General features: G+C 43.9%; 1 protein-coding gene across 1 annotated transcript; it reads left to right on the top strand.

The window, feature by feature from the left end:
- The first annotated feature begins 22,320 nt into the window (after positions 1-22,320).
- LOC124701101 (callose synthase 9-like) lies at positions 22,321-51,903 on the top strand. The gene is made up of 51 exons (XM_047233148.1): positions 22,321-22,519; positions 23,171-23,268; positions 24,124-24,287; positions 24,432-24,555; positions 25,279-25,389; positions 25,474-25,599; positions 25,796-25,885; positions 27,576-27,673; positions 27,758-27,875; positions 28,073-28,198; positions 28,275-28,351; positions 28,431-28,506; positions 29,377-29,493; positions 30,265-30,367; positions 30,478-30,601; positions 31,983-32,160; positions 32,270-32,322; positions 32,410-32,470; positions 32,553-32,634; positions 33,093-33,142; positions 35,100-35,186; positions 35,716-35,801; positions 35,875-35,899; positions 36,792-36,886; positions 36,969-37,050; positions 37,157-37,326; positions 37,423-37,543; positions 38,475-38,572; positions 38,683-38,773; positions 38,866-39,026; positions 41,185-41,294; positions 42,984-43,118; positions 43,219-43,287; positions 43,377-43,551; positions 43,717-43,831; positions 44,170-44,289; positions 44,576-44,691; positions 44,788-44,871; positions 44,957-45,069; positions 46,226-46,278; positions 46,759-46,935; positions 47,398-47,445; positions 47,758-47,916; positions 48,348-48,461; positions 48,576-48,664; positions 48,749-48,907; positions 49,003-49,105; positions 49,889-50,008; positions 50,692-50,742; positions 50,835-51,017; positions 51,351-51,903. Exons 1-51 carry the CDS (start codon positions 22,321-22,323, stop codon positions 51,585-51,587), a joined length of 5,721 nt encoding a protein of 1,906 aa, XP_047089104.1. The 3' UTR covers positions 51,588-51,903.
- Positions 51,904-72,089: the final 20,186 nt, after the last annotated feature.

Below are 72,089 nucleotides of genomic sequence, written 5' to 3'. Positions count from 1 at the left end.
CATTATTTGGATCAACATTAGATCTACCATTCACAAGCACAGACATAATCACATCAATCTTATCACTCAAGGAAGAGGTTTCTTCAACAGAATTTACCTTCTTACCTTGTGGAGCTCTTTCCGTGTGCCATTCAGAGTAATTTATCATCATATCATCAAGAAGTTTTGTAGCTGCCCCCAAAGTGATGGACATAAAGGTACCTCCAGCAGCTGAATCCAATAAATTCCGCGAAGAAAAATTTAGTCCTGCATAGAAGGTTTGGATGATCATCCAAGTAGTCGATCCATGGGTTGGGCAATTCTTTACCAAAGATTTCATTCTCTCCCATGCTTGAGCAACATGTTCAGTATCTAATTGCTTAAAATTTATTATGCTACTTCTCAAAGATATAATTTTAGCGGGAGGATAATATCTACCAATAAAAGCATCCTTACATTTAGTCCATGAATCAATACTATTCTTAGGCAAAGATAGCAACCAATCTTTAGCTCTTCCTCTTAATGAGAAAGGAAACAATTTCAATTTAATAATATCACCATCTACATCCTTATATTTTTGCATTTCACAAAGTTCAACAAAATTATTGAGATGGGCAAGCAGCATCATCGGAACTAACACCGGAAAATTGCTCTCTCATAACAAGGTTCGATGAAAGCAGGTTTAATTTCAAAGAATTCTCGCTGTAGTAGCAGGTGGAGCGATAGGTGTGCATAGGAAATCATTATTATTTGTGTTTGTGAAGTCACACAACTTAGTATTTTCAGGGGTATTCATTTTAGCAACGAGTAAATAAAGCAAACTAGATAAAGTAAATGCAAGTAACTAATTTTTTTGTGTTTTTGATATAGAGAGCAAGACAAGAAATAAAGTAAAACTAGCAACTAATTTTTTTGTGTTTTGTTTAGGTGCAGCAAACAAAGTAGTAAATAAAACAAAGCAAGACAAAAACAAAGTAAAGAGATTGAGAAGTGGAGACTCCCCTTGCAGCGTGTCTTGATCTCCCCGACAACGGCGCCGGAAAAAGAGCTTGATGGCGTGTAACTCACACGTTCGTTGGGAACCCCAAGAGGAAGGTATGATGCGCACAGCGGCAAGTTTTCCCTCGAAAGAAACCAAGGTTTAATCGAACCAGGAGGAGCCAAGAAGCACGTTGAAGGTTGATGGTGGCGAAATGTGATGCGGCGCAACACCAGGGATTCCGGCGCCAACGTGGAACCTGCACAACACAACCAAAGTACTTTGCCCCAACGAAACAGATGAGGTTGTCAATCTCACCGGCTTGCCGTAACAAAGGATTAACCGTATTGTGTGGAAGATGATTGTTTGCGAAGAAAACAATAAAGAAAGTATTGCGATAGATTGTATGCGATGTAAAGAATAGGACCGGGTCCACAGTTCACTAGAGGTGTCTCTCCCATAAGATAAAAGCATGTTGGGTGAACAAATTACAGTCGGGCAATTGACAAATAGAAAAGGGCACAACAATGCATATACATGATATGATAAATATAGTGAGATTTAATTGGGCATTACGACAAAGTACATAGACCGCCATCCAGCATGCATCTATGCCTAAAAAGTCCACCTTCGAGGTTATCATCCGAACCCCTTCCAAGTATTAAGTTGCAAGCAACGGACAATTGCATTAAGTATGGTGCGTAATGTAATCAACAACTACATCCTTAGACATAGCATCAATGTTTTATCCCTAGTGGCAACAAGCACATCCACAACCTTAGAACTTTCCGTCACTCGTCCCGGATATCAATGGAGGCATGAACCCACTATCGAGCATAAATACTCCCTCTTGGAGTTAAGAGCAAAAACTTGGCCAGAGCCTCTACTAATAACGGAGAGCATGCAAGATCATAAACAACACATAAATAATAGATTGATAATCACCATACATAGTATTCTCTATCCATCGGATCCCGACAAACACAACATATAGTATTACAGATAGATGATCTTGATCATGTTAGGCAGCTCACAAGATCCAACAATGAAGCACAATTAGGAGAAGACGACCATCTAGCTACCGCTATGGACCCATAGTCCAGGGGTGAACTACTCACTCATCACTCCGGAGGCGATCATGGCGATGAAGAGTCCTTCGGGAGATGATTCCCTCTCCGGCAGGGTGCCGGAGGCGATCTCCCGAATCCCCCGAGATGGGATTCGCGGCGGCGGCGTCTCCGGAAGGTTTTCCGTATCGTGGCTCTCGCATGCAGGGTTTCGCGACGAAGACTTTAAGTAGGCGGAAGGGCAACGCGGGGGCCACACGAGGGCCCCACACGCTAGGGCCGCGCGGCCGGGGCCCGGGCCGCGCCGCCCTAGTGTGGCGGCGCCTCGTGGCCCCACTTCCTTCCCCTTCGGTTTTCGGAAGCTTCGTGCAAAAATAGGACCCCGGGCGTTGATTTCGTCCAATTCGAGAATATTTCCTTACTAGGATTTCCGAAACCAAAAACAGCAGAACAAAGAACTGGCTCTTCGGCATCTTGTTAATAGGTTAGTGCCGGAAAATGCGTAAATACGACATATAATGTGTATAAAACATGTAGATATCATCAATAATGTAGCATGGAACATAAGAAATTATCGATACGTCGGAGACGTTGATACGTCTCCAACGTATCGATAATTTCTTATGTTCCATGCTACTTTATTGATGATACCTACATGTTTTATGCACATTATATGTCGTATTTACGCATTTTCTGGAACTAACCTATTAACAAGATGCCGAAGTGTCGCTTCTCGTTCTCGCTGTTTTTGGTTTCGAAAATCCTAGTAACGAAATATTCTCGGAATTGGACGAAATCACCGCCCGAGTTCCTATTTTTCCACGAAGCTTCCGGAACACCGAGGAAGGACCGGAGGGGGCCACGGGCCCACCGGACCATAGGCCGGCGCGGCCGGGGGTGGCCCGCGCCCCCTATGGTGTCGCCGCCTCGTCGGCCCTCCTGCGCCGCCTCTTCGCCTATATAAAGCCCCCGCATCGAAAACCCTTACGAGAGGAAGCCACGATACGAGAAAAGTTCCGCAGCCGCCGCCATCGCGAAGCCAAGATCCGGGGGACAGGAGTCTCGTTCGGCACCCTGCCGGAGCGGGAAGTGCCCCCGAAGGCTTCTCCATCGACACCGCTGCCATCTCCACCGCCATCTTCATCACCGCTCGTTGCTCCCATGAGGAGGGAGTAGTTCTCCATTGAGGCTCGGGGCTGTACCGGTAGCTATGTGGTTCATCTCTCTCCTATGTACTTCAATACAATAATCTCATGAGCTGCCTTACATGATTGAGATTCATATGATGATGCTTGTAATCTAGATGTCATTATGCTAGTCAAGTGAGTTTTACTTATGTGATCTCCGGAGACTCCTTGTCCCACGTGTGTAAAGGTGACGAGTGTGTGCACCGTGTGGGTCTCTTAGGCTATATTTCACAGAATACTTATTCACTGTTGAATGGTATAGTGAGGTGCTTATTTATATCTCTTTATGATTGCAATGTGTTTGTATCACAATTTATCTATGTGCTACTCTAGTGATGTGTTATTAAAGTAGTTTTATTCCTCCTGCATGTGTGCAAAGGTGACAGTGCGTGCACCGTGTTAGTACTTGGTTTATGCTATGATCATGATCTCTTGTAGATTGCGAAGTTAACTATTGCTATGATAATATTGATGTGATCTATTCCTCCTACATATGCATGAAGGTGACAAGTGTGCATGCTATGCTAGTACTTGGTTTAGTCGTTTTGATCTATCTTACACTTAAGGTTACTTAAACATGAGCATTATTGTGGAGCTTGTTAACTCCGGCATTGAGGGTTCGTGTAATCCTACGCAATGTGTTCATCATCCAACAAAAGTGTAGAGTATGCATTTATCTATTCTCGTTATGTGATCAATGTTGAGAGTGTCCACTAGTGAAAGTGTAATCCCTAGGCCTTGTTCCTAAATACTGCTGAGTTACTTACTGCTTGTTTCATCGTTTCTATCGTGTTACTACTGCTGCAATACTACCACCATCAACTACACGCCAGCAAGCTATTTTCTGGCACCATTGCTACTGCTCATATATATTCATACCACCTGTATTTCACTATCTCTTCGCCGAACTAGTGCACCTATTAGGTGTGTTGGGGACACAAGAGACTTCTTGCTTTGTGGTTGCAGGGTTGCATGAGAGGGATATCTTTGACCTCTTCCTCCCCGAGTTCGATAAACCTTGGGTGATCCACTTAAGGGAAAACTTGCTGCTGTTCTACAAACCTCCGCACTTGGAGGCCCAACACCGTCTACAGGAAAGGAGGGGAACGTAGACATCAAGCACTTTTCCGGCGCCGTTGTCGGGGAGGAAAGGTAAAGGTACTCACACTCCGGACCTCGGCTACTAAGCTATTTTCCGGCGCCGTTGTAAGTACTCGAAGCTATTTCCTTTAGACTCGCAATTGCGACATTTGGTTTCTTGTTTACACTAGTTAGGCATAATGGAAAACAACAAAAATATGAGAGATCTTTATGAACTTTATCTTGAATTAGGACATGATGTGTTTGAAGAAAGAATTAAGAAACCCATGGAACTTTATATACATGCTAATGGGAATGTTATTACTATGAATGCTTTGAACACCATTGTTGCTAATGCTATGGAAAATTCTAAGCTTGGGGAAGCTGGCTTTGACACTACTAGGAAAAGGCCTAGCCGTAAGACTGCCAGCAGTGGCGCACCATGGCCGCCGTGCGCCACTACTACTTAACAGTGGCGCACCACGATACGGTGGGCCACTGTTACAAAAGTAGTAGTGGCGCACCCTGATCTAGGTGCGCCATAACAAAGTGCCGACAGGAGGCCGGCTCCTCCCCAACCTAGTAGTGGCGCACGTCTTCGTGGTGCGACACCGCTTAGTTTCTTACCTATGGCGCACGTTGTGGTGGTGCGCCACCGCTAGGAGGTGTCCGAGCCCCTTTAGAGGTGATAGGTTTAGCAATGGCGCACTGCGGTGGTGCGCCACTGCTAAATAGCTTACCTATGGCGCATGGCTTGGTGGTGCGCCACTGCTAGGAGGTGGCCAGAGAGCCCCTTTAGAGATGAGAGGCTTAGCAGTGGCGCATTGCATTGGTGCGCCACTGCTACATAGCTTACCTATGGCGCATGGCATGAGGTGCGCCACGCCTAGGAGGTGGCCGGGACCCCTTTAGTGGTAAGAGGCTTAGTAGTGGCGCACCGCCGGAAGTGCGCCATTGCTATGGCACCCTAGCGCGTGGCGCACGACTAGGTGGTGCGCCACCGCTAACTCCGGGACCATTTCCTCGCTTTTCACCCACCACTCACATGTGCCACCCACTTTCCCCAAACACTCTTCCACCACCACCTCCCACCAAATCTGGATCCGGTCGTGTTGCCCCTCCTTCCCACCTCATTTTCACCTCTTCATTCACCAAAATTAAGTTGGTAAACTTAATTTTCTTCATAGGTAAGTAATGGTGAAGCTCTCTTAGCTCAATACCCTACTCAATCTCAACTTTTTACCTCATCCAACACTCTAGGTCTCGCCGTATCGGTAACTTTGTTGGTTTTATGCTTTGTGTGTGACCGGTTCCGATCGTCTTGCACACACACGTGTGTGTGCTCATATGTTATGTGAAGCTCATGATCATGTGTTGTGCGCATGCGCGAAAAGCGTCTCACGTGCACATGTGTGTTGTATGCGAAGCCTCCACACATGTGTTGTATATGCAAAGCCTCCACACATGTGTTGCATGCATGTTTTTGTTTGCAGGGATTTGAAATGCGATGGAGTTGCCAATATTTTGCCGAAATGTTGATTCATTTCCGTTTCGGCGAATAGTGGGCATACTACGCATATACATATGTCCTATTTTTAGGGAAGGTCATGCCAAAATTTTCTTTTGGTATGCTAAGATATCCATTTTCTCTATACCCGCAGGCGACCATGGTCCGCATGATGAGCGAAGGCGTTGTGGCTAGGTTTTTGAAAGTCTGCGACGGCCGAGATGATTAGAAATAACCAAAAGGAGATAAGATGTCCGTGTCGAAGATGCAAGCCGACGAGCCTTATGGACCCTAAAGCCGATATGGTACGGGACCACCTTCTCGTGCGTGGTTTCATGGATGGCTATCGGTGGGAAGGCGACGAAGATGATTATGAATTTGTCCATGGGATTTCAACAAGAAATAAGGAAGGTGGTGAGCAACATGTAGAAGTTCCCGGACATGATCAGGATGTAGAAGATCCCGGCCATGATCATGATCACAATGTAGGAGATCATGGACCCGATGATATGGAAGATCAAGATGGAGGACCCGATGATGAAGATCATGAAGATGAAGACGATGGACCATCGTCGATGGACTGGGTGCAGGACCCTTATCTTCAAGAGCTGCTTCTCAAGCGTACGAGTAACGCAAGGGATGCCGCCCGAGAGAAAGCCAAGATGGATCAACTCGGAGGTAGACGCGGTTACTCCATTGTATGAAGGATGCAGGCCGGAGGATACCCGCCTGAAAGTAACGCTCATGGCTCTGCAGATGAAGGTAAAGCACAAAATGACCGACACATCCTTCAACGACAACATGTCATTCTGGCACGAACGTCTTCCCAAAGGTAACACGTGTCCGACTAGTATCGAGGAGGCCAAGAAAATCGTGTGTCCTCTCGGATTTACCGCATGTGAAATATCATGTGTGCTTGAACGATTGCATCATTTATCGGAACGAGCACGCGGAGTGTACCATATGTCCGGAGTGCGGCGTCAGTCGGTACAAGAAGGGGAAGAAAGCTCCTCGGAAGGTGGTGTGGTACTTTCCGATCACTCCTCGTCTGCAGCGGTATTTCGCGGATCCTAAGCAAGCAAAGCTAATGCGCTGGCACGCGGAGATGAGGAAGGGAGAAGATGACGTTGATGATCCGAAGAAAAAGAAAAAGGACAAGATGTTGAGACACCCTTCGGATGCTAGCCAGTGGAATGCGTTGAACCTCGAGTACCCAGAATTTGGGGACGATCCTAGGAACATAAGGCTGGGCGCGAGCACCGATGGAGTCAATCCGTTTGGCAGCCGGAGCAAGCACGCATAGCACATGGCCCGTGTTTGTGTGGATGTACAACCTCCCCCCGGTTGTGCATGAAGAGGAAGTACATTCAAATGAGTATGCTAATTGAAGGGCCGAAACAACCGGGAACGACATCAATCTGTATATGGGGCTTCTGAAAGAGGAGCTAGCCACGCTATGGGACGCGCCTGCCAATACGTGGGACGCCGCCGCGGAAGAATATTTCCCTATGAGAGCCGCGCTGCTCACGACGGTGCACGACTTTCTCGGTTACGGATATGTCGCGGGCAGGTGGTCCACGGCTTCAATGCATGCGTCGGGTGCATGGATGACACAACGTACCGCCGCCTAGATAGAGATCCGGGGTCCTCGAAAACGGTGTTCATGGGACATCGAAGGTGGCTTCGCGACGAAGACCCATGGAGGAAACGCAAGGATCCGTTCGATGGTCAAGACGAACCCCGAAGACGGCCACGTACGAGAAGCGGCGAGCAAATAGACGAGCTATTGAAAAATTGGAAAGAGTGCCCACCGCCGGGAAGAAGCGAAAGGCGCCGGAGCCGCCGCTCAAGGTATGGAAGACGAGGTCTGTTTTCCGGGACTTGCCGCATCGGAAGATCTTACGTGTGCCTCACAGCCTTGATGTCATGCACATCACGAAGAACGTGTGCGAGAGTCTGCTTGGTACCCTCCTCAACATGCCGGAGAGGACCAAAGATGGGCCGAAAGCAAGGTACGACTTGCTATCAATTGGGATCGGGGAGGAGCTTCACGCGGGACGCCCTAATGATGATGATGATGATGATGATAATGACGATGATGAGGCGGAGGACACGCAAAGTCGTCGCAAGGGCAAAAAGGCCAAGAAGATCGAATATTACCGCCCCCGCGTGCTTCACTCTAAGTCGAAGGAGATCGAGCAGTTTTTCGACTGTCTCCTAGGAGTAAAACTTCCCTACGGGTACGCGGGGAAGATAAGCGAGTACCTAGACAAAGCGAAGCGAGAGGTTCGGCGGGATGAAGTCTCACGACTGTCACGTGCCGATGACGCAAATACTTCCGGTTGCAATCCGTGGGATCATGGACGCGCACGTCCGTGAAACGCTTTTTGGCCTATGCAACTTTTTCGACGTCATCTCTCGGAAGTCCGTTGGCGTGAGGCAACTTAGAAGGCTACGAGGAAGAGATCGTGGTGATACCGTGCGAGCTTGAGATGTACTTCCCGCCCGCTTTCTTCGACGTTATGGTGCATCTCGCTGGTACATATCGTGGAGGATATCATCCAACCGGGGCCGACGTTCTCGCACAAGCATGATGCCGTTCGAAAGGATGAATGGTGTCATCAAAGGGTACGTTCGCAACAGGGCACGTCCGGATCGGAAGCATAGCCAAGGGCTTTCTGACCGAAGAGTGCATCTCCTTCGCACGAGTTATCTAGAAATCGAGAACCCCGTTGGCCTGCCCGTAAACAGGCATCTCGGGAAGCTCGGCCGGATGGGGTCACCGCGACGGTAGCCGCGAAATGCATGTCGACTTCAAGGGTCGAATCGCCGACTTTGAAAGAGCAAACCTAGTCGCGCTACAACACATAGACGTGGTCGATCCTTGGGTGGTAGAGCACAAAACCTTCATCGCAAAGACGTACGGTGATCGGGGCCAACGAGAGGACGGACGGAGATATAATCAAAGAGCACAACTCAACCTTCACGCGGTGGTTCAAGGACAAGATGCCGACGTACCCTATAGACGAGGATTCTTCTGCGGAAGAAAAACTCATATTCGCCTTGTCACGGGCGCCGAACACAACCCGATGACATTTCGAGGCGTACGATATCAACGGCTACACATTCTACACCGAGGAAAAGGACATGAAGAGCGATTATCGAACTCCGGGGTAACGATGGAGTCCTACACCGGTGACGTCAAGCAGAGATACTACGGAAAGATCGAGGAGATCCGGGAGCCGAGCTACGCCGGAGAGAATGTGCCAATGTTCCGTGTCAGGTGGGCCAAGAACGTCATAAAAGAAGACCGGCATTTCACCACCATGGTTATACCCGAAGCCAAATCCAAGACAGCGGGCGCAAAGGTCACCGCGAAATATGAGCCATGGGTACTAGCTTCCCAAGTGGACCAATGCTTCTTCATTACCGACCCGCGTAAGCCCAGCTCGTGTTGTCGTGAGGAGAGGCAAAAGGAGCATCATCGGAATGGATGGAGCAGCCAACGAGCTAGACTTTGACCAAGTACGGCGATCCGAAGATGGAAGATGACGACGACGATGATGAAGAACCATACACAACAAGAAGAAGCAGGACCACCCTACCTAAAGGCCGTCCATTCAAGAGAAGAAGTCTAGGAGTTCCGGGGCTAAATTATTCAACCGCGAGAAAGAAGGGCAAGAAGATTGTGAAAAGATAATTATGTATCATTTTCTTGTATGAATAATGGATGTCATATTGTTAATCTACACATTGTACCGATCAAAATAGACATATAATTTATATTTTTGGATATTTTCTAGATTCTATAGTATTTTAAATATTCTACATAATTATAATTATTTATGCCTTTTATTTTGGTGTATTATGCTATGTACTATAGTGTTAAATCAATTTAATTAAAAAGTGAAAAAATGGGGCCGCCAGGGTTCGAACCTGGCCGGCCAGGTTTGGCAAACCAACCAGGGGACAGAGCCAGTGCGGTACTAATCGATTTCTGTCAAACGCTGGTCTGTTTGCATTTTGACCCAAACCTATACTGGTAGTGGCGCACCCCTAGAGGTGCGCCATTGCTAAGCCTCATAGTGGCGCACCCCTGGAGGTGCGCTATTGCTAAGGGGGTCTGTGACTTAGACAAAAATCCCCCATCTCTCGACCATCCTCCCCATTCCCCACTCGATCTCGATTCACCTCCCACCGACGACGCCCTCTCCGACGCCACCTCCCACCGGCGATACCCTCTCCGACGCCACCTCAATCGGAGAGGCCCTTGTCATTCTTCCATTTGCTTTGGTATCTCAAAATGCCGATGATTAGAATGTTTGGTCACCTATACACTTGGGGGAGGGGTCAGTGAACCTGGTGCAATGACACAAGTATCAATCTCTTGTGCATCCTACTTGGTTTCACGGACCCCTTCCCTAAATGTTGATATTTGTTCCGACCAACAATGTATGAGGCATGCCTTTTAGTTCATACTACTTGGATCGTTTTTGAGTTTGCTCTTATTCGTTGCAAACATCTATGAGCGTGCACTAATGTTTCTTTGGCTTGTTCATATATGTGCAGATATGACGTGGTATGTCGTGTACAAGGGCAAGGTTCCCGGAGTCTACAACGACTGGGAGGAGTGTCGGAGACAGGTTCACCGTTTTAGCGGTAACAGCTACAAAGGGTACACCACTAGAGCGGAGGCCGAAGACGGATACGCACGCTATCTGGCGGGAGAGAGGACGGAGCGGAGGAGGAACCGGATGAAGACCACTTTCATCGGGACGGTGATAGTAGTGACTCTAGCTCTCTTCTATGTGATGCTAGTTTAGATGATCGACCTTGTGTAACCGCCACTAGCTCATTTGTGACTTGTAACACCGTAACACTTGTCTAATATTCGAAATCTTGTGAATCATGGAGGCTAATGTGAAGGACTATGTATTGATGTATTGTGCTGTTGTTCATATGTGTTATATATCCTGTATTTGTGCTGTTATACTGTTCTATATAACCTGTACAAATACCATCCAGAAATGCAAAAAAAAAAACGAAATCCTAGCAGTGGCGCACTGGTGGACCATGAGTGGCGCACGGCCACAAAGTAGCAGTGGCGCACTACTCTGGAAGCTGTGGCGCACTACTGAATGATCCCCTTCGAATGTAGCTGTGGCGCACCAAAGCTGCTAGCAATGGCGCACCTCGATATACGCGTAGTGGCGCACGTCGACAACCAGCAATAGCGCACCAGCTCGAGGTAACAAGTGGCGCACCCCGAGAGGCAGTAGTGGCGCACCAACAACGAGCAGTAGTGGCGCACTGCTGCTCAACAACAGTGGCGCACCCCTTTGGGGTAATAGTGGCGCACCACTAGTCATTTCAATGGCGCACACTGTAGTGCGCCACTGTTACTTAGGTTAGTTGTGGCGCACCAGTAGTGCGCCACTACTAAAAGTTAGCAGTGGCGTGATAGTAGTGGCGCACCAGCAGTGCGCCACTGAAGGGGAAGAGTGGTGCGCCACTAAAGAGCTTTTTTCTAGTAGTGTGATGAGCATGATATTTTTAGTCCCCCAAGCATTGAGGAGAAAATTTTCTTTGATGATACTTTGCCTCCCATTTATGATGATTATAATGATAGTAGTCTTTTGTTACCACCTGTTATGGAGGATAAATTTGATTATGATTACAATATACCTCCTATATTTGATAGCTACTTTGTTGAATTTGCTCCCACTACAATTAATAAGAATGACTATGCTTATGTTGGGAGTAGTAATTATTTTATGCATGAGACTCATGATAAGAATGCTTTATGTGATAGTTATATTGTTGAGTTTGCTCATGTGGCTACTGAAAGTTATTATGAGAGAGGAAAATATGGTTGTAAAAATTTTCATGTTACTAAAACACCTCTCTATGTGCTGAAATTTTTGAAGCTACACTTGTTTTATCTTCCTATGCTTGTTACTTTGCTCTTCATGAACTTGTTTATTTACAAGATTCCTATGCATAGGAAGCATGTTAGACTTAAATGTGTTTTGAATTTGCCTCTTGATGCTCTCTTTTGCCTCAAATACTATTTCTTGCGAGTGCATCATTAAAACTGCTGAGCCCATCTTAATGGCTATAAAGAAAAGAACTTCTTGGGAGATAACCCATGTGTTATTTTGCTACAGTACTTTGTTTTATATTTGTGTTTTGGAAGTTGTTTACTACTGTAGCAACCTCTCCTTATCTTAGTTTTGTGTTTTGTTGTGCCAAGTAAAGTTTCTATGTCAAAGTTGATGTTATATTTGGGATCGCTGCGCAGAAACAGCATTGCTGTCTGTCACGAATCTGGGCACAGGCCTCTGTAGAAAATTCGAAAAAATCTGCCAATTTACGAGCGTGATCCTCAGATATGTACGCAACTTTCATTAGTTTTGAGTTTTTCCATTTGAGTAAGTCTGGTGCCATCTTTAAATTCGTCTTTACGGACTGTTCTGTTTTTGACAGATTCTGCCTTTTATTTCGCATTGCCGCTTTTGCTTTGTTGAATGGGTTTCTTTGTTCCATTAACTTTCAGAAGTTTTGTGCAATGTCCAGAAGTGTTAAGAATGATTGTGTCACCTCTGAACATGTGAATTTTTGATTATGCACTAACCCTCTAATGAGTTTGCTTGAAGTTTGGTGTGGCAGAAGTTTTCAAGGGTCAATAGAAGAGGGTGATATAATGTGATCGAGAAGAGTGAAAGGTCTAAGCTTGGGGATGCCCCGGTGGTTCATCCCTGCATATTTTAAGAAGACTCAAGCATCTAAGCTTGGGGATGCCCAAGGCATCCCCTTCTTCATCGACGACTTATCAGGTTTCTTCTAGTGAAACTATATTTTTATTCCGTCACATCTTATGTTCTTTACTTGGAGCGTCTGTGTGCTTTTATTTTTGTTTTTGTTTTGTTATCTTAGTTCTCTGAATAAGTTCATCCTTGTGTGGGAGAGAGACACGCTCCGCTGGTTCGTATGAACACATGTGTTCTTAGCTCATAATATTCATGGCGAAGTTTCTTCTTCGTTAAATTGTTATATGGTTGGAATTGGAAAATGCTACATGTAGTAATTGGTAAAATGTCTTGGATAATGTGATACTTGGCAATTGTTGTGCTCATGTTTAAGCTCTTGCATCATATGCTTTGCACCTATTAGTGAAGGAATACATAGAGCATGCTAAAATTTGGTTTGCATAATTGGTCTCTCTAAGGTCTAGATAATTTCTAGTAAAGAGTTTGAACAACAAGGAAGACGGTGTAGAGTCTTATAATGTTTACAATATGTCTTTTATGTGAGTTTTGCTGCACCGGTTCATCCTTGTGTTTGTTTCAAATAACCTTGCTAGCCTAAACCTTGTATCGAGAGGAAATACTTCTCATGCATCCAAAATCCTTGAGCCAATATTCATGCCATTTGTGTCCACCATACCTACCTACTACATGGTATTTCTCTGCCATTCCAAAGTAAATTGCTTGAGTGCTACCTTTAAACAATTCAAAAGTTATTACCTCTTATTTGTGTCAATGTTTTATAGCTCATGAGGAAGTATGTGGTGTTTATCTTTCAATCTTGTTGGGCAACTTTCACTAATGGACTAGTGGCTTCATCCGCTTATCCAATAATTTTGCAAAAAGAGCTGGCAATGGGATTCCCAGTCCCAAATTAATTAACAAAAATAGACACTCCTCCATGGTATGTGATTGTTGGACGGCACCCGAAGGATTCGGTTAGCCATGGCTTGAGAAAGCAAAGGTGGGGAGGAGTGTCATCATAATAAAACTAAAATAAAAAGGCACTCCTTCATGGTATGAGATTGTTGGCGGGCACCCGAGGATTCGGTTAGCCATGGTTTGTGAAAGAAAGGTTGGAAGGAGTGCCACACAAAAATAAAATAAAATGGGAGCCGCTCTTTGAAGGTTTGCCTGGCAAGGGGGTTAGAGTACCCGCTACCATTCGTTGACAACAACAAACACCTCTCAAAACTTTACTTTTATACTCTCTTGATGTTTTCAAAATAAAAGCTCTAGCACAAATATAGCAATCGATGCTTTCCTCTTTGAAGGACCTTTCTTTTACTTTTATGTTGAGTCAGTTCACCTATCTCTTTCCACCTTAAGAAGCAAACACTTGTGTGAACTTTGCATTGATTCTTACATATTTGCATATTGCATTTGTTATATTGCTTTGCATTGACAATTATCCATGAGATATACATGTTACAAGTTGAAAGCAACCGCTGAAACTTAATCTTCCATTATGTTGCTTCAATACCTTTTACTTTGAATTATTGCTTTATGAGTTAACTCTTATGCAAGACTTATTGATGCTTGTCTTGAAGTACTATTCATGAAAAGTCTTTGCTTTATGATTCACTTGTTTACTCATGTCATTACCATTGTTTTGATCGCTGCATTCATTACATATGCTTACAATAGTATGATCAAGGTTATGATGGCATGTCACTTAAGAAATTATCTTTGTTATCGTTTTACTCGCTCGGACGAGCGTAAACTAAGCTTAGGGATGCGATACGTCTCCAACGTATCGATAATTTCTTATGTTCCATGCTACTTTATTGATGATACCTACATGTTTTATGCACATTATATGTCGTATTTACGCATTTTCCGGAACTAACCTATTAACAAGATGCCGAAGTGCCAGTTCCGTTTTCTCGCTGTTTTTGGTTTCGAAATCCTAGTAACGAAATATTCTCGGAATTGGACGAAATCACCGCCCGGGTTCCTATTTTTCCACGAAGCTTCCGGAACACCCGGGAAGGACCGCAGGGGGGCCACGGGCCCACCGGACCATAGGCCGGCGCGGCACGGGGTGGCCCGCGCCCCCTATGGTGTCGCCGCCTCGTCGGCCCTCCTGCGCCGCCTCTTCGCCTATATAAAGCCCCCGCATCGAAAACCCTTACGAGAGGAAGCCACGATACGAGAAAAGTTCCGGAGCCGCCGCCATCGCGAAGCCAAGATCCGGGGACAGGAGTCTGTTCCGGCACCCTGCCGGAGCGGGGAAGTGCCCCGGAAGGCTTCTCCATCGACACCGCTGCCATCTCCACCGCCATCTTCATCACCGCTGCTGCTCCCATGAGGAGGAGTAGTTCTCCATTGAGGCTCGGGGCTGTACCGGTAGCTATGTGGTTCATCTCTCTCCTATGTACTTCAATACAATAATCTCATGAGCTGCCTTACATGATTGAGATTCATATGATGATGCTTGTAATCTAGATGTCATTATGCTAGTCAAGTGAGTTTTACTTATGTGATCTCCGGAGACTCCTTGTCCCACGTGTGTAAAGGTGACGAGTGTGTGCACCGTGTGGGTCTCTTAGGCTATATTTCACGTGAATACTTATTCACTGTTGAATGGTATAGTGAGGTGCTTATTTATATCTCTTTATGATTGCAATGTGTTTGTATCACAATTTATCTATGTGCTACTCTAGTGATGTGTTATTAAAGTAGTTTTATTCCTCCTGCATGTGTGCAAAGGTGAAAGTGCGTGCACCGTGTTAGTACTTGGTTTATGCTATGATCATGATCTCTTGTAGATTGCGAAGTTAACTATTGCTATGATAATATTGATGTGATCTATTCCTCCTACATATGCATGAAGGTGACGAGTGTGCATGCTATGCTAGTACTTGGTTTAGTCGTTTTGATCTATCTTACACTTAAGGTTACTTAAACATGAGCATTATTGTGGAGCTTGTTAACTCCGGCATTGAGGGTTCGTGTAATCCTACGCAATGTGTTCATCATCCAACAAAAGTGTAGAGTATGCATTTATCTATTCTGTTATGTGATCAATGTTGAGAGTGTCCACTAGTGAAAGTGTAATCCCTAGGCCTTGTTCCTAAATACCGCTGAGTTACTACTGCTTGTTTCATCGTTTTACCGTGTTACTACTGCTGCAATACTACCACCATCAACTACACGCCGGCAAGCTATTCTCTGGCACCATTGCTACTGCTCATATATATTCATACCACCTGTATTTCACTATCTCTTCGCCGAACTAGTGCACCTATTAGGTGTGTTGGGGACACAAGAGACTTCTTGCTTTGTGGTTGCGGGGTTGCATGAGAGGGATATCTTTGACCTCTTCCTCCCTGAGTTCGATAAACCTTGGGTGATCCACTTAAGGGAAAACTTGCTGCTGTTCTACAAACCTCTGCACTTGGAGGCCCAACACTGTCTACAGGAAAGGAGGGGGAACGTAGACATCAGACGTATCACACACAGAGGCACTGGCACTTGCAATAATGCAAGGATTCATCACAGAAATCAAGCCAGGGGCATTTAGATGGTTACACAACAAGAGCACAGTACCAGCAGCAAGCCCAGGACCAAGCTAGCTTAGCAGGAGCATCCTAGAATGCCCATGAGTAAGTGCTCATGAGTCACAGCAACACAGAAGGTAAGCACATATCCATAACCCAGTGGGAGAAGCACACCAGCATAGCATAGGCTAGAGCATGGGGAGTATAACAACATAAGAAGAGCAAATAGAGCCTCACCAGTAGCTAGCAACCATGGCAACAGCAGCAGAGAGCCAACAACATGCACACAACAAGAGCAAGCACATCAACGGAGGCCATCAGAGCAGTAGCAGCAGCACGGCATGGCCTTCACATGAGGAGGATCAGCCGCAGCTCAGCAAGGAGGCATAACAGAGGAAGAAGGAGGAGGGGAGAACTTACAGGTGAAGCGGAGAGTAGCACGGCCATGGCGGCACGGCGGCACACGCCGGGCGAATGGCGGCGCCAGGCCAAGCCGAGCCAGGCACCACCTTGCCGCAACACCTGCAACACCACGGCGGCGCCACGACACCAGGATCGTCGGTGAGCGACGAATCGCCGCGGAACACCACGGCCTTGCGAGCAGATGAGTTGGGGACGAGAAGAGGAGGCGACGAGGACCAGATCGACGTGGTGGATCTGGTGCGTCGTCGAGAGGCAGTTCAGATGCGCCCCATCTCACCGCCGGCGATGGCCGGAGGTGACCGGAGAAATTCGGCGAAGGCGACGACGACGCGAGTCGCCAGAGCTCGGGAGGAGTTAGGGTTTGCGCGAGCGAGAGAGGAAGGGGACGAGTGAGTCCGACCGAGCCGGACAGGCGGCTCGGGTTCGACCTAACCGCTGGGCCACCCTGACAGGTGGGTCCAGGGGCACTTTAGTAATTTCACAAGTTCATTTAAACCTGAAACTTTGAAAATGCATAGAAAATAATTAAAAATATGAAAACTACTCAGGCTAAAATTCTCTATCATAATAAAATATGAAAAAGAATTTTTGAAGACAAACAAGATTAAGTCCAAATTTGATGATTAAAATAATCATTTAAATCACACCTTATATTTTCAATAATGGAAATAAGTCCATAATGCTTTTGGACTTTAAAAACACCTTGACAACATTTCAAGGTTGTATTTTATCCTAAACAAAGTATCCTTAACTCATTCTTAGTATTAACCTCTCACATGAAATGATAAAAAACACCGGAAGGGGGGGAACAACCCTAAAAGCTGAATCATGTATAATTGCTTCTTTAACCATTGCCCTTATCGGACAATGATGCTATTTTTCAGCAACTGAGGACAAGGGTCAGTCCACACCATCCAACTGCAACACTTTGCAGTGTTCAGGCAAGTTCATCACTTGCTCATGTCATTTGAGTATTTTTACCAAATTACTTGCCAAGTACTATGTTTATCACTATTGCATAAAAAGCAAAACCACTATTTTCATAACAAACACCATTCATTGTGTAGGGTTACAAGAGCTCCCTCAAGCCGGAGTAAACAAGCTCCACAACGTCATAAAGGAAACACACACGATGCACCCACTGTCACCATTACACCGTGGAAAGTGAATCTGGAGTTCATATCTAAAGTAACCTCTAGAGTGCATAATAGACAAGAGTAACATCTACATATTCATAAAGATCACACCATGGGAGAGAGAGATGAACCACATAGCTACCGGTAGAGCCCTCAGCCTCGGGGGAGAACTACACCCTCCTCATCATGGGAGACAAGCAACGGCGATGAAGATGGCGAGTGGTGTCGATGGAGATGGATTCCGGGGGCACTTCCCCGTCCCGGCGGCGTGCCGGAACAGAGACTTCTGTCCCCCGAACTTGGCTTCGCGATGGCGGCGGCTACGGAACTCTTCGTGGAATATGACTTGATGATTTAGGGTTTTCGCGACTGGAAGAATATATAGGCTGAAGGGCGGCGTCGGAGGGGTCCCGAGGGGCACACACCATAGGGGGGCGCCCCCCCTCTTGGCCGCGCCGCCAGGTGGGGTGGCCACCTCGTCGCCCCTCTCCGTCTCTCCTTCGGTGTTCTAGAACCCTCCGTGGAAAATAAGGCTTTGGGCTTTTGTTTCGTCCAATTCCGAGAATATTTCCTGTGTAAAATTTCTGGAACCAAAAACAGCAGAAAACAGGAACTGGCACTTCGGCATCTTGTTAATAGGTTAGTTCCAGAAAATGCATAAAAATGATATAAAGTGTGAACAAAACATGTAGGTATTGTCATAAAACTAGCATGGAACATCAGAAATTATAAATACGTTGGAGACGTATCACTCAGCGGCGTCACCGTCCGACGAGAGATGCATAGCTCCACCTCGTCCGCCGCGTCCCGCCCATCCTGGCCTCGATACGGTCCAGTGCCGCTGACCCGCTGCCCTGACTGCCCACTAGTTGAGCCGCTGAAGCGGTTGACTTGTGTGACGGGGAAGAATGGCGACACCGGGCGCGATTTTGTGAAATGTGAGAGCTTATAACAGCCGGGGCAGGTTAGATCTCTTTTCTGTCGCATCCATTTGGATTTTTTTGATTGCGTTTTCCCCCTTTAATTTTGGATCTAGGGTTCATGTTGAAATTGGGGAATTTTGCAGAATCTGAAGCATTGCAGCCATTTCGAGTGGATTGATGCATACATTCATAGTCTTCAAAAGGAGGACATGTTTACGACCAATGCCATTACGGGGTGCAGAGATTTGGGATCTGATTTGGGGGCAGTGCAGATGATGAACTAAAAGGAAAATTGAAGAAGATAAATAACAAGCTGAAGAAATGATGGATTTGAAGAAGCAGTCCAACATGATGGCTGACGCATTTTATTTTTGTATAGTTGATCTGTTTTTCTTTTATTTGCAACATAAATAGTTGTATCATGTAAGTGGGGTTTGTTAGTGCTAAGTTCAGTTTAGGGCAGTTTGTGTTTGAATGAAACGTAGAATATTTGAATTTGGTTTCAGTTCTTCAGTTTGTGTTTTCTTTTTTTTTTAGAGTCAATAGCTGCAGAAATTTAGCTTGCACAAGTCAAGTTCTAGAAGGTTAACAAAAATTATTTGAGCAAAATTTGATGCGACAAATTTGGAGAAGAACACACATATAGAGAATTATTTGCGCTGGCCCATGTGGTAAAATAGATGTTGGGACCAAATAAAAACAAGCCCAATCCAACCAACGCCCCTGCAGTTTGGACTAAAATGTTTTGGGCTGAATATTCTTGTTGGTTTTGGGCTCTGTTTGTTGACTAATATGTTTTCTGGTTGGCAATATAAACTCATTCGGGGATGGCTCGTCGAGGGACGGCCGTCCGACGACCACGCTCTTGAGTCGATGCAAAGCTCCCCCAGTGCCCCCCGGGACCGCCGGAGTGGAAGGGCACGCCATCGACTTGAATCTGGATCTTGAGGGAGCTGGGCCGTTGGAGGAGCGCAGCCAAGAAAAGCCGGTGAAAAAATTTGGTGGGAGGGTGGGAGGTGGTGGTGGGAGATGGCGAGGTGGAGACGTGAGGCTGTGGGGCTCGGCCTCGCCTGAGGGAAGCAGCGGCGACGGTCGGTCGTGGGGCGCTGTCGCGTCGCAGGAGCGCCTAACGGTCATGTCGCCTCTAGTGCATCGGTTATGGTGAGAAGCGAACACTGATTCTCATTGTCTAGCTTGAACACTGATGCTCATTGTCTAGCTTGTACAGCGACTACGTTAGCTGTTGGTAGGCACATTTGGCTATAGGAACCACCAAGTGGTGTGGAAATTCCTGTAACTTTTTAAAGTAATTAGAGCATCTCCAATAGAATTTGTATATTGGATTGCAAAAAGAGGAGAGAGAGGGTATAGCAATCCACACATTTTTTTTTTGCTTTTGTAGCCTTGGTATAATAGCAATCCTAAAACTAGAGAGAGAAACGAATCTACACTAGGACACACATGTTAGTTGGTCATCCATTTCCTCTTTCTTTCCTCCTATCTCTTCATCCCCATGGATACGAGCCTCCCGCGAACATGTCGATGAAACGAGCGGCCATGGGACGGGTCAATAAGTCTGGATCGGCCGGAACCGCCGTCGCCAACCGTCCATCCAACCGAAACCAGGCGGAATCGAACACGTGCGACACATGCTGGAGGATTTGGCGGCGTCGGCATGGAAAGGTCACATGGTGGCCTCCTCGGCTTGCCACTGGGGCCGGAGGGCGTGCGGGGACAGGCGGAGAACGTGCGCGGGCGGCAAACAAGGTGCAGGGTCTACGGACCTGCGTGGGAGGTCGGGCGTGCCCTCCATGGCCATTGCGGTGGCAAGAGACGACGACGACGACGAGGTCACGAGTCAACGTCGGTGCGAAAGGGTCGCAGGCAGAATAGTCCCTTGCAGGTGGTTGGTCCTCTGCCACGTAGGTTTTGGAAATATAGCAAGTGGCTCTAGACTTTGTATATACACAAAGTGGAGGCGGAGGGGGGCCACTTATACAAATGATGTTGAAGCAACGTTTTTAAAGCAAATTACCATATTTGCAGTTTTTATCAATCCAAGCCAATTATACAAAGGCTGATGGAGATGCTCTCAATAAAGCTTCCGTCGTTTCAAAATAAAAAAAGTAAGTGAAGGAACTGGTGCTAGGATTTCGACCGATCAAACCGAGTAGAGGGAGAGTTTCATCACTTTATCATCATCGCTAGAATAAATGCCGAAGAACCGACCGTTTCGTCCTGCCGCTCTCGCGAGCGCAAGGCGAAACCCTAGCTTCCCCAACCTCTAGCCCCTCCTTCCCCTGTCCTTCCCTCGCCGCCGCCAGAGGGCGTCGCCGGGCAAAGCCCCGGGGCGCCGACGGCGGCGGGGCATCTCTCTCCCCCACGTGGATGTGGTGCCGCGGGCTGGCGCGGTCGGCGGGGGGCGCCGTGCTCGACGTCTGGCCCGACCACGACGTGGTGGCCCGACCACGGCGTGGTGAAGACGTAGCTCCGGCGGGGTGACGCCGCGACTAGTGGTTGGCTGGCGCGGCCGTGCGACGGCGTGCCCGTGGCCATGGGTGGCGGCGGCGGGCCCAGATCTGGGCCAGGGGGCCTAGGTCTGGGCCTCATCTGGACTGTCTCAGGTGAGCGGCCCCGATGCGTCTGGTCGACGAGCGGCGAGGGCGCTGGTTCATCTTCTCCCGATGTCCTGCGGTGGGCATCGTGGTGGGTGCCTCGGTCCGGCGTCCTCGACTCCTCGGGATGTGAGGCGGCGGCGGGCGGCGTCTGCGCCGTGGATCTACGGTTCACGTCGGTTTCTGAGGTAGTAGCTGCTGTCCTTGGCTCCTGCTCACCTTTTCCCCACATCCTAGGCGAAAGTCCAAAATCTCGTTGATTGGGCGGCGGCGACGCGCTGCTGCGCCGTGACCTTCTTGGAGGCGCTGCCTGGGGAGGTTTGGGTAGGGTGGGCTCCTGCTCACCTGTTCCCTACTTTCCGGACGAAAGTCTAAAATCTCGCTGATTGGGCGGCGGTGACGCGATGCTGCGCCGTGACCTTCTTGGAGGCGCCGCCATACTAGTTATTAGACTAGTCCACAAGATGATGCCAGTGGCCATACCTCAGTCAGACCGCACAACCATTTTTCCCAAAAAAGAAAAGACCGCATAACCTTTTCCGCGTCGAGACATTGCTTAATGCTCCGGCATTCCATCTGGAACGCACACAAGCGAATGGCCCACTAGCCAGCCTCACACGTGCCTCCTTTTTCGGGCACACAGATATTTCCCGTCGAGTAAAAAAGTCCTTTTCCGCGTCATCAAGACTTTGCTTAACGCACAGGCCACTTCAACCAAATGGCCCACTTGCCAGCCACACGGACACGTCTCCTCCTTCCGGCGCGGCACGCGCACGCGCCGGTCCACCCGGAAGTGGCCGTCCTGCGACTTCCGTCCCAGTCGCGACGCGCAATCCCGGGGTAGATCGCATCCAGGGTCGTAAACAAAAAATCTCGCCAAAAAAGCCGACGAGGTTTTGAGATTTTGAGATTTCCGTCCTGCTCCTGCTCGCCCCCTCCATTCCCTTCCCCCGCTCCAGCTCGAGCGCGCGCGCGCAGCGGCGGCCGAGCCGAAACCCTAGCTGCTCCCAGCGCGCGCGGCCGCCGATCGCAGTGCGAGCAGGGGCGTGGCATGCGGGCCGGGCTCTGAGCGCTGGTGCGGATCTGAGAGGCGCGCGCCTCCGCCGCCGAGTAAGATGGCGAGGGCGGAGGCCAACTGGGAGCGCCTGGTGCGGGCGGCGCTCCGCGGGGAGCGGATGGGGGGCGGCTACGGGGTCCCCGCCAGCGGCATCGCCGGGAACGTGCCCACCTCGCTCGGCAACAACACCCACATCGACGAGGTGCTCCGCGCCGCCGACGAGATCCAGGACGAGGACCCCACCGTAGCCAGAATCCGTAAGCCTAGCCTCGCTACCCTTTTTGCTCAGCTTGGCTCCGCCCTCCGGGGGTAATCACCGGCTCTGTTACTAGTGCTGCTTCCATGTGCTTCCTCAGGAGGAGCTAGTACACGACTTGATTCTGATTTTCGGCTAGCTACTGGTTGCATTGTGTGGTTCGGTACTAGTTATAATTCGCCTGCCTAAATATTCTCATTCCTTGCTACCGCGCAAGTGACTCTGCTACATTAGGTCATGATTTCTGTGTGTTGATACTTCTCGCTCTGGCCCGCTGGTGCTGCACCACACCACACGGCAACTCGTAGGTCATAGCACTAACCTCCTCTGTCAGACAAACTAGTAATTCCATGCACACCACCGTAAGTACAGCCACGGTGCTGAACTGCGATGCTCACATCATTTTGCACATTCCTGCTGGCAACGTTCCAGTTTAACCGCAGTTCTGCTCAGTTTGCCATTTATATTATGCTTCAGCTGTTTTGCATCATCGACACACATTTTGGACCCAACAGATGCTAGTAGAATATTGTGCTCCGGGAAAAGCAGACACAGGAGACTATATGATTCGGACCATGTTTCGCAATTAAGTTCAACTTTTACATGCAATTTCGTTTTGTCTTGTAATATCTCTCTCTACTTCCATGAGCAGTGTGTGAGCATGCATATGCGCTAGCCCAAAATCTGGATCCCAATAGCGAAGGGAGAGGCGTCCTGCAGTTCAAAACCGGTTTAATGTCAGTAATCAGGGTATGTCTCTTATGCTTATTGTTTTTATTTCATATACTATGTCCACAAGTACACGGTAACAATGTATTCCCCGTTTTTTCATGTTGTCAGTCGTTAAGGCAACACTTTGACTCTTCGTTCCTGTGAAGTTATGCTGTTTGAAGTAAAACTAATTATGCATTAGGATAGTATGTTTTATGCTAGGTCTAGTATTATCAATGTAGCGCTGTGGATGTTAGTATTCTTTGTTCTACATCAATGGTCAAACCTGATAATGTTTGTATAGCACATATTCTAAACGACCTGCATCTTGACACGGAGGTAGTGTAGTAAGCAAACCAGCACTCCACATATACAAAATATGAATCCTTGGGTGCAACTAACATTTTCTTCTATATGAAGACAAGTTAAGAGATGTGGGGGTAGGCTAAACCTGCCCAGAGCCCAAAATCACATCTAAGCCATATACTCCCTTCTCTCATGCCCAGATAGTACCAGGGCACCACGTGGAACTGCCTTTGCCACCTCAGTACCCACCACTCTTCATCTCTTGTTTTTGTGGCAGATATATAACGTGTGAACTATTATTATGGCATGAACACTCAGATGCACATGTATAAGAGCAGCCATTAGTCAAGGCTGCAATTTCTGTGACACTTCTAAAATGACACCTCCTACTTATGCTATTTGCTGATCAGAGCTTTAACATCTCACGGCTTCCTCGAACATGTGGCAGTGTTTTTGAATGTCAGTCTCACTCACAAGTCATGCCACACACCACGTCTCTTGAACCATGATTTGTTGTGTCATACTAGATTTTTGTTTTGTTTGGGAAGTTAATTATCTTCTTTTAACATGTCTTTCTCAAAATTTCAGCAAAAACTAGCAAAGAGGGAAGGCGGTGCTATAGACCGGAGTCAGGATATTGCTAAACTGCAAGAGTTTTATAAGCTATACAGAGAAAAGCATAAAGTTGATGAGTTGTGTGAAGATGAAATGAAGCTTAGGGAATCTGCTGTGTTTAGTGGTAACCTTGGAGAGTATGTATATTCCCTCCGAAGACCTTGCTCAAAAGTTCCAATTATTTTCTCTTTTTGAGACATGCTGTTTTTAAGCATACTTTTAAATCGATTTCTAGCATTGTGGTGTCTACTATCCGTTAACTACTGCTGTTATTTGAGCAGGCTGGAACGCAAAACTCTGAAGCGCAAAAAAGTACTTGCAACTCTCAAGGTCTTGTGGTCAGTAATAGAGGATATAACAAGGGAAATTTCCCCTGAGGATGCAGATAAATTGATTTCTCCTGAGGTATGGTCTTACCTTTGATAATATAGTTGCTCATTGTTGATTCTGCTTCTGCTTTATTTCAGTTTCAAATGTTTAGAAATCAGAGAAGATAATAATACAGTTTCTTCTACTGTTACGTAGTTGAGTGCTTTGTTATGAATAGGTTTTGGCTACTGGCCACCAGGGAGATACTGAAAATATTCTCATGTTTTCTAGAACTACAAGAGTCACCTACTGTTGTCCGTTCAGATGTTCTGTTACTAGCGGTGGTGGATTAGTAAATAAATATTCAGCGACCATATATCTGGTAGATATAATGTCAAACATGTGAAATTAACAAGCGAAAAGCTTAGCTGCCATATTATAGCCATTCCACTGAGTTTTAACATATAGAATAAATAGAAAACACAAGAATGAGTTCCCACAATCTTAAACAATGGTCTCAAGAACTTGAAATTTAACCTCAAATGCTACAGAATGTATAAGGTGCTATGCAAAAAATCTCAATTGTTTAGCAAGGTTCTTTACTTCATCATTATGCTAACTGTAAACTGAACTGTGCTGGAGACAAAGAGCAACATTGGGTTATTTGCACATAAAGTTCTAACGTTTAGCTGAATGTAAGTATGATGTGATTACTATGAGCCTGCGTCTGTTCAGTTTCCCACCTTCTAAATATGTACTTGCTATACATCAAACATTTCCCTATTGTTTGTAAATATTAATGCACTCTGTTCTACTCAGATGAAAAAAGTCATGCAAAAGGATGCGGCAAGGACAGAGGATGTTGTAGCTTATAATATTATTCCTCTAGATGCCGTGTCTACAACTAATGCAATTGTCACTTTTCCAGAGGTATCTTTCAGGGTCTGACTTTTTTTATGTTCATTATTTCGACCGGGCAGTGGCTGTATTCCTGTAGCATTGTTTCAATTTCAGGTGAGGGCAGCGATATCAGCTTTGCAGTACCATAGGGATCTGCCGAGGCTCCCTGGTAACATTTCAGTTCCTGATGCTAGGAATTCAGATATGCTGGACCTTTTGCACTGTGTGTTTGGTTTTCAGGTTAGCATATGGCTCACCTGATGCGTTAATCTATGTTGCTTAAATTTTCGGTGAAAATTACTTGTGTAATTATGGTCTCAAACTTATCACACCTTTGAACTTATCTTGGCGTTCTCGGTAAATTCTAGAATGCTAGTGTTATGGAATGTTGATGGTTTCACTGAAATATGCGAGAAACCCTATCTTGTGGTTGCAGAAAGGCAACGTGAGCAATCAACGGGAGCACATTGTTCACCTGTTGGCAAATGAGCAGTCTCGGTTGGGCAAACTATCAGGGAACGAACCGGTATGTGTTTTCACTGTATCTGTTAGCCATGAGTTTTCTTTCCTTATCATTTTTTGTCTGATTGATGTCCTATTAAATAATATTGAAATGCAAGCTCAACAGAGAAAATTGTTGTAGCAACTATCACCCTTAACAACCTTTTAGGGATCTTAACGCATTACTGATACTCCTTTTCCTTCTGTAACATAGTTTTACTTAGCCAACCAATGCTTTTATTTTGCTCCATCTATTGTGACTAACCAACCTAGCTCACTTCTGTGGTAGCGACAAATACACATGTTTCCTTCTTTCCTCATCACACTTTGCTCAGTTGATATATCATTCAATTGTTTGTGTATTGCAGTACATTTACTGAAGTTTTTGACTTTCTCTTTAGCATTTTTGTCTTCGTGACCAAGAAAAGACATTTTCTGAGTGCTTTTAGAATGCATGAAACACTTACTGATCTGGAAGAGAACAACTTCAAAGACTTCTGCCAGTTGGATTAATTCACTTCTTTACTAAGTCAGACTAAAAAAATTGAATGCTCTCTTGACCAAGAAAGGACATTTTCTTCTTTCGGTTTCGGACGCTGGAGAGTTTGTTTTAAAAGTGATCTGATGCTATGCCAATTCAAAGTGAAAGAATCTGTGGTTCAACCACTCATTGACTGGTTGCTTGATATCTTTCTATAAATTTATGTCTTATTTTTTCCATTTGTTCCCTCCTTGATGTAATCCTCTCTTGCTGAACTTTGTACAGTGTGCCCCACTTTTAATTTATAATATTACATAAAGGTGTAAAAAAAAGGGCTACCTGAGAAAACTCTCGTCTAAACTAGGTAGATACTTGGAAACTAACCCCAAACCCGTAGACGGTAACTGACCAAACAAGCTCGAGTGCGCCCTCCTCTCTTCAAAAGAAGCACTGTGCCCAGCTCAGTATCTACAATGTTTCTGTTATTGTTCTGCTGTATGCTGGTTGCGTGATGCATGTGCTTACTGATTGAAGGACTCAGAGCTATCATTCGTGCAGAATTTTCTTTATTATTGCAAAATCTGATTAGTGCTCCTGCAACCTGTGGAAAGGGAGAACAACTAGCTACCATATACTTCTTTACTACTCAAAAGTTTTAAATTTGTAATTTGGTGCATGCGCTGGTTTTCAGCTGTTCATATGATATTTTGATACTAGTTTCAGGTTTTGAGTTTTAATTGTGATGATACTACACTAACCTTTCATGCAAAAATAATACGATCGAGATTATTGATCTTTAGATCATCGTGGGAAAATACTGCCAGGAAGATGTGGTACAGACGCACAGTAGTGACGTAGGGGGCCAGAGAAGAGACTAGATTAGATTAACTCTTAATTGTAGATTGACTAATGGATTCGTGTGGTTCCTCTCTTCATATAGAGACGGGAGTCACTAAAAAGTAAAATTTAAGACCTACTAATGGGATCTTATCCCTTCTTCATATTTGTAGGGCCTGCTGATGATATTGAAAACGGCCAAGGAACTTTCTATGCTTTAGTTAATTAATACTATATGACTTGACATTAAATTCACAGTGTATCCTTTTATTTTATCAATATGATAAAACAGATAAATGTGATTTTTTTATCCAGCTGGCTCAAAACATTCATTACCATGTTGATTAAAGTTATTATGCATGTCTCTGTTCTTAACATTGTTTTCATTTGTTGCTAGAAAATTGACGAGGGTGCAGTACACGTCGTGTTCTCCAAGTCTCTAGATAACTACATGAAATGGTGCAGCTATTTGCCACTACGTCCTGTCTGGAATAAGTACGATTTGCTATATTCTGCACTAGTGTTTTCCTTTCCTTATTGTTGGCTTATTTGTTACTGAGAGGTTTTTTTTTGCCTTAGCGCTGAATCGTTGACCAAAGAGAAAAAGTTGCTATATGTGTGTTTATACTACCTGATCTGGGGAGAGGCTGGCAACATACGATTTCTTCCAGAATGCTTATGCTACATTTTTCATCATGTAAGCTTGTAGAGGAATTCTACCCAAGTTCACCGCACTCATTTCGGTGCATGGTCGTGCCTTCATTTCACCATTTTCTTGCATGAATATTATGAACATACTCTGTACATGTAGTTTGTTAGTGTCTCTTGTAAGTGATGCCAATTGCCAAATGTAATATTTGTTGTTGAAATTCATGTTCTGTTTTGTTTTTGTAGCTGGCAAGGGAACTAGAGGAAACTATGCGGAAACAGATTGCAGAGCCAGCTGAAAGTTGTATTTCTAACGATGGTGTATCATTTCTTGACCAAGTCATTTCCCCTCTATATGAAATCATTGCAGCTGTAAGTGGGGCTGCTGGATTATCTTGTCTAACTTGCTAGGTCCTGGATGGTTGACTGAATGGTGGTTTTGCTGCAGGAAGCAGCCAACAATAACAATGGGCGGGCAGCACATTCTGCATGGAGAAACTACGATGATTTCAACGAGTTTTTCTGGTAGGTGGATTAACTGAGCTCTCTGATTTTGTTCTCCGGTTGCCCTTTTTTTTTATATACTGTTGCTTCTCCTTTTCAGGTCTTTGAAATGTTTTCAGTTGGGTTGGCCATGGAAACTGAGCAGTCCATTTTTCTCGAAGCCTACTAGGAAGGAGGTTTGTTTTTATTAATTGTATTCTTGACTGTATGTATCTTGCAGTAGATGGAACGAAATGAATATGTGCATATGTTATGGGTTCCTTACCTTTTTCCGTTTGAAGGGTTTGTTAGTATGATCTGCGCCTCTTGACTGTCAGGAGCAAGGATACTGTTTATCTTCCTTCCTGACTTGGTTGCTCTATTTTCTGCACGTTTAAGCACTGCCACTCATGAAGGGCTTCTAGAGTTTATCACAGACTAGGGCATTGAGAAATCTCTTCTTGCCAGCTCTTCACTGTGCTTGGCATGGGCAGTCGAGGACAGTCATGGTGGCTGCTCTGGTGCTGTTGCTCCTTCGCTATTCTCAGCGATGGCAGCTCTCACTTTGCACAATGCGGTTCAGTGTCAAGCAGAACAGTTAAAAATCGAAAATCTTCTGTTGTGGTGTGCTTGATGAGGAGTGCTCTCTTTTATTCACTCGCATGCCGTTGATTCGGAGACGAGTTGAGTAGCCGTGATTGTGTGCAATGAATAGGGATTTGGACTTATCATTGTTCGGCTTTGAAATATATTCCCATTTCATGTTCTAGATGTGCCATAGCATACTGTAGGAATTATCAATGTAAACCCTAAACTTGCCAAACAACTTTTCAAGCTACACAACAAACACTTACGGTCATATGAACCAAGAAGGCGAAAAGCAGACAAATTGGATTACCTGGGCTTTGCCTAAGCATGCCCTGATATTGGAATCTACGAATTTAGTTCCTAAATGTTTTTGGCTTTTTATCATAGTCCAGTTACACACCATGTATGATGAATAGTTTGGTATTAATGTGAATGGTTCTTTACTTTTCATAAACAAGTGTCACATGTTTCTTTTACAGGGTTTGCTCCATCGGCCGCATCATTATGGAAAGACATCTTTTGTGGAACACAGAACTTTTCTCCATCTTTACCACAGCTTTCACCGCCTTTGGATGTTCCTAATTATGATGTTTCAGGTAAATTTAAAATTTTACAATGGCTGCAGTATCCTGCTTTAGGTGCAGCATAAATGCCCACCTTTTTTTATTTTACTTTTGTGTTCTGATATCTTAGATTTGTTCTATTCATTTGCTAAGAGGTGCTAGAAGCAAAACATTGAATTTTCTAATTAAAGGCCTGTGTCTCGGGGATTTGTATTTTGAGGATTATTATAAGGGATAGTCCTGATATAATGTGAATCAGAAGTATACAACCTTTCTTTGTTGCGGTTAGTTGAATATTTTAATTTACCAAAAAAGTTCACATGCTGTTTCTAGAAAACTTCTATCTTTTCTCAATGCTTGTCTGTTCTTGGCATATATAATTGGATCATTAATATCTATAATAATATGTTGGCTAATAATTTAAAGGTGACGTGGCTTAATGAGGATGTTGTGCATCAGAAGTCAGTTCTAGAGCGAAGAATGATTTAGCAATATGGATATTTTGCAGAATCTTACTTTCTAATGGTAGCACAATAATATTTGATGAATTCTCTTCATATGCTACATTGACATGAACACTGGCATTATGATACCATGTTATCAACCTGTATTTTTCAGGTGCGGATTTATCCATATACAAGTTTAGGAATTTAAATAATACCCTGGTGCTCAGTAGGAGAGATGCAGAACTTTTTTTTTGTCTTGCTCTTGTTTTTCATGGTATTTCCTTGAGGATCATTTTATGTTTTCTATTGTCATTATAACGTTTTTATTGTGCCCGTGGTTCTATTTATGTGCATGCAGGGACTTACTATCATTGCTTTCAACAAAGGTAGTTTTAAGACAAAGACTGTATTGGAACTTCTTAGCTTGGGCCCAACTTATGTCGTAATGAAATTCATTGAGAGTTAGTACAAAAAAACCTTTTCTTTGTAATCATTAGCGTGATTGTTCGCATACTATCCCTTGTGGCTGATTAATTGCTTCTGTTGTTTTTGTTTTTCTTTGTTGAGGAAGGTGTATTGGACATTCTGATGATGTATGGTGCATATTCAACATCTCGTCGATCTGCCATTACTAGAGTGATCTGGCGATTCTGTTGGTTTACCATGGCTTCATTGGTCATCTGTTACCTATATATGTAAGTTTTGATGCCTACACATAGTAATAATAGAGAACTGTGTTATTTGTTTAATCGCCCAATGATAAATTTAGGATCCTGTTATCTAGCGACTTCATCAAATATGTTGAAACTGAAAGGTTTTATTGTTACCACAATTGTCCTTATAGATAGCTCAGATGAGTACTGGAATTCATGGAACATTTCAATCCTGACACTCAATTAGTTATTGGTTGGCCCTTGACTGTTGGAGAAGAGATTATATGACCAGTCAAACTTTGGTTTGTGCCCTTGATGTAACAATGTTCTGTTGAAATATGACCAGTTCTCAAGCCCTGAGCAACAACCGCTTCTATTGTATAAACGCCTAAAATTTGGCTTGTAAGGGCTTCTTCGATCCAAAGAAATTCTGCAGCGATTTTAGAGCGTTTTTATTCCTTACTTCCCTTCCCTATAGAGTCTGTTTGTTTTGTACAATTGAAAACCATAGAAATATTTTCCTTTGGACTACTTTGAGTTCGATTTCAGTGGAATATTCCAGGGAATCCAACCTAGTGGAATTTTTTCTTTGTTTCTATGCCAACTAAGGAAAACATCCAATTCTTGAAGGAAGTTCCTGCGTTTTTTTCCTTTTGTGCAATCAAATCACTTCAGTTTCACATTCCTGGGTTTTCATCGTCTAGGATTCAACATGCTATGGCATACAATTCCTACGAGTTTTCTATTCCTGTGTTTTTGTAATCCTGCTAGTCAAACAGGTCTAACCAACTCTCCAGCCAGAGGAATCGTGGTTCTCTATTAATCACGTGGGATATCTAAAATCTAAGTTGTTTAGAGTACAAGGATAAGGTGATTGTATATAGATAACAATATAAATATGATGTTGGCACCTAATTGGAATGTTTGGTCTAGCTTTACTTGGCTTATATGTCCTTTGATGCTTGTCATCCTGTAAGCTGCCCTCTAATACTTTCCCTTTGGTGGTGTTGGTTAAGTGTAACATCATAGTAAGTAGAATAAGATAGGTAGAACAAGGCATTACATGATTGCTTGAAAAAGCTAATAGGTGTTGGCTCATGAACATGTCTCTGGCTCCAGGATGAATGTACTAAACTGATATGTGGACCAGAACCTCAGTTTGGTTTTGTAGGTGAAATATATTGCATTGGCATCCGAGCTTTCTTGTGAGATTTATTTTGACAACTCTACTTTTGAAGGAGTTGCTTCCATACTTCATTGTCTTTGCATTCATGAGCACAATCTTCACCAAAGCTTTGTGCCCAAGAATATTAATATGTTTCTTTAGTTGGTAACAATATTTTGTCGAAGTACGTATCCGAGATGTTCCTCTTGGCGTTTACACCATTTCGGTACAAGTTATAATAGTTTGATCATTTCTCAGCAAGGCACTTCAAGATGGAGCGCAGTCTGCACCTTTCAAGATATATGTTGTTGTAATCAGTGCATATGCGGGTTTCAAGATAATCGTCAGCCTTCTCATGAGTGTTCCTTGTTGCCGTGGTGTTACCAATGCTTGCTACAGCTGGTCTTTTATACGCCTTATTCAGTGGATGCATCAGGTCTTGCCCTTCTGCGCTTTTTGACTTCCTAAAAGCTGCCTTTCTGTAGAAATATTTGTGATGCAATATATTCTGCTAACGGTGTCTGACATTTTTTTTTATGTTGAAGGAGCACAATTACGTTGGAAGAGGCATGCATGAAAGGCCTCTAGACTATATCCAGTAAATCTGATCTAACTTTGAAACGTAGTTCCTTGATTCTGCTGGCATATTGGAAGCACACATCACTAACTTGGTTTTACTGTGCAGATATGTGGCTTTCTGGCTTGTTATTCTTGCAGCAAAATTTTCATTTACCTATTTTCTCCAGGAAAGTTTAGTTCATGTGTTTTCCCTTTGTTCTCCCACTCACATGCATCAATTAGTCTTTCAAAGTTGCTTTTGTTATGCAGATTAAACCTCTTGTAGAACCAACACAACTGATCATCAGTTTCAGAGACTTGCAGTATCAATGGCATGACTTTTTCTCAAAGAGTACGTATACCCTTTTTTCCATCATTGTGCTTTCCTTTTAAGTACCTATTGATTCTTATAGTTCACTTCTGTATTTCTATGAGCACTGCAACTGTGTCATAAAACAAGAAGTGTCACAAGAGAACTAAGCTGAGTCGTTTGGTAGAAGCTGCTGCAAACAGCTTCTTAGCCCCTGTTATGTATAGTTAGAAATATTTGTTCTTGAGAAGTGTATATCTTCTAATTAAGTTTAAATCTTTTTCTTTAATCTTTATGCTGCAATCCAGTACCTTGTTTTGGAGTAAAGCTTGAAATTGGCCTCTAATTTGTTCCATTGATATCCCTTAATCCCAGTGAGATGCGCTAAGATCTGTTCTTCGATGCACAGAACTTGTATACAGTACAATTTTTAATATTATGAAAGTGAGATTGTAGGCTGTGCTATTAATTTTTAATGTTGGTTGTTGGGATGCTTGCAGATAACCATAATGCCTTCACAATTCTTTCTTTATGGGCTCCAGTGGTCTCAGTAAGTTGCATCCCCTCTCCCACTCATTGAGCTTTCTGGTATGGTTTATAATCAGCGGCACCACATAATCATTATCAACGTTTATCTAAAAAATGCAGCGTCATAAGGTTTCTTTAGAAGTATAATTGACTACCTTTCCAGTGTGATTTTGGGGGGCTTATTAACACCGAGAAATAAACAGACCCTGTCCAAGATCTGAGCCTTGAGCATAATGAGCTCAATAGTTTGGTAGAAATACGTGGATACAGCTTTTTCAGTGAGATAATACACGGATACACCTTTTTAGTTAGATAATACATGAATAAACTATGTCCTTAATATCCAGCAAGAGAATATTTGTATTACTTACGTAGCTTCTATGGAAGACAGATGAGTATGTAGATGATAAGTAACAGACGTGCATAAGATAAAGCATTGGAATTTGGAACCCCAAAGAGCGCTAACTTGTCAGTTTGTTAACCCACACGGACAGATTGGGTACATCATGCCCATAGCTTGTGCTTCCAATGCTTATGATCCTTGTCTACAGTGCATGTCATAATGAATTTTGATTTGCATGCTGTAGACTGAGAATTCTCCAGGTGAATAGATGAATTTCCTCATACAATAACCAACTGATGAGTTGTGTAAACATAATGTCAGAACCTGAACGGAATATGCTTTATCCTGGCCATATTAAGCTGATAAAATGAGCACATGTTACTTCGGCCTATTGTTTGTCGCAGTACTTATCTTATGTTGTAATTTTGACATGCTGGTTATTAGTTCACTGGGAGATTACAGACTGTAAATTTGATTTTTGTGGTGAATTTTTATCTTGCTGAATTACCATGCAATTTTGATAATTGAGATCAGATTCCTGGTAGACTAAGGGCGTGTTCGGGAATCCTCTGGCTTCCTGAAACTCCGTCGATCTAGCTTCTCAACCCGATGCCAGCTTCTTGACGGGAGCAGGAAACGTTTGGCCAGCTCCTTCATTTCGACTGGGCTAGAAGCACATCGTTGTTGGGCTGGCCTGCTAGTTTGGGCCCATTTCGTTATGCGATTTGAGTCAACGGGAGCAACTCTGTCTTGGTCGTCTTCTTCCCAGTCGATTCCCCTCACGGTCTCACCAATTCCTCCCCATCGATTCCTCTCATGGCCTCATTCTGGAGGCATCCACCACCCTCCGCCGACCAAGAAACGTTGCGGTTTGGTCCTGTTCATAGTCTCCCGAGGCAGCACACACGGAGGAGCGGAGCCCCACGGGATTGAGGTTGGACGGAGGAGCTGAGATGCAGACGTGGGAGGTGGCCTGAGCTTCTCTCGAGGCCAAAACTGGGGGCGGCGGCGAGGAGGAAGACGGGGGCGGAGTCGCATGGCTCGTGGGCTCGCGGCGGCGGCCGGAACTGGGTGCGTGAGGCGTTGGGCGGCGTCCGAAGCGAGTGCTCCAGCGGCGGTGGGGATTAGGGGCGAATAGAGCCAGGGGAAGATACGCGAAACGTTATTTCCAACTTGGCGGTGGCAGTCCTCGGTAATTTATCGCTGCTCCGTGCTTTGCCGCTCCGCGAATTTGCAGAATAGGTGCTCCGCGATTTGTACATAATTTTCACTCAGCTTCTCGAATCTAGCTCCGTGGAGTTTAGGTGTTCGGTGCTGCTCCGTGGCGGATTTTCGAGAAGCTAGGAGCTGGGGAGTTGCCGAACACGCCCTAAGGCTGTGTTTGGCACTGCGGTGGATTATCCTAACCCCGCTCGTCCGACCCGCTTTTGCCTACCTCTGTGGTTATTTTTCTACAGCGGATTATATAATAACAAGCACAGTTCAGCCCGCAAACTGAGCCCAAACGTGCCTATGCTTATTTCATCAGCTTGCTGCTGCTCTTGTTTCTTTTGGGCTTATTGTTTCTGTAGGCAGCTGCTTCATATGTGCATTAACAGTTTAACACATATTTATAAGAAGAATATATTTTTTGCAGATTTATCTTTTGGACATCCATGTATTTTACACCATCATGTCTGCTATTGTCGGATTCCTTCTTGGTGCACGTGAACGACTGGGAGAGGTTAGTTCTTAAACTGTAGCTTTGTGATATTGTCATGCGATTGTTTTCCTCTAAGTTGCTTCTTGCGGATCAGTTGGTAAGTAAACAGAAGGAATGTGTGGGTGTGGGAATACTACCACCCCAAACGTTAATATAGAAGATGAGGGTGGTTTGGCTATCCTACCAACTGTTGTGCTGGCCAACTGAGCTCGGGATGTCAGGAGGCTTCTCATTAGTCATTACTGTGTAGTTAGTTAATGTAAGGCGCACTTGTTTATGTACACCCTCATAAGTAGTGTATGTAATACAGTTCACCTATAAACTACCTCTGTTCCTTAATGTAAGACAATTTGGCAAACTAAATTTGTTTGCCAAAACGTTTTATATTATGGAACGGAGGTAGTATATAAGTATATTATACTCCAGTTTGGGTTGGATGTATTAACATTTGGTTGCCCACCAGCACATGGTTCATGCTTTGATTTTTTTTCCCCTAGCTCTCCATCTATTAATGGCTGATGCTTTGAGTATGTTTGGTTTCCTTTTTCAGATTAGGTCTGTTGAAGCAGTTCACCGATTCTTTGAGAAGTTCCCTGAAGCATTCATGGATAAACTTCATGTTCCTGTTCCAAAAAGGTTTTCAATGTTCTTATAGTTATTTTTCACAATTCATTTCAATGCACCTAAACTGGTTTTCATGATCGTACAGGAAACAACTGCTATCATCTGGTCAGGTATGTGTCCTTTTGGTATCAGTACTTTACAGCCTGTTACTTTATAGTTTGGCTTTCTGTAGGCGGAGCCCTGGATGCATGTTGTTTTTTACTGATCTGAAGTTGCTTCATTTAGTACCTTGTAGAGTTTGGAACTTTATTCTGTAAAGAGCTCCGACCGGAAGATATTAAGAAACTTATAAATATATCATGGAAGTATCTTTATAATGAATATGACATTCAGTTTTCTCGTAGCTACTCCAAAATTTTGTGCATGTATGTGGTTGAAGTTACAAAATGTGTCTGCTATGGAATGAAATGATGAAAGCGATACTATTCTTTTGTCAGCTATACTATTGTTTTCTCTTGTTGGCTCCTTCGATAAGCATGACCTTCAGACTTGAATATTGTGGTTCCCCGAAATGAATATATTTTGCAGAACAATCATTTTCAATTAAAAGATGAAATTAAATAGATAGGCAATCCTTCTACTGTCCTCTGAGTCATTACTAAGTCCAAATCCTCCATTTCTGCACATATCTGCTTAGTAGAGCTTGTTGACTATCACCTCCTTTGATGCCCACCTGTAGCGTCATTTGGATATCTGTTGTTATTTTTCTTTTAATTTGGTGTTGTCATGTCTGTTCTAATTTTCTATGTAGCCATGCTTGGTTTCATCATTGTTCTTTGATTCCTGCCTTGCATTTGGAGTCATAATACTTCCTCAATTTATTTGAGCTCCTATTTGCAGCAACAGTTATGCCTTTTTTTTGCAGTCTGTATTGCTATCACTCGCTTAAACAAGTAGTAATACAAGTTCCTTTTGTGCGTAGATTATATATATACCTTTGTTTTCTTTCAGTTCTTTATTGTTACTTTCAATAAGTTGACTTGATAAACACCAATTTACCAGCTTCCAGAGTTAAATAAGTTTGACGCATCTAGATTCGCTCCTTTCTGGAATGAAATTGTGAAGAATTTGCGGGAAGAGGATTACATTAACAACACGTAAGCAGAATTAAAAGCGTGTTATTGATTCGTTGAAGCCATAGCTGGATATAGTGTACCTCATGTTTTGTCCCTTTTGCAGCGAACTGGAGTTACTCTTGATGCCCAAGAATAAAGGTGGTCTTCCAATTGTGCAGTGGCCTCTTTTCTTGCTTGCTAGCAAGGTTAAAAATCAAAATCATGTTTATTTTTAAAAGTATTCCCTTGCATATTTACACATGACACCTCTGTTCTTTGTCTCTTTGGTGATTAATTGCCCTTTCATTGCAGGTTTTCTTGGCGAAAGATATTGCAGTTGATTGCAAAGACTCGCAAGACTCACAAGATGAACTCTGGCTAAGGATTTCAAAGGACGAATACATGCAATATGCTGTCGAGGAGTGCTTTCATACCATTTATCATATCCTGACCTCTATACTAGATAAAGAAGGCCATCTCTGGTATTGTTTTTATAAAATAATATTATTCATGTTCATCTTGCCTCTTTCCACCTTTTATGGTTCAACAGATTTATGATCAAAAACTATAATTATTAGGGTGCAAAGGATTTATGGTGGTATTCGAGAAAGCATTGCAAAGAAGAATATCCAGAGTGATATCCATTTCAGCAAATTGCCTAATGTCATTGCCAAGCTCGTTGCTGTAGCAGGAATACTGGTATATATGTTATAATTTAGTTTGAATATGTCAATACTCTACTATGGTTTATGCGTGCCTTTTCACTTCACGTGCGCATAGGCCACATTTGCTGCTAGATCACCTTACACATGACCTATCTGTACAACATGCTAGAACTCGATTCTCTTTAGAGACCTACCTGTACAATGTGCTAAAACTTGATTCTCTTTAGGAACCTTGTATTTTGTAGCCAGATCCCTATCTATTCAAGCCAGATCCATGGTACTGTAAAAGCTCTCTGGAAATTTTTAGCATTCCCTACACCATTTTGGTCTGCCCCTACTGCTGCCTGCGCTGGATATATTTCCCTTATATATAAAATATGCTGTGCACATTCTTATCAACATGCCTCTTAATAGCATGTCTATTTATCATATCCTGACACATGCAGTAAAGAAAGCTATTAATAATTCATGAACACGTACAGAAAGTAGTTATCTATCACATGGATTATAAACTGGAGTTTGCTTCTGTTTTCGTGTATTCAACTCTTTTTCGGTGCTCTTGCTCTCTAGGACTAGACCTAGAATTTGAGTTTGTTAAGGAGTGTTACATGTCTATACAAGTGGAAGCTGTTGTTGGTTCATCCATACGCATGTCTCATTTTTTTGTCTTGATAAAAGATCTCTAAATAAGAATCACAAACGTACCAATTGAAACGCTCCTATTGTTGTGTTGCTGTTCATCACAAGTTTCACATGGTGAAATCACTACTATTGCCAGGGTTAAGATTAAGTTGAGGTGGATTGTCTGTTTTTGTTCAAGGGATGTGACAGCTTTGGTTAAAATAGTCAAAGACTTTTTCCAGCATGGGATTTCAACATTTTAATCCATATGCTCCTAAAATGTAGTCTGTGTTGTTTGGTATTCAGACTACTGTTTATATGATTGTTAAAATAATGTTTTGCAGAAAGAAGCAGAGTCTGCTGATATGAAGAAGGGGGCAGTTAATGCAATTCAGGACCTATATGAAGTTGTTCATCACGAAGTGCTATCTGTTGATATGAGGTCTGCCATTTTGTTTATAATCTGTTCTGCTTATTCTTATAGCCAGATCTGTATGCCGATGTATCATTTGATTTATTTCATTTCTGATTCCTTGTGCATATGAATGTTAGTGGCAACATTGATGATTGGAGTCAGATAAATAGAGCAAGAGCCGAAGGCCGCCTCTTCAGTAATCTCAAGTGGCCAAATGATCCTGGATTGGTATTGTCTTATGTTCTTGTTGAGTTATATTTTCCTGTTATCTTGCATCTCTCTAACTATTATTTAATCTATCTTGATGTAATGGGATACAGAAGGACCTCATCAAACGATTGCATTCACTTCTGACCATCAAGGAATCAGCTGCGAATGTTCCTAAAAACCTGGAAGCCTGTCGGAGACTTGAGTTCTTCACGAACTCTCTGTTCATGCGAATGCCTCTCGCAAGGCCTGTTTCAGAAATGCTTTCCTTTAGGTGAGGCTTCCTTAGTTATTTTCTGTTTGTTCCATTACTTTTTGAGTTGTTGATATTATTTTACTATCAGTACTGCACCTATATTCCACTTGGTGCATGTTCTAAGTTCTAACCATAGTGATAGCTGCAACTTATTTTTCGCCTTTTAAACTTGAATGTGGTTCATTTTGCTGTGAAAATATTTCCCATAACTTAGTAAGAAACAACTGATTGTCTCTAGAAGCTGGTTAATACCAATTTCCCTTTGATTTACAGCATTTTCTATAGCTTATATTGCCCGTAAGTTGTTTATTTGCAAAAAGATAATGACATCTCGGATGATAAGTATTGCCCAGTTGATGCATATCTTGTGGTGAAATCGAGGAGTCTGACATGTCCCTGCTCCCATAATTAAACATGAACAAGTTGATTTTCACTCACACTGACCAGTACTGTACTTAGTTTGTAGAAACTGAGCACATGCGGTAGTTATCAGTTTCCTTTTGCTCCTGTTATGGGTAGCACTACTATTAATGTGAACATTATCGTGGATTGCAGCAGTAGCTCATCTGACCATAGCTTTGGAAACTCCAATTGAATAAAAATAAGAGTCATGTTATGAGATAAGGCTTTATGTCCGTGCTGTGAGAGTTTGTGGCCTTTTCCCCCACAGCCTCAAGCTCTTTATCTTAAACCTGCTTCTCTACTTAATGACAAGATGTCCAACGTTTTTTTGTTGCATGTAATCTAAAAAAGTAAAAAACCTGCTTCTCTACTTAATGACAAGATGCCCAACGTTTTTTTGTTGCATGTAATCTAAAAAGTAATAAAGAAGATCAAGTTCCTACTATGTAGCTGTTAAACTTGAGGTTAGTTTCTATTTGTTATGGCGTGTCCCATGTATATGCTGGGCTGGCGCATACTATTTGACATTACTCCCTCCAGTCCTATGAAAGCATTGTTATAAGATCAGGGTAGAGTCAAATTTTTGACTATTAATTTATTTTACAAATATTTTGGTTGGATACTTGAAAGTAACACCTGAATATGTCTCAAATAGTACTTTCACTGTATACTTCATCCGTATCAGTTCATGCCTCATGTTGAGGTTCAAGTTCGACTATCATTTGACTAATGAAATGTGTGACATGTGCCATAGAATTTATATTATTGAATTCATATTCAATTTTTCCATAGATTTTTTAAGGCTCATGATTCATATATTATTTAATATCACTTCAGTACGAGTTATAATTCAATGTTTTTGATGGTTTGATTAAGATGTACATGAATATTCACTTAGTATCAGTACTGTAATATAATAATTGCATTATATGTGCTTCTTTACCCAAATTATGCATTGTTATGTTATATTTAGTGAAGCTGTATATCTCTAGTTTTGTTCTCAATATTTTTACACCAATTTCTGCATCTACGTACCCGTTCATAGCAGTCAAAATAATGGACCAAATATTGCCATATCAGCTAATTATCTGTGAAACTGAATTTTGGAATGATACATTGAATGGGTATCGGTAAGCCGTCTAGGCAGCAATATCTGGAGCAGATATACTTATATAAACTAATGTGCTCACACTGTCTACAAGTCTCCACCGAGGTTTCTTTAAAACCTGCTGATGAGTGATGACACATATGAGTATCTTACAGTTGCAGTGATACTTGAGTGTTACTGCCCGCGAAAAAGATACTTGAGTGTTAGAAGATTCTTGTTGTCTGTCAGCTTTGCAGATATCTATTTGTCTATGAATAACAATCAGTTTGTAACTAGGTTACACAAACATGTATCTTAATATGTACTCCCTCCGTTCTTTTTTAATTGACTCAAATTTAGTACAAAGTTGTACTAAATCTGAGTCAATTAAAAGAGAACGGAGGGAGTATTAGTCAGGATGTTTGGCCAAAAAAAAAGTTTTGATGGAGGCCTGGACAGTGGACAGTGAAGTATATATTGAGGAAAGGCAAAATCAATACACATACTAGAACTGAATCCTTCACATTTTCCTTTTTGAGGATTATTATGTACTTGCCTGAAGCTAGGATTGAGAATTTTTATACTGCAATTATATAGTTTCCAGGGAATGTGAGAGGCTCATGTCCTTCATTTTTTTTCCAGTTCAGTTGTACTATGTGCTTCTGATATTTGCCACTTTATTTGTAGCGTGTTCACTCCATATTACTCGGAGACTGTGCTTTATAGTATCGCTGAACTCCAGAAAAGAAATGAAGATGGTATAAGTACACTATTTTATCTTCAGAAGATATATCCAGGTTTGTTCTTTCTTTCCATTGTGAAATTTACTACTCCCTCCGTCCCAAATTAAGTGACTCGGCTTTGTCTAGATACATGCACACTTAATTTGGGATGGAGGGAGTAACAGTTACGTAAAAGGGGTCAGCTTCGGATGGATAGGTAGGTTTGAGAGAGCCCCTTGTTTTCTTCGTCAAACCATGTTCCTTTGAAATCAGAAGAGATCAGTTTCCCTTATCAGCTTGAATATTGCATACACCCATCTGCCATGGCCTCCCTGTTGGAGTGCTACCATCTAAACTAAGCCAACCAGGAAACTGTCCTGCTCCCATCTCGCGGAGGTGATATTTAGTGCTATGTCCACATCATGTACTACCAGGTTCCCAAGCAACCCATGCCACTAGATGATCTAAATCAGAATCCAATGGCACACATTGTCGGTGGGGGAGTCCTCTGGCCATTTTTACTAAAGCCCCTAAAACTGCCGCTTTATTCATCTATTCTGCAGTAGTCATACAACATTTTGGTTTTGCCCTTTCCAATCCTTAGTTCTCTGAATTTTGAATATTGAATCTGATCAACACACCTGGTATTGAGCTAAGTAGTAGTACAGCGAATAAATGTGGAATGCACATTTTCCAAAGAATTTAGTTGCAAGAGTACATGAAAAAACATGGAAGTATTAAATTTGTGCACAACAAAAAAACTATAAAGAATATTGCTATGTACAAGCAAGAATATGTATGTAGTACTACTCGCATAACACATACGCAAATCAAAGAGATGTACAGGTCATGTGCTATTTGTCAGACCGTTGCAGTCCTTTACATTATCTGATATTTTGAACGGAAAAATGAAGCAAAAGAATTAGTAGAAATACACATGTGCTACTACTTTGAATGGGTGGCAAGTACAAATCCAAGGAAGCAGCATTGGGGGACAACAGGCTACAGCAGATGCGGTTGTCATGGCTGACAGACCTGGGGCGGTCGGGGTATATTTTGCAGCCAGCAGCCGTGGTTGGGGAAGAGATGGATCCAAGGTGGGGGCAGTAGGTGGTTGCACCAGTGGTCGCAAACTTCCTAAGCGGCAGCAGGCGGGGGCAGTTCAAGAGAGAGGGAGGGGCTGGCTGAATGGGAAGGGGCAGGACTGTGGAGAGTGAGTCCGAAGAGGGGAGGGTGAGAAAAAAGATGCTTTATTTCAGATTGGGGTGCGGAGAGCCACTTGATTCATAGAAAGTGCAGGGTGCTTTTCACTAACGCGCCACATAGGTGGATCGAGTCCCTTCATTTGTATCTGACGGCTGAGAATACATGGGAATCCAGTAGTACACTGTACAGGATGGGGACGTAGCACTAGATATCTTCCATGTCATGCTAGCTACTCCCTCTGTTCCTATGAATAAGGCGAACGCGCTTTCCAAGCCGAATCTTTGGCCAAAAAATTGAGCAACAATATCTTGATTATGTTGAACAAAATTGACATCATTGGATTCCTATCAAAAAACACTTTCTAATCATATCATTTTTTATCAAATAATCCTCTAATGCTGGACTAATACTTTGTCGAAGACACATCTTGGAAAGCTCGTGCACCTTATTCTCAGAACGGAGGGAGTAGAAGAGAGGATGCATATTCTGTGTAACATCGAAGTATATGTGTTGTCCTAGTTATTCTTGTATAAATCTGATGTGAACTTTTGTATACAGATGAATGGAAGAACTTCCTTACTCGCATCAACAGGGATGAAAATGCAGCAGAGTCTGAACTTTTTAGCAGTGCAAATGACATACTAGAACTGCGCCTTTGGGCATCTTACCGTGGGCAGACCTTAGCGCGAACAGGTTTGCTGTAATTTGGAACTTATGTTCTTCTCTGTGTACATTCCTTTTGTAAATACTTTTCCTATGTATGTATCCATATTTTGGAACTTTTGCTCTGCAGTTCGTGGGATGATGTATTACAGGAAGGCCCTTATGTTGCAAAGTTATCTGGAGAGAATGCATTCTGAAGGTATTTCTTCTAGCTTCCTTGTGGAACACATAAACTCTGTATTTAACCAAGTGCATGTAACATCCTTTTCTGATGTGTTTCTTTGCTAGACCTCGAATCTGCATTTGATATGGCTGGTCTGGCTGACACACATTTTGAGTACTCCCCTGAAGCACGCGCACAGGCTGATTTGAAGTTTACATACGTGGTAACCTGCCAAATTTATGGATTACAGAAAGGAGAAGGGAAACAAGAAGCTGCCGATATAGCCCTTCTAATGCAAAGGTGCTCTTAGCTTTATAACTTAGAATTATCTGTTCTTTCATAGTACTAAATAAGCGATGTTCCTGTTCTTAAAATCAGTGATCGAGCTGGTTAGTTTTTTTTTTTTCCTTTTGTGTGTATTATATAGTGCTACACCAGTACATCATCTCTAACTTTTTCTCTCAGAAACGAAGCTCTCAGAATTGCTTACATTGATGTTGTCGAGAGCATTAAGAATGGAAAGCCTAGCACTGAGTATTACTCGAAGCTTGTTAAAGCTGACATCCATGGAAAAGACAAGGTTAGTAGTGGCAATTGGCTTTGGCTGCCTTTCCTCCTGTCTAATGCTTAATTGCTATTGTTGAGTTTCTGAAGCACTGTTTTAACTTTTAAGAGCAGTCATCTCGGGTTTCAACTGTTCTTTTCCCTTGTCACACCTTTAATGGCTACAGTATGTTAGTTCCTGAAGATTGTTCTGGTCCGTTGAGTGCAGTTCTCATATCCTTATACTTGATGACAATAAACTTTTTTATATTGGCACCACTATAGTATCCTGACAGTTGCATTCTTAAGGAAGTCAGTATCTTCAACTATAAACTTCAACATGGTTCAGTCTCACCAAATTAATTTCTGTTGCAGGAAATTTATTCAGTTAAGTTGCCTGGCAATCCAAAGCTTGGGGAGGGTAAACCTGAAAACCAAAATCATGCCGTAATATTCACTCGTGGAAATGCTGTACAGACTATTGATATGAATCAGGTACTCATTTATGAAGCTGTGTGCAGTACATCACCTACCATTTTACATAGAGGCAACTGTTTTGTACTTCTTGTTACCAGACGTATTTACTTGCTGCAACTTCTTCACTTTCCAGTGCTCAGTTTCTGATGCGTACACACCTAAGTAGTTTCTCATAAAGCTTGCCATCTTTGTCTTTATGAGAAAGGATGATCAGACAAATAGTTCATTCCATTATTGATATTGTCACTGTTTGAGGATTTGGCTACCACTGTAAAAAATTCATCATTTGATTTTTCTATTGAAGGACAACTATTTCGAGGAGGCACTCAAGATGAGAAACCTGCTTGAGGAGTTCTCTCAAGATCATGGCAAGTTCAAGCCTTCAATTCTTGGTGTTAGGGAACATGTCTTCACAGGAAGGTGTTAATTTTTTTCAGTATATTTTGGCTGTGCATTTTCTCGGGTTCACTTCATCTGTAAAATTGCAGTCAAATTAACATTTTTTCTCTTGTGTAGTGTTTCCTCCCTGGCCTCATTTATGTCGAGTCAGGAAACTAGCTTTGTAACATTAGGACAGCGTGTTCTTTCTAATCCACTAAAGTAAGTGCTTTTACATGATAGTAGTTTCCTATATTACATGAGTTTTGTAGAATTACGTCTTGTTAACATCTTTTGTTTTTTGCAGAGTGAGAATGCATTATGGTCACCCAGATGTTTTTGATAGAATTTTTCATATTACGAGGGGGGGCATCAGTAAGGCATCCCGTATCATCAATATCAGTGAGGATATATTTGCAGGTAAAACTAGATAACTTCTTTTACTTCGTCTCGTGCTAATAGGTACATGTTTAGTATCTTTTACTACTAGTATTTTCCGAGTCAAGAACATGATGTCACACAAGGTTACCTTTTTTACATAATCCATTGGAAACAATCTGTTTCTCATTTAGGAAGTTGAACACTGTGGATTAGGTTAGGTTTCAAGTGAATCGTTGCATTATTCTACTCTATCTTTCTGATTACTCATGCTAGCTGATAATTATTCTCTCTACTGGTTACTGTTTGATAAATAATTAATATTTTTATGTTTTCTACACATTTATATATGATATGTTGTTTTTTGGTCTAGAAATTATTTGAAGTATCTCCTCATGTTCTGTCTTGAATTGTCATGTTTGTGTAGGAAAACATATAACATTATTTTTGCTTTATTAGCTGAAAATCTGGTTATTCATGGAAAAGTATTTTGGTGAAATGAGTTGTAAGTAAATAATGATATGTCGCAAGGTCATTTTGTAATCTAGATATCATCGGCAATGTGTTCCCACATCTGTAAACACCATATTTTATTTGCATTCCACTGGTTTCATAATGTTGGCGCCTTTTTCTCTTGTTTTAGGAGAATTTGATGTCTTTCATATGCCATCAATATGTCCAATTGTTGCGGAAATTCAATTCGGCTCCCGGGTGCATATGCTCCCTCTATCAAAAAATTATATTTCGAAATGTCGAAAAATTTTGACAAAAAATTCTACATGTAGATCTCCACAATATACGTACGTTCGTCAAGTTTCGCGAGGAACCAATATGTTTTGTGGTCTGTGTAAAAAAGAAAAAATTTATCTCCTGAAAAGCCTTATTTTCAGCATTGAATTTTGTCTTTTTTACACACGTCACACGACAAGTTGGTTTTTTATGAAACGATTTTGTGAGCGCGTAGCACATGAAGATGTACGTTCGAATTTTTCGTTTCAATTTTTTGAAATTTCAAAATGTATGTAACATGCATTTCAAAATAAAGGGAGCATATGCTCCCATGTGCCAAAACACCATTCCCCGTCCTTAATTATTTTACATATCTCCACAGTTTTCTTTTTCGTGCTCGAAGATTTTTTAATACACTAATACCCATGGAGCTGTAGCCTCTTACTGATGCACCATCTATGAATTTCAGGGTTCAACTCGACGTTGCGTCAAGGGAACATAACTCATCATGAGTATATTCAGGTCTAGTTTTTCTTCAACCATATTTATTTTTTACTGTTAACTGCTGATCTCTAGTTATTTCATTCAATGTAAACATTAAAGGTTGTTAGTTGTCTACGAGGCTTTCTAGAAAAGCTAATATTAGATTTTCTTAGTCATCGCTTCTGTTTCTGTATGTGGGATAAAACTGTGCTACAGGATTTGGTGAGGATAGATTTAATAGAACTGAATCTAATGCGTTATATAGTCTTTAGATGGAGACTATGAGACTATATTACAGTTCTGATTAAATTGGAGAAATATGAACTCTTTATCAAAGTCATTCATTGCCAGTATCATCAGGGAAGCAAGCAACACAAGTGGTTCATGCATATATATACAAATATTTGCACACCCAACTTTATGTATGATGCTCTTAGGCCACACATTCCCCATTCTTTATTTAGCTGGCATACACTGCACTGCTGTCACATTGTATTGATGTTTGACATCATTGTCTAGGTTGGGAAAGGAAGAGATGTTGGGCTTAACCAGATTGCACTATTTGAAGGAAAAGTTGCTGGAGGAAACGGTGAACAAGTGCTTAGTCGAGATATATACAGACTTGGACAGCTCTTTGACTTTTTCAGGATGCTATCCTTCTATGTGACAACTATTGGATTCTATTTCTGTACTATGGTAATTCTTTTTCCTAATGCTGTATGTTACATTTATTCTGCCAGCGCTGTTTCCTATTAGCCCGTTCCTAAATAGATGATGTCCTAAGACTAAGATGCGTTCAGTCAAAACTCTAACTTTGACTCATATAATTTTGAAAATTATTTAGTTAGACTTGTACTGTTAGATTTGTAATGACACATAGTTCATAATATCACAATTCAATGACTCTGGACAATATTTGCATTTGGCATTGTGTCCATTTCCAAAACGTTATCTATGTAGCAACCAAGGAGATTGTGGCAGTTGCTAGTGGTATTTCATCTATTCAAGTATTCATCAAGCTTGATGCTTTCTCCTAATCTTCTTATGTTCTATTATTGAGAATGGCATTGATGAAACTTGTATAAAATGTAAATATTGCAATCATTTATTTCTTTCATCCTCAGAGTTTCTGATCTTTATTCATTTATTCTTTTGCAGCTAACTGTACTGACTGTGTACATATTTCTCTATGGAAAAACCTATCTGGTAAGTTTGAATATCCATTCATCTATCTTTTGCTGTATGCTCTTCGTGCAAGAATCTCAAACAAGCCTTTTTTTATCATGTCAATCCACTTGTATGTAATTGTCTAACCTTGTTTCTTGATGACTCCATGGCAGATTGTTTTTGTTGTATGAAATGTATCATTTATAGCAACTGCTGTTCCAGTTTCTTAGACACTGATACAGCGCATCATTGCTATGCTATTAATTACTTCTATTACTGCTTCCTAGGCATGTACTCCCTCCATGCCATCACCTTTTTTCTGACAAGCTCTTTTATGTTATTTATGTTTAGGCTTTATCTGGTGTTGGAGAATCAATTCAAAATAGGGCGGATATTATGCAGAATAAAGCCCTGACCGTGGCTCTGAACACACAATTTCTTTTCCAGATTGGTGTGTTTACTGCTATTCCCATGATTCTAGGTCTCATCCTGGAAGCTGGTGTCTTGACGGTATTTTCCTTTCCCTTGAAGAAATCTGGACTTCTGGCTTAACTTAAGAACTTATGCACTATTTCCTATATTCCAAATTAAGTGTTGCAGATTTGTCTAGATTCGTACGTATCTAGACGTGTTTTAGTGTGTGGATACATGTGAATCTAGACAAATATGCGGCACTTACTTTCGAACGAAGGGAGTAGTATTTATCGTTGGTTTATTACCGTATCTAGTCTGGAGAAGTATTTTCAGTAAAAAAGTAAAAGGAGCTGTTTATATATAGAACAGCCATGACTTTACATATTCCTTCGGGTTCAAATCTAGCGTCAATAGTTCTGTTGAGATGAGCTTATATTTCTGGTGTTCTAACATTTGTGCTATTTGTTAGCTTGGTGCACGAATAGCCACTCTTCTTTGTAAAGTCTTATCTGAATGTCTGGTTGCAGGCTTTTGTCAACTTCATTACAATGCAGTTCCAGCTATGTTCTGTGTTTTTCACTTTCTCTCTTGGAACAAGGACTCACTACTTCGGTCGCACAATACTACATGGGGGCGCAAAGGTAAGGCCTTTCTCGAATTAATGTTATCAATTACTTAATTTCTCTGCACAATTTGTTTTGGTGTTGAGAATTTCACACTAATACTAATACTATATTTTTCTTATTTATTACCAGTATAGGGCAACTGGTAGGGGTTTCGTGGTGCGGCATATTAAGTTTGCTGAGAATTACCGTCTTTATTCCAGAAGCCATTTCGTGAAAGGGTTTGTTGCCACTTGATTTTACTTTCAAGATTATATGTGCAATCTCAGTATTATCCAGGCCAATATTATTGTTCTTTTTTGTAGGTTGGAGGTTGCACTCTTGTTGGTGATCTTTCTAGCTTATGGGTTTAATGATGGTGGTGCAATTGGCTATATTTTACTATCCATAAGTAGCTGGTTTATGGCGCTTTCGTGGCTTTTTGCTCCGTATGTTTTCAACCCATCTGGATTTGAATGGCAGAAGTAAGCCACTAAGCATTCTCTGTATGTTTTACTCTCACTTATCACTTTAAAATGCGAGGGTGAAGATAAACTCTGCCTCTCCCTTTCTCTTTTAGGGTTGTTGAGGATTTCAGAGACTGGACAAACTGGCTATTTTACCGGGGTGGTATTGGAGTTAAAGGAGAGGAAAGCTGGGAAGCCTGGTGGGATGAAGAACTGGTAACTGAATCAGTATTTGATTAACTTCTAAAGTCTCAAATGATCTGTCATGTCATCTGTCTGCTGTGTACTTATGTCAAAACCTGGATTTTATTTTAATTACAAGATTGTGTGGACTGTAACCTGATAAGCATACAGAGTTAGTCAAAAAACTTAACTTTGTTACCCTATTATCATTTAGCAGCCTGATGATGTCATGATGACCTCTTGTCATGTGCTGTGAAACCTTTGGTTTATGGTTTTGAGTTCTTACATAGATGTTGAGTCCACAATTTTTGTCTTAAATAAGTTCCCTTTTTCTTTTGGCTTCCTTGCTACTATGTCAAATTCTGCCTTGTTTACCCTCTTATTGGAGCTCCTCTACAGCTGTGAGTACTGGTGCTCTCTTTCACGTTTATTTTCTTGAATAAGACTATCTAAGAACCATGAGGCTTATGCTTTTGAATTCGTACATAGATGTTTCAGTAGTCCACCCTTCTAGCCTTTAATAAGCTCACTTTATCTTTCGACTTGTTTAATAACTAATACTATGTCAAATTCTGCCTTGTTTGCTCGCTTTGGTGCTTTCTTGGACTGTAGTTGAGCTTCCTCAACGCTGGTGCTCTTTTGTCACAATGAATAATACACGGTTGAAGAAAATAATGAACTCCAAGTCTGTTTATCTTTTGTTCTTTATTTGATTTGGAATGCATAGTTAATTTGGAATTCTAAGCTCTAAATATTAACTGCAAATTTTGGCAAGATTGTGTTGAGTATAAATCATTTCCAAACATTTCTTTTCAGGGACATATCCAAACTTTTCGTGGGAGGATACTGGAGACTATACTTAGTTTAAGATTTTTCATTTTCCAGTATGGAGTTGTTTACCATATGGATGCAAGCGAACCAAGTACAGCATTATTGGTAAGCTAGTGTTTCAGCACTCATCTGATTGTTTACATGCAATCTAGTGACAATAGAATGTGAAATTTGACGTTCTAAAGTTAAAACACTTTCCAAGACAGACATCATTTCTGTATGCTGTTAACTTCCACTCGTACTTTGATCATACATTTAACATTTAATTATTTTCATTTTACATATCATGTTGAAACTGGTTGGCATTTACATAACCTAATTGTGACCCTGTGAACCCAAAATTACAGAACAACACGTGCACGGACACACATTCAAATACCAACAGAACTTATAATTGATCTTTGTTGGGAAAGTTAAGCTTTGCCATTCTTTTTGCTAGTTTTGGTTGTATTAACGGCCTGAAAACATCACTAACACCATGTCTGGCTATATTATTAGCTTGAACGAGATCTTTTCTTTGTTACACTAATGTTTTATTTAATTTCTGATACGTACATAGCCTAAGCTTACCTATGAATCTGTTTTTCCTGTAGTTCATTGTAGTGTTGGCCTTTTGACCATTAGAAATTGTTTAGTCTATATATTGTTAGATAGATATGGGGAAGTATGTCTTCAATTGCTGTTTTCTTTTATTTAGAACGGTAGGGGAGAGCCCTACTGAATTAATTGCATGTATGTCTTGGCTTAATTTATCAAGAATTGTAAATATCATTGCCTTGGGACTGCAGGTATATTGGGTATCCTGGGCTGTGCTTGGAGGGCTTTTTGTCCTCCTCATGGTATGTGGATTCATGATGTAATGTTAACTAAGTCATCTTGGTTTTCTACTGCTTGAGTTGTTCACCTGTGTACTTTCTGTATTGATATGCAGGTATTCAGTTTAAACCCCAAGGCCATGGTTCATTTCCAACTGCTACTGCGTCTTGTCAAAAGTATTGCCCTATTAGTGGTTTTGGCAGGTTTGATTGTGGCAATTGTGTCAACACGCCTTAGTTTTACAGATGTACTTGCTTCCATTCTGGCATATGTGCCTACTGGATGGGGAATTCTTTCGGTGAGTTTCCTGTGGAAACTTTGGTGCATTGAAGTTGCTCTGGATAGTTGGTAACTGTACAAATTGAACTTGATAATGATATCACTAATGTTGCATAGCAAATAAAAAGGTTCATAGGATGTTAACACAGGATTTATCTTATGTCTTTCATGTTGATTTGCCTTTGCAAAATAAGAAAACAGTGTTTGTGATCGTTTGTTCACTGTTAGTTTTCTTTTGAGTTGACAATCCTTAGTATAGTACCCTTCAACTGTTTCGAACATCGTCAACTTCCATGTTTTTAAGTACAACAGTTTCTTGCTAACCACTATAACTTCGTTTTTGCTTTTACAGATTGCTGTGGCATGGAAACCCATAGTGAAAAGGCTAGGTTTGTGGAAAACAGTGCGCTCTCTTGGTCGACTGTATGATGCCGGCATGGGAATGATCATCTTTGTACCCATAGCCATTTGCTCGTGGTTTCCCTTCATTTCCACCTTCCAGACGCGACTATTGTTTAACCAGGCTTTTAGCCGAGGTTTGGAGATTTCTCTCATCCTTGCTGGCCAGGATCAGAATACAGGTGCATGATGGCAGCCTTACAGAACTTTTGAATCTTCAGCCAGATCATGCTCCTCTGTGGCTCGATCCTTGGTTCTCAGTTTAGCTGTAAATGTGTATATCTTGATGTTGAGAGGCAGTTATCTGCTATGGTTGTAGCCTGTAGGTGGTGGTGTACACTAAGGACTGGGTACTGATTCATTGTAAAAAGAACTCGTCGAGTGTTTATGTTAATTTAGACATTGTAGATTTTGGATCTGGTAGTGAGAAGTTTGATATTGAGAAATTGATGAGCTAAGTTACTAAGAGAACACCATGGCCTTGGAGATGGAACGACTTCATGTAATTAGCCACTTGATGTAGATTGAATAGTGGCAGTACTGATTTATGGATAACCAGGATAGCCTGAAATAATGCTCTCTGAGTTCTCTGCAGCCTCTAGAGACATTGCTGACAACTTTGTGGTTCATAAAGTTTGTGTTTGTCTTGGCCTTTTCCAGATTTTTCTGACCTGGCTGCTTCATTCAGAGCTGAAATTTAAAGTTTGGAGTGCCTGTTTTCCTGACCAGCTAATTACCTTTTTTTTACTTCCTCTTGGAGTCACAAGCATTTACTTGGCTAGAGCAACTACTAGCAAAGGAGAGCATGCAAGATCAAAAATAACATATGCAAGATCACAAATAACATATGACAAGTATATATATATAATTAATCTCAGCATAGTATTCAATATTTATCGGATCCTAGCAAACACAACCTGTAGCATTATATAAAGATGATCTTGATCATGTTAGGCAGCTTACAAGATCTAAACATGAGGCACAATTGGAGAAGACAAACATCTAGCTATTGCTATGGACCCATAGTATAGGGATGAACTACTCATGCATCACTTCGGGAGGCAGACATGGCGATATAGAGGCCTCTGGTGATAATCTCCCCCTCCGGCAGGGTGTCAAGAAGAGCTTCAGAACTCTCGAGCTAGGGTCTTTGATAGCGGTCGCGACGAAACTTTCATGGATGAAGGCTCGGGTGTTTAGGTTTTTCCGAGATTGTGAATAAATAGGCGGAAGGGCGAGGTCGTTGGAGGCCAGAGGGCCCACACCATACCATGGCGCGGCTAGGCCTAGGCCCACACCATGGGGTGGTCTGGCCGCCCTGTGGCCTTTCTCCGTCTCCCCTCTGGACTCTGTCTTCGTTACGATAAAAGATTGACTTCGGCTTTTGTTTCGTTCAATTCAGAGAATATTTTCTGTACAACTTTTCTGAAATACAAAACATCAGAAAACATGGAACTGACACTGTGATATCTTGTTAATAGGTTAGTGCCGGAAAATGTATAAAAGTGCAACGAAGTGTGAGAAAAACATATAGGAATTAGTGTAAAACAAGCATGGAGCATCAAAAATTATAGATATGTTTACAACGTATCAATGCGCTCTTTGGCGCCGGTAAATGTCCCACTGTTCTTCCAACCTTTCAAGGTTGAACTTGATGACTTGCTCTTTATGAACAGATTGGTCAGAAATGTTCCTCCTTCTACACACCTCCAACTCTTCCTTCGGATTTTTTATTCTTTTTTTGCAGGTCCCCCAAGACATCCCTGCTCCAGAAATGAAGCTCCTTGAACAAAGAGGTAATAAGATCCTTTACCTGAGTGTGCCCATGCGATTTGGCATTGTTCCAGGCATTGGTGACAGTTGTATCACAATCCTCCTCCATCAGCCATCGTGCCTCGAACCGTTTATTCACCACGCATCCGTCACCCCGCCATCTGTTGCGCGTCAGCTCCCCCATCTCCAGCAGCACCGGTCTATGATCAAAGTGCCCCTGCTCCCCATTCATGACTTTGTAGCATGGAAACTTGGCGCACCACCCTGGTTTTGCCATTGCTCAATCGAGCCGCTCACGGATATAGCCCTCCGCACGAAAATTATTATTATGCCAAGTAAAGATGTCTCCCTCTAAGCCGATGTCATTAAGATTACAGAAGTTTAGGGCATTTCTAAATCGATCCATACAAATCTGTGGTCTAGGCAGGCCACCTTGCTTTTCAAGGCTAAACATAATTTCATTAAAGCGGCCAATGCACAGCCATGGGAGGCTAGCTTGGTGGTGAAGGGTACACAACAGCCTCCACGTCTCTTCACGTGTGTCTTGATTTGGTTCTCCATAGATGTCAGTGAGCCGCCATTTGGATCCATCCGCTTCAACCACGTTGAAATCTATATGCATTCTCCCCTTCCAGCGCAGCTCCACATCAATTCCACTCTTCCACAGCATCGCCAGATCGCCACTCTGGGCCTCACTCTTCTGGGCAATCATGTGGGGCATGTCCAGCATCCACCTAAATTTCTCCATCCTCTTCTCATCCATCTTGGTTTCAGATAAGAAGAGGATATCAGGGACCGCTCGCCTCTTGAGCTCACGGAGCCCCCGAACTGCTGACCTATTCCACAGTCCCGGCAATTCGCAGCTGCAATCTTCATTGAGGTCCGCAGGTCTGAAACTGCAGCCCCGCGATCATGTTGTTTGGGTGCACTAGCTGACTCCTTCATCTCAACTTCCCTTTTCTATTTCTTTGGGTCCGTGTCCTTGTCCTCCTCCTCATCTGTCACAAAATTCCTCTTCTTTTCTAGCAAGATACTGCTAGCCTCTCCCCTTTTTTGTCTCCTTCGGTGGCCCTCCATTGTTCAGGCGCTTGAACTTGTTCCTCGTGCCCCCTGGCTGTTAGATGCTTACCTTGCATAAGTCAGCGTCAGCTTACTCTTCTCCACCGTTTCCTTTTCCTCAACCACCTTCTTTGTTTGTTGGGTCTCTAACGCCGAGAGCATGTCCTCAGTCCCGCCAGAAATTTTCTCTCCTGAAGCAGCAATCACACCTCCCCCTCCTACCGTCTCCTCCCACTTTTGTAGCATCAAAATAGCCATGGCATGGGGAGCGGGGGCCTCCTAGCCCACCATTGCCATTGCCCCTTCGTCCTCCATGACCAAGACCTTTGCCCATTCCAAAGTTTTCCTCGGAACAGCTGGAAATTTTGCGCCCCCTTCTTCACCGGGCTTGTTACTTCTTCTTCCCCTTCGACCTTGTCCTTTTCATTAGCCGCCTCCGTCTTGTTTGAGTCTTCTTTCCTCCAAGAAAGGTTGTTCCTGCATGTCGTTCCTCACCGCTCCCCAAAGCCAAAGAAGCTCCCGAACTGATTTTCCTCCCCCTTTGTTGTTGGTAGCAGACAACTTTGGTGATCATGCCCGATGACCCCACAAATGTAGCAAAACTCAGGGAGAAATTCGTACACAAAGGGGCACCATTTTCTCCTGCCATCTTCACCCACTTTGATCATCACCCCTCTCATAGGAGGTTTTGTAATATCAATTCTTACTTTGATTCTCAGCACCTCCCCCGAAGCAAAATCGTCCTCTCCTACATCAGCGTCCATCCATTCTCCTATTTTCTCCCCTATCATCTCCCCTGTGGCCTTGTTCATCTTCCCCAGAGGCAGCTTCAGGACTCGGGTCCAAATTGGTATAGTAGAGAAAGCATACTCTTCAACAGATTTTGCAGCATCATAATCTTCCACTACAACTAGATCATTACCAAACTTACAGGGGCCACAATCGAGTGCCTTCTTTTTACCTGAGTTCTGCAGGAGTGTTATCATGAAGGTGTTCTCATCGATTTTCTTGCATTTGATTCCCCAAATCGGGCACCAGATTGGTCCCATTTCTTGCTTGAGGCCCTCCAACGGCACCGGCCTCTCCGCCAGTACCTTCACCGCCACCTTTGGCTCCGCCGCCACCTTCCCTGCTCCATCCGCCACATCCATCTGCTGCTCCTCGATCCACATCCCCGTCCTCTCCGTCTCTGAGAGCTGTAGGTTCCGCAACATTCCTTCCATCTCTCCATCCTCGCTCTCCCCGTCGCCGCCACCCCCTCCGCCACCGTCCAGAAACCGCTGAGCCTAGAACTAATTTTTTACGACTGCGAGCCTAGGCACCCGCGGAAGGTTGTGATGTGGTGGGATCTGGGGACTAGAGTAGAGAGCTTGTGGCCGCGAGCACGGATCTATCTACGGATGAGAGAATGGGGACGGGGGCTAGGAGGGATTGGGGGAAGGAGGCCGCACTCTGGAGACCTTGTGTTTAGTCTCGCTTCCGCCCTTTGACAGCACCAACCGTCACTCCTGGGATGGACCTGACTCTCCGTCCTCGGTTCAGTTTCTTAGGGCATGTTTGGTTGGTCACAATAGCGTTTCTCGCATAGGGGGGGGGGGGGAACGAAGGCCCATTTGGTAGCCCACAGGCTAAAAATTTCGTGCATCGCACAAATTTTAAACCACCCAAAAAATTGGCCCAAGAGGAACGCTCGAATCGAGCGTTTTTTCGAGGCCAGGCTCGCGTGAGGGCAAAGTTGGGCCCTTCCTGGCTGGACGCATACGAGCCCCTCTACTAACCTTGGCATTAATCTGCATCATTTTGTTCCCTCCCGATCTCCAAAACGGTGGGTTGGTTTGAAATTTGTTAAACACGAAATGCCGTGATGAATTCATTCCCATGAATGATTTTTGGTTTTATGGAGTATTTGAATGGCAATTTTGTGCCCCATTTGAAGCTTTTTTTTGCCAAATTTAGTCAAATTCGTCGCAACTGTTCACCCGTCTCAAAATTCCTTCTACGAGACGTCCAAGAATTTTGTGTTCATAGTTCTCCATTTCGACATTCGTATACGGGTATATCTACGTCTTCCTAGTATATTGTATGTTGTTGTAGTTCTACTCGCTTACAAATGCTGAAACCGAAAACTATGAACACGAAAATAGTGTGAAATGCTGAGGTGAAGCTACTCTCCGAAGGAACTTTGAAGTGATCGACCGTGTGCGAAAATTTCACTAAGAGCAACCACAAATGGCTGTAAATAGAAAACGAAACCGATTTTGAAACACTCAACGAAACGACGAACTTATGACGGAAATGGAATCAGAACGTTGAGGCGCATCTTTTTCATGTAGACCTTGTCATGAATCACTGAATGGTTAGGTAGATTCAAAGTGATTATTATTGAACTAGTTTAGTTAACCACAATCATTTCTCAATCAGCATACAACCAAACGAAGTTTGTCGGGTTTCTCCACTCGAGGCCAAGTGAAATTATTAGCATCCAAACATACTATCAAAATTGGGCAATCCATATTCGTCGCTCATTGCGGGAGCGATTCGCTCCCGCTCAAGCGACGGATGGGGTGGGCCAGCCCATAAGTGTACCACATATGGTTTTTTCCTTTGTTTTCCGGTTTCTTCGGGTTTCTCAGGTTTTTTCGGTTTTGGATGGTTTCTTTTTGGTTTTCGTAGAGTTGGTTTTACTGATTTCGAAATTTGTCCAGATTTAAAAAATATTCATATTATAAATTTATTTAAATTTGAAATTTGTTCGAATTTGAATTTTGTTCGATTTGGAATTTTGTTCCGTTTTAAATTTTGTTCTGATTTTGAAATCTACATTCTGATATTATATTTTTATAGTAGGCACGAAGCTTAAATGGGCCGAGCGCATACGTGCATCTCGCTCGCGCAGGTGTGAGTGGAGACAAACTACCGCTCCACTTAAAGCAGCCAATAGGCGTCCCCCAAAATTGGTCCAAGGCTTATTCCCTTATACAGTAGTGCTTGGACCCATTTACATGCGACGAGCCGAAACGGATTTTCCATACGAGCAGCCAATCATGTCCTTAGAGCATCTTGGCCCTATTTAGCGCCGGATTGGATGTAACTTTGGCCCGGGGAGCGCCGAAGTTTCAGCCGTCTCCACAGTAGACAACCGGGGGTTTGGTATTTTTTAGAGGAAAACGTCTCTGGATGCCAAATTTCATGCATAATTCGGCGAATTTGACCAGTTTTGCCAACATTTGGGTTATTTGTACAAATAAACATTACAGTTCAACAAAACAAGACAAGATTTCAAACAAATCAAATGGAAACTAGTTGGTGTTGCCTCGAAGCGTCCATATGTGCTCCACCAGATCATCCTGCAGCTGTTGATGCAATGTGGGGTCTCGAATCTCCTGACGCATAGCGATGAACGCAGCCCACGATGCCGGCACCTGGTGGTTAGGCTGTGCAAGAGGACCCTCTCTGTCATATGGTGCATCTTGTTCGCTCGGAGGGACCGGATGCTTCCGCTCATCCTCGATAATCATGTTGTGTAAGCACACACAACAGTTCATCACCTCCCACATCTGATCTTTGGACCAAGTCAAAGCAGGGAACCGGACTACAACAAATCTCTGCTGGAGGACACCAAATACACGCTCTACGTCCTTTCGGCAAGCTTCTTGTTCATTGGCAAACTACTGCTCCTTCGGGAGGGCGGGGTTTGAGATAGTCTTCACAAATGTTGCCCACTTTGGATAGATACCGGCTGCAAGATAGTATCCCTTGCACTGCCGGCCATTGATCACAAAGTTAACCGGGGGAGCATGACGCTCAACAAGCTTGGAGAAGACCGGCGAGCACTGCAAGACGTTGATGTCGTTGTTGGATCCCGACATACCAAAGAAGGAGTGCCAAAACCAGAAATCATGGGTAGCCACTGCCTCAAGTATCACAGTGCAGCCTTTTTTGTGACCCTTGTACATTCCCTAAAAATCCTCGAGCTACATTGAAAGCGAGGATCTTAGCAGTGTCTTCGACAGTCGGTGATCTCAAGTAGAAGTCCCCGAACACTACTATCACCGTCATGCAGAACCGGTAGAAACAATCAAGGGCGGTGGACTCCGCCATCCGAAGATAGTCATCTGTAGAATCACCAGGAGCTCCATATGCCAGCATCCGCGTAGCCACCGTGCAATTTTGGAGGGCAGAAAACCCTGCCATGCCGGTGCAATCCAACTTGCATCTGAAATAGGAGTCGTAGTCTCGAAGGGCATACACAATTTTCAGGAAGAGCTTCCGGCTCATTCTGAAACGACGCCTGAAAATAGTCTCACCGTGCAATGGATCGTCGGCGAAGTAGTCGGCGTAGAGCATGCAGTAGCCCTCCATTCGCTGCCTCGGCTTGCACTTCCAGCGACCTGGTGCCGACCCACCACGGCGGCCAATGATAGACTCGGCGTACAAGCCGGACAGGCAAGCGAGGATCATCAGGTGCTCCTCGTCTTGGGCGGAGGATGCCGTTTCTTCTTCAAGAAGCTCGGCGAACATCTGCTTCTCCTCCTCCTCATCGGAGTCCATGTCCGGCCAGGCAGTTGGACGAACACCTGCCGGGCGTGTCGACGAGGAGCGACGCGAGGGACCTGCCCCGCGGCGGAAAATAGGCAGAGGGCATGACGGGCGGCGGAATATAGGCTGCTGGGTGGAGGCACGGCGGAGTTCAGGCAACACGCCGGCGGATTGGCGAGGGGTGGCGCCGGCGGCGATAGAGCAACAATAGGGGGGGAGGGATTTGTGTCGACAAAGTGGTGGGGTTCGTGTGTTCTCTCGCCGACAGAGCGGGCCCGTCCCCGCTTTTCTCTCGTCGGGAGTCCCTGAGCGCTCCCCGGGGGCCGGGGATGGCCTGGTCTCTCCGGACGGATGAAAGGCCTAATCCGGACGAAATCGAGGAACCGGGGGCGCGACTGGGCCATTTTCGTCCACCCGGATGACAAAAAGCCGTCCTGGGGGCCTCGTCACGGAGACGGCTGGGATGCTCTTATGGCATCTCCAGGCGCGTCCCCAAAGCATCTTCAAATGGCGTCAGATCAAGCATTTGGGGAACGTGTTTTCTTCGTGCCGTATTTGGGGGACGTCGCTCCCTAGCCGCGTCCCCCAAACGCCGCCACCAAACAGAAATTTAAATAGTTCACATTCAAAAGAGATCGTTCCCGCCGAAGTCGTCGCGATCGAAGTATTGGACGCGCGATCATATTACAGACCAGTGATGCAAGATAAGACATAAATTAGAAGAATGGATTCGGCGTCACCGACGGTGCATCTTGAGTCAACGTAGGCCCGTCGATCACGATGACCTCGTCGTGCTCTGCCCGGTGTGCCTGCTCCGTCGCCGACGGCGAGGCAGAAGCCGATGTAGACGCCGATGCCGCTGACGCGGGTGTACCAGCCGACGCTGTCGCAGGCGTGTCTACTTGTGCCGGCTCTTGCTCCGGGGGTGGGGTTGTTGCCGCTTCCTCGGCCGCCGCTATTTTGGATTTGATGTCGTCGAGGATCATGCCTTTGTACAAGTTGTGCGCCGCTCATGTTCGGGGAGACATTCAAGCTGTCGACGTTGTCAGCAGGGACATGTCCTCCTTGCGTTTCTTGAGCTCCATCTTCTCCTCTTGCCTCTTGAGCAGCGCCACCCACCTTCGTCGGCATTTTTATCGTGGGAAAGTAGGGTCGAGGACACCTCGGCGAGGCAATGTGTAATCGATGCCTGTGCCTTCTCGGTCGACGCTGCATCGGCCAAGGCGGCCTTGGCAGCCTTGTTGCCGATGGGGCGCCTTGCCGATGTTGCGAGCGGCGCATCCAGATCAATGGCGTCTTTTCCCTTGGACAACGAAAGACGCGTCAACTGCCATTTCTCGTTCGTTTTGAGCTTGCTATAGCAATGCATTAGAACAAAATACTTAAACCCTTCTGAGTTCTTCCGGTACATCGCCATGGCGCGGTCGAACTAATCAAAGGAAGCGCAATCAGATCGTGATTAAAAACTAGGTAAAACATTTTGTAGAAAGAGGCGTAACACGTCGCTGACGTTCCCCAGTTGTCTCCTATAGTCTCGACCTCATTATGGTACCCATGGAACATGTTCACCGACGCCTGGATGATGGCCCAGCGCGTCGACATTGCCTTTTGGCTCCTCTTCATTATCACTTTGTGGTAATCCTTGTGGACTAGCTTGCGTTCATCGAACTCCGTCTTGATCCTCGCCTAATACTTCCCGTACTTTTGATTAGCGCCGATGATGGAGTCATGGCTCACCGTCGACCATGACTCGCAGAGACATTCATCCTCCAAAACCTTCCACTTGGGGCCTCGTGTGCCCAAGGCTTTATTCTTCCTCTTCTTCCTCATGCCGGCATCGTCAACCTCCACGAGATCCTCTGCATCCTCCGCGGCACCCTCGTCCTTGCCGCTCTCTTCGTCCTCGTCGTCCTCGTTCTCCACCCCCTCCCCGTCCTCCCCTCCTCCTCCTCCTCCCCCTCCTCACCACCGACGCCCTCGAATTAGAGCTGGCCCCTGCGGCCAATGAATGGGGCGCCGTCCGCACCGGGGCCTGGCTCGCGCTGGGGCGCTTGGTCGTATGGGCGGGGAGTAGAACACGGCGTTGGGGTTGAAGCCGCCATGCGGCAGCGCATCCTCGTACCGCGGCGACAAGTTCGGCGTCACGTACCCGGGAGTTGCATAGGGCCGTCGTTGAAAAAGTCGGATGTCGACGGGGACATCACTCCCAAAATGTACGCTGACCCCGACGTACTCCATGGGCTCGCATTGGTGGCCGCGATATACGCGGCCACCGCCTGCTGCTGCGCATGCGCCACCACCGACTTCTTCTCCAGCTGCACCGCTGATGGCGTGTAACTCACACGTTCGTTGGGAACCCCAAGAGGAAGGTATGATGCGCACAGCAACAAGTTTTCCCTCAGAAAGAAACCAAGGTTTATCGAACCAGGAGGAGCCAAGTAGCACGTTGAAGGTTGATGGTGGCGAAATGTGATGCGGCGCAACAACAGGGATTCCGGCGCCAACGTGGAACCTGCACAACACAACCCAAGTACTTTGCCCCAACGAAACAGGTGAGGTTGTCAATCTCACCGACTTGCTGTAACAAAGGATTAACCGTATTGTGTGGAAGATGATTGTTTGCAAGAAAACAAGTAAAACAAGTATTGCGTGGATTGTATGTGATGTAAAGAATAGGACCGGGGTCCACGAGTTCACTAGAGCTGTCTCTCCCATAAGATAAAAGCATGTTGGGTGAACAAATTACGGTCGGGCAATTGACAAATAGAGAAGGGCATAACAATGCATATACATGATATGATAAATATAGTGAGATTTAATCCGGGCATTACGACAAAGTACATAGACCGCCATCCAATCGCATCTATGCCTAAAAAGTCCACCTTCAGGTTATCATCCGAACCCCATTCGAGTATTAAGTTGGAAAGCAACAGACAATTGCATTAAGTATGGTGCGTAATGTAATCGACAACTACATCCTTAGACATAGAATCAATGTTTTATCCCTAGTGGCAACAGCACATCACAACCTAAGAACTTTCTGTCACTGTCCCAGGTGTCAATGAAGGCATTGATGGGGTTCGTTGCATAGAAAACAAAAATTTTCCTACCGCAAAGCGAATAAAACCAACAGATCTAATCTATGGAACACCCAAGATCCAATCTACTAGATCTAAGCAACGAGATGGAGATGAGACTAACCCTCGAAGATTCCAAAGCCTACGAGATTAATCTCGTTGTTGGTGTAGACGATCGTCCCCGGTGCTGCAATCCGGCGGCACTTCCGTACTCGGTCGCGCGTACGGTGTCGATGAAGCTCCTTCCTCTCCCGTTCCAGCGGGCAGCGGAGGTGTGGTAGATCTCCTCCAACGTCCAGCAGCACGACGGCGTGGTGGTGGTGGTGGAGGAAGAAAACTGCAGGGCTTCGCCTAAGCCCGGGCAGCGTATGGTGGAGGGAGAGGCGGCCAGAGGAGGAGGCAATGGGGGGATGGGTTGGCCGGCCACCCCCTCCCCTCTTTATATAGGGGGCTGGCCGGCCAGGGTGGCCCCCTTTCCCATCTAGGGTTAGGGGGGGCGGCGGCCAAGGGGGGAGAGGGGCTTTCCCCTCCCCCAAGTTGATCCCCCCCAGGGAAACCCTAGGGGGTTGGCCGGCCTGGGCCTTGGGGCCAAGTGCCCCTGGCCCATTAGGCCAGGGAGCATCCCCTCGACCCACGGTGGGCCTCCCGGGTCGTGGGCCCCATGGTGGAACCTTCCAGAACCTTCTAGAACCTTCCGGTCAACACCGAACAGTCCCGAACATTTCCGAAAACCCGAAATCAACTTCCCTTATATGAATCTTATTCTCCGGACTCTTCCGGACCTCCTCGTGACATCCTGGATCACATCCGAGACTCCGAACAAACTTCGTCTCCATACCATACTCAAATCTACTTATGCGACATCGAACCTTAAGCGCGTCACCCTACGGTTCGCGAACTATGCAGACATGGTCGAGACTCCTCTCCGAGCAATAACCAATAGCGGGATCTGGAGATCCATAATGGCTCCCACATATTCAACGATGACTTAGTGATCGATTGAACCATTTACATACAATGCCAATTCCCTTTGTCTCGCGATATTTTACTTGTCCGAGGTTTGATCATCGGTATCTCCATACCTTGTTCAACCTCGTTACCGACAAGTACTCTTTACTCGTACCGTGGTATGTGATCTCTTATGAACTATTCATATGCTTGCAAGCTAATTAGATGACATTCCACCGAGAGGGCCCGGAGTATATCTATCCATCATCGGGATGGACAAATCCCTTTGTTGATCCATATGCCTCAACTCACACTTTCCAAATACTTAATCCCACCTTTATTGTCACCCATTTACGCAATGACGTTTGATGTAATCAAAGTACCCTTTCGAGTGTAAGTGATTTACATGATCTCATGGTCGAAGGATTAAGACAACTATGTATTGAAAGCTTATAGCAAATGAACTTAATGACTTGATCTTATGCTACGCTCATTTGGGTGTGTGTCCATTATATCATTCAACTAATGACATAACCTTGTTATTAATAACATCCAATGTTCATGATCACGAAACCATGATCATCTATTAATCAACAAGCTAGTTATACAAGAGGCTTACTAGGGACTCCTTGTTGTTTACATAACACACATGTATCAATGTTTCGGTTAATACAATTATAGCATGGTATATAAACATTTATCATAAACACAAAGATATTATAATAACCACTTTATTATTGCCTCTTGGGCATATCTCCAACAGATCTCCCACTTGCACTAGAGTCAATAATCTAGATTACATTGTAAGGTACCTAACACCCATGGCATTACGGTGTTGGTCATGCTTTGCCCTTGGGAGAGCTTTAGTCAACGGATCCGCAACATTCGGATCCGTGTGTACTTTGCAAATCTCTACTTCACCATCTTCGATGTACTCGCGAATCGAATGGAAACGCAGCTTGATATGCTTCGACTTCTTGTGTGACCTTGGTTCCTTTGCATTGGCGATGGCACCCGTGTTGTCACGATAAATGACTAGCGGGTCCAATGCACTAGGAACCACACCAAGCTCAACAATGAACCTCTTCATCCATACCGCTTCCGATGAAGCCTCCGAAGCCGCTATATATTCGGATTACTGTTGAAGATTTCGCCACCGTGCATTGCTTGGAGCTGCTCCGACTTACTGCCGCACCATTCAATATAAACACGTACCCAGGACCGAGACTTAGAGTCATCGGGATCGGTGTTCCAACTTGCATCGGTGTAGCTGGTTACAACGAGCTCTTGGTCACCGCCATAACAAAGAAACATATCCTTAGTCCTCTTCAAGTACTTCGGGATATTCTTGACCGCTGTCCAGTGTTCCATTCCTGGATCACTTTGATATCTGCTGGTCAAACTAACAACATGTGCGATATCCGGTCTAGTACACAGCATGGCGTACATGATAGAGCCTACTGCCGAAGCATAGGGGATCTTGCTCATCCTCTCTCTTTCATCTGCCGTAGCCGGACCTTGAGTCTTACTCAAGACCTTACCTGGCAACATAGGCAAGAACCCTTTCTTGCTTTCATCCATTCTAAATTTCTTTAGAATCTTGTCCAGATATGTACTTTGTGAAAGGCCTATTAGGCGTCTTGATCTATCTCTATAAATCTTGATGCCTAAAATGTATGCTTGCTTCACCAAGGTCTTTCATTGAAAAAGACTTATTCAAATAACCTTTAATGCTTGCCTAAAAGTTCTATATCATTCCCAATCAATAATATGTCATCTACATATAATATCGAGAACGCTACGAGCTCCCACTCACTTTCTTGTAAATACGAGGCCTCACCATGAGTCCGTATAAAACCAAAATCTTTGATCACTCTATCAAAGCGTAGGTTCCAACTCCGGGATGCTTGCTTCGGTCCATAAATGGAACGGCTGAAGTTTGCATACCTTGTCGGCATTTTTAGGATCGACAAAACCTTTGGGTTGTACCATATACAACTCTTCCTCAATGTCACCATTAAGGAACGCCGTTTTGACATCCATCCGCCAAATCTCATAATCGAAAAATGCAGCTATTGCTAACAAAATCCTCACGAGACTTTAGCTTCGCTACGGGTGAGAAAGTCTCATCGTAGTCAACTCCTTGAATTTGTCGGAAACCCTTTGCGACAAGTCGAGCTTTATAGACGAGTAATATTACCATCGGCATCTGTTTTTCTCTTGAAGATCCATTTATTCTCGACAGCCTTGCGGCTATCGGGTAAGTCTACCAAAGTCCATACTTTGTTATCATACATGGATCCCATTTCGGATTTCATGGCATCTTGCCATTTGTTGGAATACTGGGCTCATCATCGCTTCTTCATACGTCGCAGGGTCCTCATCATTGTTGTCCACAATCATGACATTTAGACAGGGATCATACCAATCGGGAGTGGTACGTTCCTCGTCGATCCGCGAGGTTCGATAGCTTCCTCGTTCGAAGTTTCATGATCATCATCATTTGCTTCCTCTCCTATCGGTGTAGGCTGCACTGAGAACTTCTTCCGACGACTGCGCTACTCGATCTATGAGAGAAGGTTCATCAACCTCGTCGAGTTCTACTTTTCTTCCAGTCACTTCTTTAGTGAGAAACTCCTTCTCAAGAAAGGATCCGTTCTTAGCAACAAAGATTTTGCCTTCGGATCTGTGATAGAAAGTATACCCAATTGTTTCTTTAGGGTATCCTATGAAGACGCATTTCTCCGCTTTGGGTTCTAGCTTGTCAGGTTGTAACTTCTTTACATAAGCATCGCAACCCCGAACTTTAAGGAACGACGGCTTAGGTTTCTTCCCAAACCATAATTCATACGGTGTCGTTTCAACGGATTTAGATGGTGCCCTATTTAAAGTGAATGCGGCTGTCTCTAAAGCATAGCCCCAAAACGATAATGGCAAATCGGTAAGAGACATCATAGAACGAACCATATCTAAGAGAGTTCGATTACGACGTTCGGACACACCATTGCGCTGTGGTGTTCCCGGCGGTGTCAAGCTGTGAAAGTATTCCGCATTTCTTTAAATGCATGCCAAACTCATAACTCGGATATTCGCCTCACGCGATCGGAACGCGAGAAACTTAATCTTCTTGTTACGTTGATTTTCTACTTCACTTTGGAATTCCTTGAACTTCTCAAAAGTCTCGGACTTGTGTTTCATAAAGTAAATATACCCATATCTACTCAGATCATCCGTGAAGGTTAGAACATAACGATAACCACCGCGCGATGCTACACTCATTGGTCCGCACACATCGGTATGTATGATTTCCAATAAGTCTGTAGCTCGCTCCATTGTGCCAGAAAATGGAGTCTTAGTCATTTTTCCCATTAGACATGCTTCGCATCTGTCAAGTGACTCAAAGTCAAGTGACTCAAGAAGTCCATCGGAATGGAGTTTCTTCATGCGCTTCACTCCAATATGACCAAGACGACAGTGCCACATATAAGTAGAATTATCATTCAATTTAATTCGCTTAGCATCAATGTTATGAACATGTGTATCACTACTATCGAGATTTAACAAGAATAAACCATTCATCTCAGGTGCATGGCCATAAAAGACATTATTCATATAAATCGAACAACCATTATTCTCAGACTTAAACGAATAACCGTCTTGCATTAAACAAGATCCGGATATAATGTTCATGCTCAACGCAGGTACCAAATAACAATTATTGAGGTTTAAAACTAATCCCGAAGGTAGATGTAGGGGGAGCGTGCCGACGGCGATCACATCGACCTTGGATCCATTTCCAACGCGCATCGTCACCTCGTCCCTTGCCAGGCTTCGTTTATTCCGCAGTTCCTGTTTCGAGTTACAAATGTGAGCAACCGAACCAGTATCAAATACCCGGGCACTACTACGAGAACCGAGTAAGATAGACATCTATAACATGTATATCAAATATACCTTTCTTCTTGGCATGGCCGCTCTTCAGATCGGCCAAGTATTTGGGGCAGTTCCGCTTCCAGTGCCCCTTCCCCTGGCAGTAGTAGCACACAGTCTCAGGCTTAGGACCAGCCTTAGGCTTCTCAGGAGGCGCTGCAACTTTCTTGCCGCCCTTCTTGAAGTTGCCCTTGTTAGGCTTGCCCTGCTTCTTGAAGCCGGTGGTCTTGTTGACCATCAACACTTGGTTCTCCTTCTTAATTTCTACTTCAGCAGACTTCGAGCATGGAGAAGAGTTCGGGTAACTCTTTGTTCATGTTCCGCATGTTGTAGTTCATCACGAAGTTCTTGTAACTTGGTGGCGGTGATTGGAGGACACGATGAATACCCGGCTTGTTAGGGATCACAATCCCCAAGTCACCGAGCTTCTTCGCATGTCCGGACATGGCGAACATGTGCTCACTAACGGAGCTGCCCTCTTCCATCATGCAGTTAAAGAGCTGTTTCGAGGCCTCATAGCTCTCCACGGCTGCATGAGTCTCAAAGATAAGTTTGAGCTCACGCATCATCTCACATGGGTCGTGGTGCTCAAAACGCTTTTGGAGCTCTGCCTCTAAACTGCACAGGATGGCACACTGAATTTCGGAGTACTGAGTTACCCGAGTCTCATAAACATTTTTTAAGTCCTCGGACACTGCAGGAGGTGGTGGGGAACCTAGCGGTGCTTCGAGCACAAATTGCCTGCTCACGCCAGTGAGGAAAATCCTCACATGACGGGACCAGTCAGTGAAGTTGCTACCATTGCCCTTAAGCTTTTCTTTCTCTAGGAACTGGTTAAAATTGATGGAGGGGCGCCATGATCTACAACATATTTGCAAAGAGTTTAGACTAAGTTTATGATAAAATGAGTTCAGTTTTAATTCTTAAATTAACTAGGTGAACTCCCACTCAAAACAACATCCCTCGCATTGTCTTAGTGATTACACGAACCAAATCCACTACACCAAGTCCGATCTTCACGAGAAAAGATGTAGTTTCAAAGGCGAACACTCAAAGTGTTCATCATATCATTCATATGACTCATGCTCTACCTTTCGGTATCCCGTGTTCCGAGACCATGTATGTACATGCTAGGCTCGTCAAGGCAACCTTAGTATCCGCGTGTGCAAATCGGCTTGCACCCGTTGTATGCACATGTAGAGTCTATCACACCCGATCATCACGAGATGCTTCGAAACGACAAGTCTTAGCAACGGTGCATACTAAGGATGAACACTTTATTATCTTGATATTTAGTGAGAGGGATCATCTTATAATGCTACCGTCGCGATCTAAGCAAAATAAGATGCATAAAAGGATTAACATCACATGCAATTCATAATGTGTGATATGATATGGCCTTTCTTCTTGCTTTTGATCTCCATCTCCAAAGCACGGACATGATCTCCATCATCACCAGCATGGCGTCAAGGTCAGTGGCGCCGCTTCATGGTTGTCCATCACTTATAGCTACTATAACAACTACTTGAAATAAAGCTATTACATGATGAATAGACACGCGAGGTCTTTAACAAAAATTAAAGACAACCATTAGGCTCCTGCCAGGTTGCCATAATACATCAATGAACATCTCATACATCGAATATAATCATCATCACATAATGGCCATATCACATCACCAAACCACTGCAAAAACAAGTTAGACGCCTCTAATTTGGTTTGCATCTTTTACGTGGTTTAGGGTTTTCGAGTAAGATCCAATCTACCTACGAACATGAACCACAACGGTGATACTAGTGTTGACAATAGAAGTGCAAATTACAATCTTCACTATGGTGGGAGAGACGGACACCCGCAAAGCCACTTATGCAATACAAGTTGCATGTCAAGCGTGGAGCAAGTCTCATGAGACGCGGTCATGTAAAGTTAGCCCGGGCCGCTTCATCCCACCATCCCGCAAGAAGCAAAGTACACAAACTAAAGCAACAAAAGCATCACCGCCCACAAACCATTGTGTTCTACTCGTGCAACGAGATCTATGCATAGACGTGGCTACGATACCACCGATGGGGTTCGTTGCATAGAAAACAAAAATTTTCCTACCGCAAAGCGAATAAAACCAACAGATCTAATCTATGGAACACCCAAGATCCAATCTACTAGATCTAAGCAACGAGATGGAGATGAGACTAACCCTCGAAGATTCCAAAGCCTACGAGATTAATCTCGTTGTTGGTGTAGACGATCGTCCCCGGTGCTGCAATCCGGCAGCACTTCCGTACTCGGTCGCGCGTACGGTGTCGATGAGCTCCTTCCTCTCCCGTTCCAGCGGGCAGCGGAGGTGTGGTAGATCTCCTCCAACGTCCGAGCGGCACGACGGCGTGGTGGTGGTGGTGGAGGAAGAAAGCTGCGAGGGCTTCGCCTAAGCCGGGCGGCGTATGGTGGAGGGAGAGGCGGCCGGAGGAGGAGGCAATGGGGGGATGGGTTGGCCGGCCACCCCCTCCCTCTTTATATAGGGGGCTGGCCGGCCAGGGTGGCCCCCTTTCCCATCTAGGGTTAGGGGCGGCGGCCAAGGGGGAGAGGGGCTTTCCCTCCCCCAAGTTGATCCCCCCGGGGAAACCCTAGGGGGTTGGCCGGCTCGGGCCTTGGGGCCAAGTGCCCCTGGCCCATTAGGCCGAGGAGCATCCCTCGACCCACGGTGGGCCTCCCGGGTCGTGGGCCCCATGGTGGAACCTTCCAGAACCTTCTAGAACCTTCCGGTCAACACCGGAACAGTCCCGAACATTTCCGAAAACCCAGAAATCAACTTCCCTTATATGAATCTTATTCTCCGGACTCTTCCGGACCTCCTCGTGACATCCTGGATCACATCCGAGACTCCGAACAAACTTCGTCTCCATACCATACTCAAATCTACTTATGCGACATCGAACCTTAAGCGCGTCACCCTACGGTTCGCGAACTATGCAGACATGGTCGAGACTCCTCTCCGAGCAATAACCAATAGCGGGATGCGGAGATCCATAATGGCTCCCACATATTCAACGATGACTTAGTGATCGATTGAACCATTTACATACAATGCCAATTCCCTTTGTCTCGCGATATTTTACTTGTCCGAGGTTTGATCATCGGTATCTCCATACCTTGTTCAACCTCGTTACCGACAAGTACTCTTTACTCGTACCGTGGTATGTGATCTCTTATGAACTATTCATATGCTTGCAAGCTAATTAGATGACATTCCACCGAGAGGGCCCGGAGTATATCTATCCATCATCGGGATGGACAAATCCCATTGTTGATCTATATGCCTCAACTCACACTTTCCAAATACTTAATCCCACCTTTATTGTCACCCATTTACGCAATGACGTTTGATGTAATCAAAGTACCCTTTCGTTGTAAGTGATTTACATGATCTCATGGTCGAAGGATTAAGACAACTATGTATTGAAAGCTTATAGCAAATGAACTTAATGACTTGATCTTATGCTACGCTCATTTGGGTGTGTGTCCATTATATCATTCAACTAATGACATAACCTTGTTATTAATAACATCCAATGTTCATGATCACGAAACCATGATCATCTATTAATCAACAAGCTAGTTATACAAGAGGCTTACTAGGGACTCCTTGTTGTTTACATAACACACATGTATCAATGTTTCGGTTAATACAATTATAGCATGGTATATAAACATTTATCATAAACACAAAGATATTATAATAACCACTTTATTATTGCCTCTTGGGCATATCTCCAACAGAACCCACTATCGAGCATAAATACTCCCTCTTGGAGTTAAGAGTAAAAACTTGGCCAGAGCCTCTACTAATAACGGAGAGCATGCAAGATCATAAACAACACATAAACAATAGATTGATAATCACCATAACATAGTATTCTCTATCCATCGGATCCCGACAAACACAACATATAGTATTACAGATAGATGATCTTGATCATGTTAGGCAGCTCACAAGATCCAATAATGAAGCACAATTACGAGAAGACGACCATCTAGCTACTGCTATGGACCCATAGTCCAGGGGTGAACTACTCACTCATCACTCCGGAGGCGATCATGGCGATGAAGAGTCCTCCGGGAGATGAATCCCCTCCCCGGCAGGGTGCCGGAGGCGATCTCCTGAATCCCCCGAGATGGGATTCGCGGCGGCGGCGTCTCTGGAAGGTTTTCCGTATCGTGGCTCTCGGTACTGGGGGTTTCGCGACGGAGGCTATTTGTAGGCGAAAGGGCAGGTCAAGAGGCGGCACGAGGGGCCCAGGGGACAGGGCCGCGCGGCCAGGGCCTGGGCCGCGCCGCCCTGTCACTCGGCCACCTCGTGGCCCCACTTCGACTCCCCTTCGGTTCTTCTGGAAGCTTCGTGCAAAAATAGGACCCTGGGCGGTGATTTCGTCCAATTCCGAGAATATTCCTTACTAGGATTTCTGAAACCAAAAACAGCAGAAAACATCAACTGGCTCTTCGGCATCTTGTTAATAGGTTAGTTCCAGAAAATGCGTAAATACGACATATAATGTGCATAAAACATGTAGGTATCATCAATAAAGTAGCATGGAACATAAGAAATTATCGATACGTTGGAGACGTATCAGCATCCCTAAGCTTAGTTCTGCTCGTCCCGAGCAGGTAAAATGATAACAAAGATAATTTCTGAAGTGACATGCCATCATAATCTTGATCATACTATTTGTAAACATATGTAATGAATGCAGCGATCAAAACAATGGTAATGACATGAGTAAACAAGTGAATCATAAAGCAAAGACTTTTCATGAATAGTACTTCAAGACAAGCATCAATAAGTCTTGCATAAGAGTTAACTCATAAAGCAACAAATCAAAGTAAAGGTGTTGAAGCAACACAAAGGAAGATTAAGTTTCAGCGGTTGCTTTCAACTCATAACATGTATATCTCATGGATATTGTCAACATAAAGTAATATAACAAGTGCAATATGCAAGTATGTAGAAATCAATGCACAGTTCACACAAGTGTTTGCTTCTTAAGGTGGAGGGAGATAGGTAAACTGACTCAACAATAAAAGTAAAAGAAAGGTCCTTCAAAGAGGAAAGCATCGATTGCTGTATTTGTGCTAGAGCTTTTATTTTGAAAACATGAAACAATTTTGTCAACGGTAGTAATAAAGCATATGAGTTTGTTGACGTCAGAAACCCACCGGCGGGCAGTGACTGGCCAACACCGTAGAGCCGGGAACAACTAGGGCTGCGGCTGGCCCCAGTCCCTCAGAGCGACGGCCCGCAAAGCCTCCTCGGTCGCGCGCCGATGCAAATTGCAAGGGCGTGCCACCTGACCTATACCTGGTCGGGAAGGTGT

The sequence above is a fragment of the Lolium rigidum genome, chromosome 3 (assembly GCF_022539505.1).
Source record: "Lolium rigidum isolate FL_2022 chromosome 3, APGP_CSIRO_Lrig_0.1, whole genome shotgun sequence".
In the NCBI taxonomy this organism is placed as follows: Eukaryota; Viridiplantae; Streptophyta; class Magnoliopsida; order Poales; family Poaceae; genus Lolium; species Lolium rigidum.
Note: the sequence above shows the minus strand (reverse complement) of the source record. Positions and strands in the feature narration are given on the sequence as shown.

Bases quoted from the DNA above. Each gene is read 5' to 3' on its own strand.
- LOC124701101 (XM_047233148.1), top strand. From the start codon at position 22,321: ATGGCGAGGGCGGAGGCCAACTGGGAGCGCCTGGTGCGGGCGGCGCTC. The intron at 25,886-27,575 runs GTATGTGTTTTC...ATTTGTTGCTAG, and splicing joins AACTATCAGGGAACGAACCG to AAAATTGACGAGGGTGCAGT. The intron at 41,295-42,983 runs GTTTGTTCTTTC...TTTTGTATACAG, and splicing joins TCTTCAGAAGATATATCCAG to ATGAATGGAAGAACTTCCTT.